This window comes from Enhydra lutris, unplaced genomic scaffold (assembly GCF_002288905.1).
Source record: "Enhydra lutris kenyoni isolate GAN:26980312 unplaced genomic scaffold, ASM228890v2 scaffoldscaffold18, whole genome shotgun sequence".
NCBI lineage: Eukaryota > Metazoa > Chordata > Mammalia > Carnivora > Mustelidae > Enhydra > Enhydra lutris.
This window is the reverse complement of record NW_019154102.1, coordinates 12,995,002-13,067,090: the sequence shown is the minus strand read 5'-3', so window position 1 is coordinate 13,067,090 and position 72,089 is coordinate 12,995,002. Positions and strand designations below refer to the sequence as shown.

Sequence of the window (72,089 nt, the reverse complement as noted above, 5' to 3'; positions counted from 1 at the left end):
CAGGGAAGCTTCAAAGGACTTAACAAGAAAAATAAGTTAAGTGTGTGGTTCTGGCAGAGGAGCAAAAGCAAATGTGGAAAGTGAGGAATATCATAGTAAAGCCAGTTTCTATCTTAATTAGTGTGATTTTTTAGAGTAACTCTTTCACTGCCTTAAGCATCTAAAATCAATTTGAGTAACAGTTCAGAAAGCTGTATTCTTGGAACTGTAATGTCATTACAGAATTTCTATTCTAACAATAGCTGTCTATATACTTGGCTAAAGTTAATAGAATTAAAATGATGTAACAACAGATTTCATTTGTCTTAACAAAATAAAAAACTAAAGCACAGTGTAAGACTCTGGAATTACTTTTATTCTGTTCTTCATTTTATAAAGAATTTGAACGTATTGCTGATATAGGTACTACGTCGATAACGTTCAGAATGTCTGTTTAGAAGGTTATGACTTTAGGGGAAAAACCTTTTTTTTTTCTTCCTGTGACTTTCTAGAAAAGGGGAAAAGGCATTGTTTTATAATATAATTAGAGCCGCAGGTATCAAATGTGATACTTCAAGCCGTGTAAATCTGAATGAGTAAAAATTCTGAAGACAAAGATCAAGATTTTAAATGTCTTATTAAAACACATTTCTTCACCAGAGGGAGAGACTGTAAACACCATCTGAACATCAATCTCAAACACTGGAATTTCCTTTCAGAGTGACTTGATGAGGTTGATAAGCACTCTCTGTGACAAAATTATTCTTTGACTATGAGGAGTAGCTACTTGGTAATTATATAGAGGTTGAATTCTTTTTTTTTTTTTTTTTTTTGCTTTTAAACCAAGGGAAACTGTATTTTGATGAAGTGTCAAGTTTTACTACTATCTGTATAAAAGCCCATTTGTCATGGTTATAATTTATCAACCAGTAAAAGATGAGTAATGAGAGCAGTGTGTCTTTGGAATGCCTGAGAGTGCCTGGTACTATGGACTGTATCCAGACTTTCTGAATTGTCTATTCCCACCTGGTGACTGGTAAATAATAATAATAACAATAAAATGTATTGATTGCTCAATAAATGGTAGGCACTTTTTAATTAATTAATTTATTTTTTAGTAATCTCTACACCAAATGTGGGGCTTGAACCCACAACCCCAAGATCAAGAGTTGCATGTTCTTCCAAATGAACCAGCCAGGTACCCCACAAGTTGTAGGCTCTTTGATATAAATCTTAGAAGCTTTGGAGTGCTCGGTGACTCAGTCAATTAAGTGCCTGTCTTGAGCTCAGGTCATGATTCCAGATCCCTGGGAGCAAGTCCTTGTACAGCAGGGAGCCTGCTTTTCCCTCTGCCTACTGCTGCCCAGCTTATGCTCTCTCTCTGACAAATGAATAAATAAAATCTTAAAAAAAAAAAAAAAACTATTACATGTATTTACCAATTCTCACAATGACCTTATGAAGTAGGTCCTCTTGTTATCCTCATTTTGCAGATGGGGAGGCTGGGTCAACTTGTACAAAATCACAGAGCTAGAAGGTAGCAGAGCTGGGACACAAAATCAGACATCTGTCCCTAGAGTCTTTAATTACTATGCTGTTTCTTAAATGTGGGATGACTAAAACTGAGGTTTTCAAGCAGCAGGCCATAGCCCATCACTTTAGTGTGTCTTTTAAAAATTAAATCGAGTAGAATAGAACTGAAAATATGAGGGCATATTGCAAGAAATATAAGCAGTGTTTCATAGAACTACTGTCCTGTTTCAGTCATTTATGTGGAGACATGTGGATTGGGTCACAATGTAAAATGTATTTTTTTTTATTGTGGGTTGAAGTAAAAAATCTTTGCAAGTCCACTAACCTCAAGTATGGTTGATGTTATTTTTTTAATTATCAAATCAACAATATTGATTTGACTAGTCTCTTAAATTTTCTTTACAAAATAATTAAATAGCAAAAAATTTGAGAAAGAGCATTTAAATTTTATCTAACATTTAAAAACTTACCCAACTATGGGGCGCCTGGGTGGCTCAGTGGGTTAAGCCACTGCCTTTGGCTCAGGTCATGATCTCAGGGTCCCGGGATCGAGTCCCGAGTCGGGCTCTCTGCTCGGCAGGGAGCCTGCTTCCCTCTCTCTCTCTCTCTGCCTGCCTCTCCGTCTACTTGTGATCTCTCTCTGTCAAATAAATAAATAAAATCTTAAAAAAAATAATAAAATAAAATAAAATAAAATAAAAACTTACCCAACTAAAAGTAAAAAAGCAAAAAACCAGCAAAAAAAATCATAGAAGTAGAGGTAGACAAAAACTTAATACCACAAAATTAATAATTGAGAGCTCATATGGTGAAGCATTTATCTTTTAGTTAAAACACAAATTTGAATATCATAGTTCAAACTGTTCCTGTCTTTGGTCCTTTCTGTGCTTTGTAATATTTTCAAGCAAGTAAAGTTGGAGTAATGCATTTTTAGGTTTAATTTTTCAACTAAAATAAGATAATTGCCCTTTTTGGAAAACTGGTTGTTAGGTTCAGATCTGTGACAACTGGGTTTTATAATGTACTTTTTTGTTTGATACTGTGTGGTAGATTGTTTCCATGTTTTAAAAAATTATCTATGCTCCTTTCTCAATTTATCATCAAGAGTTATGCAAATGAATGAATATGCATGTGATACAAATTATTTTATGAATGAATCATGAAATATGAATTAGCATTTGTGACTTTGTTTCTTTTTTGTGTGTATGATTAATTATGACCTTGTTTGAAAATGTTTTTGACAGGATTTTGAACTTCAAAATTTTTAACTTTTGTTATCACTTCTTTGATTGTGGAAATGATTAAGTAAAGGTTGAAGAATGAATCAAAGCTTTCATTACGTAGGCTAACTGTGTTTATTTGTTAATTGTTAAGATTATTGCTGATTTCCAATAGTGGGTTATTAATTAACTATAATGACCTCCTCTACCACCTCTGATACATGTCTTTTTGGTTTGGTTTGCCCAGTAACTTAAGGAATCATAATTTAATATTTTATGAGTTAAAAGAAGATTTCCAGAGGCAATCTGAAAAGTATACAGGATTTTTCTCAGTGGAAAGCACAGGACATCATTTCTGACATTTCTGACATATCTAAGTGACAAGCTATCTCCAAACAGATGCAGCATATAATAGCATACAATATACTTTTATATTGCTTTGGACCAGGTATCTCTATCTAATAGGATTCTATGTGGCTGGTTGCACAGACTTTTCTCATGGTACAAATTGTGTAAAATGAGATCCTTTTAAGCATTTACTTTAAAATAAGAGTCTCCAGGGTCACCTGGCTGACTCAGATGGTACAACATGCAACTCTTGATCTCAGGGTCGTGAGTTTGAGGCCCACACTGGGGGTAGAGATTACTTAAAAAAAAAATAAAATAAAAATGGGGCGCCTGGGTGGCTCAGTGGGTTAAGCCTCTGCCTTCGGCTTGGGTCATGATCTCAGGGTCCTGAGATGGAGCCCCGCATGGGGCTCTCTGCTCAGCAGGGAGCCTGTTTCCCCCTCTCTCTCTGGCTGCCTCTCTGCTTACTTGTGATGTCTGTCAAATAAATAAATAAAATATTTAAAAATAAATAAATAAATAAAACTTTAAAAAAATTTTAAGTAAATTAAGAGTCTTCTTCCTCCCAAGGAGTAATATGGAATTTTATACATAGATTGTATTTGCCTTTTTAGACAAGAACATCCCACAAGCTAGCCCACCTTCATGCCTGAGGTGACTACCTTGATAAACAGTTTTGAGTCTTTTCTAAATCTAAGTTGAGTTATTTCTTTCTTTGTTTGTTTGCTTTTTAAGAGAAAGGATTTAGGGGCACCTGGGTGGCTCAGTGGGTTAAGTCTCTGCCTTCAGCTTGGGTCATGGTCTCAGGGTCCTGGGATCGAGCCCCACGTTGGGCTCTCTGCTCAGCGGGGAGCCTGCTTCCCCCTCTCTCTCTGCCTGCCTCTCCGCCTACTTGTGATCTCTCTCTCTCTGTCAAATAAATAAATAAAATCTTTAAAAAAGAGGGAGAGAAAGGATTTATCAGCTCAACTTGGATAGCTATAAAGTGTCATTCATTCATTCACCTATTAATTCAACAAATATTTATTAGACACTTCATAATAGGGGTAGGCACCATAGGTAACTTAGTGGAATATGGAGACATACACTGGAGTATTTCTGCTCTTAAAAAGTTTATCAATCCGTTGGGGAGGGAAGATGTATAGCCAACGCCAAGTTCTGACCATTTTATCTCCTTAACATTTCTTGAATCTTCCCATTTCCTGCCTTCCCTAGAGGGCGCTACATCAGTTCAGGCCATCTCCAGCTCTTGGTTTTCTGCAACAATCACTCTACATACCTCCTTGTCCCTCGCCTTGCTTACTTCCAATTTATTCTTTACTATGTTTTTCCTAAAATGCTAACTAATCTAATTATTCCCTTTGCTAAAACCCACTAATGATTCACTGTTGTCTTCAGGATAAAGTCCAAATTGTCAAACTCACTGGATCTGTTCTCACTTCTCTTATCCCATTACTAACTATTCGCCTTCTTCAGATAGGTTTCCAGACATTCTTAATTCCTTTCAGGGGCCCTAATTCACAATGCTTCTCTTCCCTCGTGTTGTTCCCCGTGTTTGGAATGTCATCTGTTGATATCCGTGCTCATTAACTCATTTATTCACTCAGAACATCTTTTATTAAGGGTGTCTACATGTTCAGGCCTGTGCACCGTCCTGGAATTTCCGATTGTAGTCAGGAGATGGATGTGTAAGCAGACTGTTATACTGCAATAGGCAAGACCCAGGGTGGACATAGGCACAGGAACTGTGGGAGTCATGCATGAACCCAAGTCCAGGCAATCAATGAAGGCTCTGAAGGGAGAAAAGGAGTGAAGAACAGTCTGGATTGAGGAAGTAGCGCACATGAAGGCCCAGAGCTAAGAGACTGTTATTCTGGGAAATGGCAATCAGCGTGTACTGAGTGTACAGTGTGCAGACATCAGAGAATGAACAGGACTGGAGGAAGCAGGGCCCAGTTGCCAAAGGCCTTGCCTGTTGTGTTAGGAAGCTGGGGTTTCTTTTCTTGTGGGGTAATGGGTAGCCACAGAAGGATTTTCTAAAATTGGAAGGGCACAGTCACATTCATTTTTTTTAAATCAACAGTCCAGAAGCATTACTAGGGAAAGTGGCAGTTTGTCACAAATTGCTTAAATAACCAAACGCAGTCTTGAATTGAAAAATGTTACTTAAAAATTTTCAGGGAGGGAAGCCTGGGTGGCTCAGTTGGTTAAGCCACTGCCTTCGGCTCAGGTCGTGATCCTGGAGTTCTGGGATCGAGTCCCACATCAGGCTCCCAGCTCCTTGGGGAGTCTGCTTCTCCCTTCTCATGCTCTCTCTCCCTCTCTCAAATAAATAAATAAAATCTTAAAAAAAAATTTTCAGGGATACCTTATGAAGCTGGAACAATTGACTAGCATACTCAAGAAGTTTAAATTGCATTTATACATGCTAGTTTAAATTTCTCATATTTTGGGGCACCTGGGTGGCTCAGTTATGAAGTGTCTGCCTTTAGCTCAGGTCATGATCTCAAGGTCCTGGGATCTAGCCCAGCGTCTGCCTGCTCAGCAGGAAGCCTGCTTCTCCCTTTCCCTCTGCCCCTGCTCATGTTCCCTCTCTTGCTGTGTCTCTCTCTGTCAAACAAATAAATAAAATCTTAATAAATAAATAAATAAATAAATAAACATAACTGCACCTGTCTTTATCTGTTGTAATCTTTAAGAAGAAAGGATCAAATAGAAGTTAAGGGGTGTCATTGAGCCTGGAGGGACCTTAGGGATCTTTTAGCAGTTTGATCACTTCACTAATGGTCAAGAGTTCTGTCTGCCTGGGGCACCTGTGTGGCTCAGTGCGTTAAGCTTCTGCCTTCGGCTCAGGTCATGATCTCAGAGTCCTGGGATTGAGCCCCACATGGGGCTCTCTGCTCAGCAGGGAGCCTGCTTTCCCCTCCTTCTTTTTGCCTGCCTCTCTCCCTACTTGTGATCCCTTGTCTGTCAAATAAATATATAAAATCTTAAAAAAAAAAAAAGTTCTGTTTCCCTGCTAGGAGCAAAACTGAGAAGGCTCTAGATCTCTGGATTCTAGACATTTTTCGCTGTCCCATTTGGCAACTCTAATCTATTTAAAGTAGAAATATTTATAAAAATATTGTTTGAGCCTATGAAACTCACTTTTTTTTTTTTTTTTTTGGTACAGCTCAGACCTGTCTCTCTCCACTAGAGTTACTACACAGCTCTGTATCTCCTGTAGGAGCAGAATTTGGAATATAGATGTGAATTCATAAACGAAGGTGCTTTTATTCCTCAAGTAAACCTTGTATGTTTTTCTATATGCCAGTTATTTCTACAAGTATAAGTTGTTTGACTAAAGTCTTCAACAACCAATGGAGTTAATGTTTTACGCAAGACCTTGGGGATTTCATGTTCACTGGGGCCAATAAAAAGCAAATTTTCTCATGCCCTCCTACCAAGAACTTCATTGTGACATTCTGACAGTTGCCTTCTCAGATCTGCACATGATTCTACTTTCTGGATTTCAGGACAGGCAGAGTTTGTCTTTGAAGCCCCATTTACTCTGTCCTCCCTCACCGGATCTCATTTCTTCCCTTAGTCACCCTGACCTCATAAAAAAACCATGCTGGCAGGGGCGCCTGGGTGGCTCAGTTGGTTAAGGAACCGACTCTTGATTTCCGCTCAGGTTGTGATCTCTGCATGGTGAGATGGAGCCCCGCATGAGGTTCCTTACTGGAGGTGGAGTCTGCTTGGGATTCTCTCTTCCTCTCCCTCTGCCCCTCCCCCCACACATGTGTGTGCACTTTCTTTCTATCTCTCAAAACAAAAAACAAAAAACAAAACAAAAAAAAAACGCTGGCAGATCTCTCATACCGGCTAAAGCTTAAATGCCTGAAACCATTCTCCCCACCCCACACCATCGGTGAGGAAAGCTAAAAGGGAGGAATAACAGTCGCCTGGTCCCTAGTTCTGCATCTCTAGAAGCAGAGCCTGGCAGACATTCTTCTCTCTGCCTAGGGCAATAGGGCTGCCTTTGGGTCCTCGCTGGTGGAGAGGGAAGGGAAGCCCTGCTCTTTTCTTCTTCATCCCAGTCTTTGGAAGGGCAATTGTATCTCCTGCCTTGGGGGTTCAGCCAGAGGGTCCAGATGGCCTTGCCAAGTTCTTAACCAGAATAATAGGAGGCTAGAAGCCCAAACAGGCTGCAGCCTACCTTCTCAATAAGGTGTTGGGGAAGAGATGAACCTCTGATGGAAAAACGACAGGAGCTGTGTGAACTTCCAGCTGCCTCTTGTTTGTCTTTCTTCAAGTACCAGGTGTTGAGTTTTTTATCTCTCTAGCATCAGAGCTGATGCCACTATAAAACAAGACTGGACAAATTCTTCTGACACAACTGAGTGACAAACTCTACTGACTTACCTCCAGTCTTGTCTAGCTGTAGCAGTGAAAGCAGGAACTCCTCAGAAAACTGAGGCTCTTTTGGACCACCCTTCATGTTGAAAATGCTATAACAGGTGCAGGGCTTTGGGACTCTCCAAAACCTTTGACTAATCTGTATGTAGCATGGATTTCTTAGTCTCCTGGTCCTCTCTCTTTCCAGTCAGAAAACTGAAACTCTTGCACAAATTAAGGAGATGTATATCCTGGTGTAGTAGGAAGAAGCTGGAACTATTTCTGCCCACGTCATTCATAAGACCCTCTTCTTCCTTCTCCATGGTTTCCCTGGGTTGAGTCTCTTGGTTTATCATAAAGATGATGCTTCTGCCTAGGAAACTACAAATTGCCCCCTGGGCATTAATTCTGGGATCATCGTTGTTTCCCATCTCATCTCCTCTGAAGGCCAACCCAACACCGTTTTCTTATTTCCTTAGTCTGGTGAGTCTGTGGGCTTGTTTCCTCAGTCTGTGAGTCTGGTGAGCCTGTTAACTCAGTTTCTTGGATAGTATATGGTTCCTGCCAACCACACACCCAGTCTATGACTGCACACCCTCAACCACCCACCAGCCATGGCCATGTCCAGTTGTTGCAGAGTGGTCCCTCCTCTTGGCCTCAGTTTCACGCACCCTTGCCCATTTTATTTGCTCACCCTGTGCTCTCCTTCTCTTCCCAAGTTCCCTGAAAAACGCTTATTGAAGAATCTTGCTGTTACCGGATAAAGAGAGAAGAGCCGCTTGTCGTGGTTTAAACACAAGAAAAGGCTATGTAGTACATTAGTGACTAAATTATGTTGGGCAAAAAACATATAGTTGAATTATGAGGGGAAAATTTTTTTTCTTTTTTAAAGATTTATTTATGTATTTGAGAGAGAGAGAATGAGCTGGGGAAGGGGTGGAAGAAGAAGAGTAGATCCTCAAGCAGCCTCCCTGCTGAGCACAGAGTCCCGACTAGAACTCCAAGGAAGGGCTCCTGCCCAGGACCCTGAGATCATGACCATAGCCAAAATCAGATGCTTTGCTGACTAAGGCACCCAGGTGCCCCTAGGCAAACTATTTCAATGTGTCCTTCGGTATAGTTTGACTTATGTAGGAAAGACTTAAGAAATATTTTACGGGGTGCCTGGGTGGTTCAGTCGTTAAGTGGCTGCCTTCGGCTCAGGCCATGATCCTGGGATCATGGGATCGAGCCCCACATCAGGCTCCCTGCTCCACTAAGAAGGCTTCTTCTCCCTCTGCCACTCCCCTGCTTGTGTTCCCTGTCTTGCTATGTCTCTGTCAAATAAATAAGATCCTTAAAAAATTTTTTTCAAATACTTCAGCTTTCATGAATCTCAGCATAACTTAAACATTTAAAACATGAAAACAGGGGCATCTGGGTGGCTCAGTGGGTTAGGGCCTCTGCTTTTGGCTCAGGTCATGATCCTGGGGTCCTGGGATCAAGCCCCGCATAGGGCTCTCTGCTCAGCGGGGAGCCTGTTTCCTCCTCTCTCTCAGCCTGTCTCTCTGCCTACTTGTGATCTCTATCAAATAAATAAATAAAACCTTTAAAAAAAAAAACATGAAAACACATTAAAATTCTTTTTTACAAAATGTGTTCAAGTTCAATAGGCTGGACCTCTACAGGCAAAGAAAAGTATCATGAAATAATTATCTGGTTAAATCAGAAAGAAATCATTTTAGTTTGAATTTATACTGTCATACATTTTCTGTGTTCATAGCATTATGGACAACCCAAATTTCCCTGTATATAAGCTTTAAAAAAAAATTTTTTTTAAGATTTTATTTATTTATTTGAGAGAGAGTGAGAGAGCACAAGCAGGGGGAGCTGCAGAGGGAGCTGCTCCCCAGCAGGGAGCCTGATGCAGGACTCCATCCCAGGACCACAGGACTGTGACCTGAGCTGAAGGCAGATGCTCATTAACTCAGCCACCCACATGCCCTGGGTTTTTTTTAAATCTTGCTTTTTATTTTATCAAACATTCAAACATTTAGAAATTTGAGTTACCTCCGGCCACATTTCTTTTTTCTTTCTTTCTTTCTTTCTTTCTTTTTTTTTTTTTAAGATTTTATTTATTTATTTGACAGAGAGAGAGAGCTCACAAGTAGGCAGAGAGACAGGCAGAGAGAGGGGGAAGCAGGCTCCCCGCTGAGCAGAGAGCCCATTGCGGGGCTTGATCCCAGGACCCTGGGATCATGATCTGAGCTGAAGGCAAAGGCCCAACCCCCCTGAGCCACCCAGGCGCCCCTGGCCACATTTCTTATTTATGACTGTTTACGTATATAAAGCATCTGGCAAATGTAGATACTGATAAATGGTAAATTTACCAGGCAATTTTCTTTTTTTTTTTTTAAGATTTTACTTATTTATTTGACAGACAGAAATCACAAGTAGGCAGAGAGGCAGGCAGAGAGAGAGAGGAGGAAGCAGGCTCCCCGCTGAGCAGAGAGCCCGATGTGGGGCTCGATCCCAGGACCCTGGGATCATGACCCAAGCCGAAGGCAGAGGCTTCAACCACTGAGCCACCCAGGCGCCCCTACCAGGCAATTTTCTTATAAATAATTATTATTATTTGATTTCCAGCAGATGAGTTTATCCAACTAGAAAAACAGTAAGTGCCCAAGATTCAGAGCCTTGTAAAGAAACCAGCTTGATACCTCCAAATGTTATCATGGAGATATTTTGTTGTTGTTGGAAAACGTTGAGAGAGAAGAGAATTTTCATCAGATTTCTTCAATTCCATGAGCACCCCCCACCTTTTTCTTTCCAGTTTCCTGTAAGTGTGAGGAAAGGTGGAGAGGAGGAATGAATGTATGCATGTACAAAGATTTTTTTATAGTTCTGTGCAACTGAACAACTGTGATAAAAGGAATTTGTAGAGGAGGATATTATGATCTCATGCTTACACATATATATCATTTTCTGCATTTCTTAGGTAAATGGCATCCAGTCTTATCTACAGAGGATTATAATTACTGAAATTTCAACTATAATAGCCCATATAGTTATGTAACTTTTTTTTCACTTCTCTTTTCATATTATTCATTTGAAAAATCTTCATTACATTATACATAAAAAATTGTACAGGCAAGTCATGCCAGACCATTCCTTTTTTTTTTTTTTTAAAGCTTTTTTTGGGCACCTGGGTGACTCAGTCGGTTAAGTGGCTGCCTTCAGCTCAGATCATGATCCTGATCCTGCAGTCCTGGGATCAAACCCTGATTTGGGCTTCTTGCTCCGTGGGGAGTCTGCTTCTCCCTCTCCTTCTTCCTGCAGCTCCCCTCTTTGTGCTCTCTTTCTCTGTGTCGAATAAATAAATAAAATCTTTAAAAAAAAAATAAAGCTTATTTATTTTTTTTTTAGTAATCTCTACACCCAAAGTGGGGTTCAAAATACTTCTGACTGTAAAATCAAGAGTCACACGTTGTTCTGACTGAGGCAGCTAGGTGATCCTCTTTTTTTTTTTTTTAAGAAGTTTACTTATTTATTTTAGTAACATGCCAGATTCTTAAGAAAATATTCCATTAATTGTGGCAATTTTCAAAATGCCTAAGAAAGGTAACTGTTATTGAAATAAATCTTTTGTTTTTATAACATTTCTTAAGGGAAAGATAATTGAATGTTTAAATTAATATTAAATAAACAAACAACTAACTTCTACGGTTTATACTCTTCTTCTTCTGGATTTTATTTTATTATGTTTTTTAAAGATTTTATCTGTTTATTTGACAGAGAGACACAGCAAGAGAGGGAACATAAGCAGGGGGAGTGGGAGAAGGAGAAGCAGGCTCTCTGCTGAGCGGGAAGCAAACAGTTAACTACTGAGCCACCCAGGCGCCCCCTGGATTTTTAACCTCGGTTCTGAAATACATTTTATGAAACCTTGAAAGTTTCTAATTTAGCTAAATTAGAATAAAGCTCTATTTTAAAAAAGACTTCATTACACTCTATGTTCCAGTCCCTCCAGATGATATTCTTTTTCTTTCTTTTCTTTCTTTCAATGTTTTGGAATTTACATTCAAATGGAATAAGAACAGAATGAGCTTATTCCTTCTAGCAAACTTCTTCATGCTTTATTCATCATTTATCTTGTATCGAGGTATCCTGGCATACTTTTCACTTTACTTTCAAATACCTTAACTTTCTGTGTTTATTTCCCCATCTTAAAATGGTGATAGTAATTGTTCCTACCTCATTGGGTTATCAATAAAATTAAGTGAATACATATCAAAGTGCTTAGAAAAGTCCCTGGCCCATAGTAAGTGCTCACTAAATGTTAACCATTATCATACTCGCTGTTTTAAAACTACCTTCACCTGATCTCTCTGGTTTATTGTCTAGCTGCTGTTTAATTCTGACATTCTCAATAAGTACATTGAGTCAGCTTGAAATTGTTCAAGCCTAGTACCAACTAAAAGACAAGGTGAGGTGCTGAGATTCTTCCACTGATGTATTTATGATGCTTAGTTGATATGTTTTAAAACTTCTCCGAAAAGGAAAGAATTGCACAATACAGAATACTCAAAAATAATGTTGTTGTTTTTTTTCAAAGTTTTAAAGCAATCTCTATACCCAACATGGGCATCAAGCTTACAACCCCGAGATCAAGAGTTTCATGTTCCACCGACTGAGCCAGCCAAGCACCCCCCAAATAATGTATTTTTAATGAATCCAGTACAAACTGCACATACCATGCTCCAAACATTATTTGGGGGGACCTTCTCAGACAAATTCTTAAGGAATCTCTGTCCCCATGCCAGCCCAACAGACAACACAGTGGCATAATCTAGTGCCTTGTTACTCAAAGTGTGGTCCATGGACTATCAGCATTAGCATTAGCATTTCCTGGGAGTTCGTTGGAAATGCAGAATTTCAGGCCTTTCCCCAAATCTATTGAAACATAATCTTCATTTCAATAGGCTCCCCACGCAATTCATATATACAGTAAAGTTTGAGAAACACTGATGTAGTTGAGATTCCACTTTTTTCCCTCCTCCAGCAAGCCAAGATAACATCATATATTTTATTTTTTTTTAAAGATTTTATTTACTTATTTGACAGAGAGAGATCACAAGTAGACGGAGAGGCAGGCAGAGAGAGAGAGAGAGAGGGAAGCAGGCTCCCCGCTGAGCAGAGAGCCCGACGTGGGACTCGATCCCAGGACCCCGAGATCATGACCCGAGCTGAAGGCAGCGGCCCAACCCACTGAGCCACCCAGGCGCCCCGACATCATATATTTTAAAAACAGACCAGGATTCCTCAACCTCTGCACTATTGATTTTTTTTTTTTTTTTTTTGGAAGTATAGTTGACACACAATGTTACATTAGTTTCCGGGTGTTTCACACATAGTGATTCCACAACTTTCTGTTATGCTGTCCCCACCTCAAGTGTAGCTGTCATCTGTCCATACCACACTGCACCATTGATATTTTGGGCTGCATAATTCTTTGTTGTGGGGGGCCTGTTCTCTACATACAGAATATTTAGCAGCATCATATCCCTGACCACTTGTACGTATCGACAATGTCTTTGTATTAGTCATTATTATACTGGTGTTTATTATTACCTTCACCTTCTGATCTATCTAGTCTGATAACATGCTGTTTGATTCTGACATTGGCTAACAATGTTGTTTTGTGAGGCAACGGTTGATCGCTAAATGTCTCCTCAGGAGCAAAATTGCCCCCTGTAGAGAATTACTGAAATCGATCCACCAATTTTGCTAGGTTTTTTCATTTCTTCTAAAGTCAGAGCACGTGATAGAACATTTTCTATTGTTGTTAGAATCTATTTTCAATTTATTATATGAGAAGAAGGCTTCAAAACATAATTTTGATAATACCTTCTCAAAATTACTTATGTGTCCAAGTACACATGAGGTCTTAGTATTCTTGTCTGCTTTTCAAGTTTTCTGCTAATGGCGATAATATCCTGAACTTCATGAGACAAATGAGTCAGATCTACTAAGTATGAGAATTAAAGGAAGTAAAATGGGCAGCTTCTGTCTTTTTCTTTAGAGTTACAGAGTTAGAGACTTTCACATCTGGTAACATCTTTTTTTTTTTTTTAAGATTTTATTTATTTATTTGACAGAGAGAGACACAGCGAGAGAGGAAACACAAACAGGGGGAGTGGAGGAGGGAGAAGCAGGTTTCCCACTGAGCAGGGAGCCCAACGGGGCTGGATCCCAGGACCCTGAGATCATGACCTGAGCCAAACAGATGCTTAAGGACTGAGCCACCCAGGTACCCCCCTGGTAACATCTTCTTATCAACATTAATTTTCAGGGCTATGTTTGATTACAAAAGCCAAAAAAAGATTAATTTGTGAATTCGACAAATATTTATTAAGTACAACTAAGAAGTTGGCACAAAGCCCCTGCCTTTAAGGAATTTATGGGTGATGGAAAATTGAGATCCTAATTCTACCACACTCCCCCGAAACTGTTCCTCCTGCAGCCAGTCTCAGAAAAACAATAATTCCACCCTTCTAGTCACTCGGGCCAGAATCCATGGAGTCAGCCCTGAATCCTCTATTTCTCACACATCCCAAACCAATCTTATAGGAAGTCCTTTGACTCTAATTTTGAGTACTTCCATGTTTACCGTTCTGGTCCAAACCAAAATCAATCTGTGGATGAATGCAGGGTCTCCTAAGTGTTCTCCCAAGTTCTATCCTTGCTCCCAGGCTATTCTCATCACAGCATCTAGAGCGATTCTGGTAAGATTTGAAGTCAGGTCAAGTCATCATGTCTCTGTTCAATCACTTGTATGGTTCCCAGTGTAGCTGAGAAAACAAGCAAATGCATTTACAATGGCCTACAGTAAGGCCCTACAATTTACCTGCCCCCTTACCTGGTCCTTTTAATGCTATGACTTCATCTCCTTCTTGCTCAGTCAGCACTAATCACAACTCTGGCCTCCTTGATGGTAAAGATTTAACAACAAGCTCTGAGGAGGAAAAAGTCCTGAATTTTAGCTGACTTCCAAACTATAAGTACTCCTGCCATGGCCAATGTCAGGCTACGAATATGATGTCACAAAAGTTGGAGAGAGGCACAGTGGCACATTGTTATATGGTGTTTCCATCATGCAAACACCATTGATGTAAGTAATCTAAAGAGCATAGAGAATGATAAAGTACAATAACATAGTTAGGAAGTGATGACTCTTGAGTATTTATTACCTTGGCTTTTAATATAATTTATTTATTTAATAATACATTTATACATAATTTGTTTGTAATGGCTAGGTTTGACAACCAGCTCGCAAAATTCCTGAAAACTTAACAATTGGTTCCCAGGGCTGACACTAGTTCACCACTATAAATAACACACCAATATGCTGTTGCCTCAGGGCCTTTATTTCTCCATCTGCCTGGAAAGCTCTTCTCCTAAATACTTGCAAGGCCTTATTCTTTCATCTCCTTCAGGTCTTTTTTTGAATGTTACCTTTTAAGTGACACCTTCCCTAATCACCCTGTCAAAAACTGCTCCACCCCCAACTTCTTATTTCAATACCTTGATTCATTTCTAACATTAGCACTTGTCACCATACAACACACCATTTCTCTGACTCCTTTGTTATTTACGTCCAGTGTCCTCCATTAGACTTAAAACCCAATGAATGTAGGGATTTTTGTAGGATTTGTTTCCTCTCAAATCCTCAGCATTTAGAACAGTGACCAGTAAATACTCAATTTAATATTTGTTAGGGTTAGGGTCACCTCTTCATTTCTTTTTTAAAATTTACTTTTCTGATTCTCGTTGCCTAATAGATAACAATACATTTATGTGTGAAGGAAATAGCGTATCTTTCCATCCAGGCTACAAGTACTAATTCCACCTTCTCTAATGATCTGTTTTACTTACATATTTTTATTTTTTACTTAGAAATACAACTCTGTGGTTTCTCCTGTCCTGCTTGAGAACGATCCTAGTTAAATGATAATTTTATTTCTCATTTCTCCATGAGTAAGAGTCTGGGGCCTATTGTTGAATGTCATCTCACAGAACTGTATAAATTTCTGACTGTCAAACTATAACTCTGAGGCTTGGCAGCCTAGTCAGATGCTTTTTTGCTATGTTCTCAAAAAGGCAGCAACTTACTTGCAGACAGTTGCTAATTCTGCTTCTGATCAATTTGAGGTTTCATAGACTACATATAGATTATTTGCTGAAGCCTTAGACAATAAGGGAATTTAGCTCCACAAAGAGAATATTCCTAATTTTCCATAAACATTTTTGACATTGTAAATTGAGGTTGATAGGAATAGGACTATGACTTTCCAGGTTAATTTTTTCATGAAAAGGGTATCTCTTCTCTCTCACCTCCATGTCTGAACATCATACACAATCACACTGTTGTCCACATTTTATTGGTAATGTTTTTTTTAAGTCTATGGTTGTGATGTGAAGTACTGTTTTATGAAGTATTTTTAAGAGCAAATAGAAAAACAATTGCTTTATAAGATGTTCACAAATAAATATTTCTCCCAGTGTTTCTTTTCAGGCCTTACAAAGTTACAATCATCCCATAGAGATTCACTGGAAGAAAGAGCCCATGGAATTGTGAATTTGTGTTCAATACATGAATACACCCAGTGAGTCAAACTCATGTTCAGTCCAATGCCCATTTTGTATGACTGATAGGAAGAAGTACATGTTGGAAGGTCACTGCTGTATCTCTGAGAGCAAAGTAGTATCGAGTTTCTCAAAAAAAGTGAAATGACGAATTCCACCATTAAGATAAGAGATTTACTGCATGTTCTTATTTTAACTTTTTTTTTTGTTATATTATATGGACATTTAATCTTATTATTTATGCATTCCTTGAAGAGCTCACCGTCAGAAGATTGTCTTCAGTGCCAAAAGATTAAATTAAAATGCTTATTTGACCCTGGTGTGATTGTAGTAGCAAATATTTATGGCTTTGATAGGGAATAAACATGTAGTATTCACATATTGTGATGGGTATGTAAACCGATACAACTTTTTTAGGGGTTACCTTGGTAGTACCTATCACAATAATAAATATAATGTCTTCCACACCATTGTTTCCCTTTTAGGATGTTAACCTAGAAATAGATATATTCACATTTGTGCCCAAAGATTAATGTACAGGGATATTCACTGCAGCATTATTTCTAAGAGGGAAAACCGGAAATAGCCTGCTGCCCTCAGTAGGGGAATGGTTGAATCATTTATGGTACTAAGAAGATGTGGAAGGCTATAGGACTGTTAATAAGGATAAGGTGGATTTATATATACTAATCTTTTAAGTAAAAAGCAAATCACTGAACTATGTAGGGTATGATGTCATATATATTGAACAAAACACAAAGCAAATACATTTGTAAATGCATAGAAAAGACCTCAAAGCATGCATACCGCACCCTTAACAATGATAATTTCTGGGCAGGAAAAATAACTGTGGGGATATGCAGAGGGGAAATTTACTTTTTACTGTAGGTACTTCGTTCTATATTGTTTGAATTGCTAGCCATGATCATGTATTACTTTCTAAATTAAAAATAATTTTAAAAAATAGTGGTGCCTGGCTGACTCATTCGGTGGAGCATGGGAGTCTTGATCTTGGGGTTGTGAGTTTGAGCCCCATGTTGGGTGCAGACATTATTAAAAATAAAATCTTAAAAACTTTTTTTTTTAAATAGAAATAAGTAGTATGTGCTAAAAAGGAATTTATGAGTTTCTATTTCTCTTATTTCCAATGAACGTTATTGTTTTGTAAGACAATGTAAGTAGAAAGAACACATAGGTTCTAATGTCGACTCAACTACTGTGAGGTGATGTGTATCTACCTATATGTTTATGTATGTGTGTTTGAAGAGGGGGAATCAAGAATGAGATTGCAAAATAATAACTATCTGACAGGTTACTATGAGAGTTCAGTGAAATATTGTACAAAAAATTCTCACCCTGCTAGACAGCTGGCAGGCCCTCAATACAGTTTACTTATATTTCCTAATCCATATCCCACTCCAAGGTTTGAAATCTGTTTGATTCCAGTAATGAAAAAAATATCAGACGCATCAGACCTGTGTTCTGAATTTTATCTTGAAAATACAGTGATCAAACATCTGCTCCCATCATTTCTTTTTATACTTGTTAACAACAAGCTGATTTTGAACACTCCATTTTGGCAAATTCTGGGCAAAAATGATGGGCTAAATATTTACATGTAATTCAAGATACTCAGACAGAGATAACCTCCTAGTATATGATCTAAAGATCGGATGAAAAGAGGCAAAGGGACAACAAACTGAGACTATTTGAACTTTACAATCCACACAGTGCTTTATGGGTCACACTGCTCCTTCATACCCATTTGATCCTTCATGGAAGAAACAGGCATTAATGATGTCAGCCTCATTAAACGGGTGAGATGGATGAGAAGGAAACTGAGGTCCAAAGAGGTGAAGTGACTTGCCCAAGGGCACACTCTTGAGCAAAGACAAAGTCTTATTCCTAGTCAGTTTTTGCTCCTATTAGTCTGCCATCAAAAAAAAAAAAAGAAAAGAAAAGAAAAGAAAAAAAAAAGAAGAATGGTGGCCAAGAGCTGAGAATGTAGAGGGAAAAAGTATTTTTTCAAAATCAGGACAGCTCCATGGGGTGCCTGGGTGGCTCAGTGGGTTAAAGCCTCTGCTTTGGGCTCAGGTCATGATTCCAGGGTTCTGGGAGTGAGCCTCATTGGGCTCTCTGCTCAGCCAGGAGCCTGCTTCCCCCTTCTCTCTCTTGCTTGTGATCTGTCAAATAAATAAATAAAATCTTAAAAAAAAAAAATAAAAAAATAAAAACAGGACAGCTCCAGTTTTTCTGGTAATAGAATGTAAGTATTCCAAATGACCAGTGTATACGATGTATGTTATATATTAAATATGGCTTGATATTATTCAGTTAGTTAATGAATAAAAATCTTACACCTGAAAGTCATCTAAAAATACTATTTTGGTAAATCCAGGAGTTGAGTTATAGAGTTTTTCTTTATTGGAAGGTGAGGGAATTATTATTGTTATTATTTTTTAAGATTTATTTCTTTGTTAGATAGCGAGAGAGAACAAACAGGGGGAGGGTATGCAGGGAGAGGGATCTCACAACCCTACTATCATGACGGAGCTGAAAGCTTAACCAACTGAGCCACCCAAGTGCCCTGTGAGGGAGTTATTCTTACGTAGTTTTGGTGTTAGCCATTGTTCATTCCCAGAGAAAAGATCTGCTGTTGAAATTGCAATTTAATAAATCATTAATTAACCTCTTGGTGGCACAATGGACCTAAAAAATTTTGGTGGGCTACTTGCTGTTTAAGCATAGAAAAATCAGTAAAGCTGATTTGGAGGGCACTTGGGGACAAACAAACGGGGCAACCACGTGAAACGCCACGTGCATGTGACTTTCATAGAAAATACTATTTGGGATGATGAAGAATGTGAAGGGCAGCTATGCTGAAAAGAAGTCAAAGGTAGGGGCAGATCAAGGGCACCTGATGGCTGTTGGCATGCACCCTAATAGAGCAAAAAAAAAAAACCCAAGTGACACCAATTACATGGATTACGGTGTCTTCCTTCCTAGTAAGGGTTGGTTGGTTGTTGGCAGCCAGATCCCAGCCCCGAAGACACCAAGTTAAAAAGCCTTTCTCAAGATCCATTCAGGCACCTTTTCCATGACTCTGAGATCACGAGGCGCCAAGAGTGCATGCCCCCACATCTCACCCTAACCTCTTTCACGGTTTTTCTCACCCTCAACTTCCAGTTCCCAAAGCCAGGCCTTCAAAAATGGATCAGAGAGGTCCGAGGCCTACAACTGGCCTCCCGTGCGTTCTTCTCACTCCTTTTTTCCACCCCTCCCCGATTAATAAAAACAACTGGGTGTGCCCTCCCTTCTCAAAGCGGGGCTCCCTTCTGAGGGGGCGGGTTCTGAACACGGCGGGCTCACACCCCGCAGGTTGGCGGGAGCAGGCGGGGGCGGGCCGGCGCGGACCCGGAGAAAGCCGAGCGAACGCTGCCGCGCGCCCCGCTCAAACTCGCGCCGCCACTAGCTCACAAGCTGCGCCCCACCCTCTCCGTCACCAAAGGCGCCCAGCCAATGAGCGGGCCGGAAAGGCCGGGCCTGCGGGCTAAGCATTGGGAGGGGGAGCAGCAGGAGGGGGACGGGAAGTCGAGGGCGGGCTTTACTTGATTGACAGGTCATTCGCACCAATCTTCCGCGCGGCTTGTCTTCGCTCTCTTCTCAGCTGGGCTCAGCTCTTCGCCCCACCTCCTCCTCCTCCACCCCCCTCCATGCTCCTTTTCGACCCGCCCCACTTCCCCTCCCCCACTCTGCAGGCAAATCGCTGCTGGAAAGAGGCGGGGGCCGAAGCGGCGGGCTCGTGTGGAGACTTGAGGTGGGATTGACGGGCGATCTGGCCAATAAGACATAGGTTGATGGCGCGGCTGTGGCTGGGACCGGCCAATGGGCAGGCGGGCTGGGGGCGGAGGCCCAGGTTCCAAACGCTCCGCGGCGCCATGGGCTGAAAACTCAACCGAGATGGAATCTCCCAGTCTGAACCGGTTTCAACCGGTTCCGAGTTTGAGGCACTAGGAGGAGGGGGAGAAGCGGCTGCAGCGGCCGCGGCAGGAGCAGCGGGAGCTACAGCATCAGCAAGAGCAACAGTAGCTACAGCCCCGGCGGCGGTGCCTGTTCCAGTCTTTGCTGCTGCAGTCCGTGCAACCACCCAGAGGGGGAGGGGGGAACCACCAGTCGCTGAGGAGCAGGAGAAGGGGGAAAGTTTAGGCGAGCCTGGGTGGGGGGGCCCAGCGCCGGAGCCGCGTGAGAGAGGGAGCTGTATTTTGGTAGGGGGGAGTCGGACTGCAACTGGCAGCAGAGCGTCCCCCGACCTTGTGGACTCTATACCCCCTACTCCTGCCGCTTCTGCTGCCGCCTGTGGCTGGAGGGTCCCCCTGGGGCTGAATCTTTGGGACTTGACCCCTTTCCCCTCCCCCTTCCCTCACTCCCCAGCCAGGCGGGAGCATTTATTCCACGGATTAATTCCCCTTCCTTTTTTGGGGAGGCGGGTGGGTGTGTGTCGTGGGGGGTATCCCTGAAATAGTAAATATTGTTGAGCTTTTTTTGCCCTTATCTTCGTTTTTTTAATTTCCTTTTTTTTTAAGGTGGGAAAACTGTGAAACCCACCTTGATTTCCTCCCCTTTCCCCCCTCCCCACCTTCCCTCGCCCTAATCCCCCGACAAGGAAAGAAGAAGCAGTTGGTTCAATCTCTGGGTAAGTCGACTGTGTCTTCGGGGCCGAGGGTCGGGCGGCGGCCGGGCGGGAGGAGGCCGGCGTGGGGCGCGGCGGCAGCAGCGGGAGGCGAGCCCGGGAGGCGGCGGCGGGCCCACAGCAGAGCCTGCGATTGAATGGAGCCGCTTCTGCCGCTGGGGGATGGAGGCGGGGAGGCGGCCGCGAGAGGGTAGCGCTTGCTGGGTTATTCGCGTGTGCGGGTGGCGGTGGAGGAAGGCGAGGAGCGTGATAGTGAAGCGGGGCCGGTGTGGGGGTGGAAGGGCTTCCCCAGCCCAGGGGGCTGGCGAGAAGTTGGGGTGATTTCAGGAACATCTCTGTAAATTATTAGGAGTGGAAGTTTCCAGAAATATTTAGTGCAGCAGCATTGAAACGTCCGCCTGCATCACGTGGCCCCTCGGTGGAGAGCTTGGGATCGGGGGAGGGAGGGGCTGCCGATTCCCTCCTCCTCTTGCAGGGAAACTCGAAATCTGTGTTTTTGCAGGCTAGGTTTAGAAATAGGAAAGGTTAGTTGCTGGTTCAGGGTTCTGTAAGTGGGATTTCGTGCTGTAGTTTGTTGGTGGGGGGGGGAAGGTTTGAGTGTGTTAAGTGACCAGATCGGTTACTGCTCGCATTGTACGGTGGATGATGCCCTGATTCTCCTTCATTCCGATGTCTCCGAGTTTGGGATGGGTGGGAAGAAGTGGTGTAGTAGAGGAAGGTTTAAAGATTTGCCTAGCCGGGACCTCCTCTGATCACGCAGAGGCCATGCTGCATTGAGAATGGGGCGGTGAACTTCAGGCGCCTGGTCTAAATGCCTCCTCCGAGTATGGGCGGGGTGAGTGCGTGCTCGGGTATGCTATAGTTAGAACTGCTGCAAATCGGTTCGGGTGGGAAGCGAGGGGAGGGCGGGCCTTAGTGAGGTGTGTTTCTACTGAATGAAGCAGGCAGTTGCCCACACATCTAAGTAGCAGTCTCTCCTTGTAGCGACTTGTTTTTTGACCTACTACTTAGTAATCATAAAGCAACGGTTATGGTTTGCATGGGAGCTGGCAGTGTGTAGCTGCCTGCTTATTCAGTTTGAAGTGGCAGTGAAGGTATTTTGGTAGTCACTTGTAGAGTCACATTGCTGGATAATCCCTTGTATATGCTATCCAATGAGTGGATTTTAGGATTGAGTGTCCCAAGGAGAAAAGAAAGCGATTGTGGTTTCACGCTCTCCCGCCGATGGCTGTTTGCTATCTGCCTGATTGTGTATCTTAAGCGTGTGGGACACTGCTGTTAGTGGAAAGAATGTTTTGGAAGCTGTTTGATTTGGGGGACTAAATGTGCTTGGCATTGACCAGAAAGCCGCCATTTCTGTACAGTTCAAGATTAGGTAGGTCATTTCGAAGATAGCAGCTAGTTCTGAGGATGGCAAACTACTGTATTTAGCACGAGATTTTATTTTAAACCTGATATTTCACAAGAATTTAGCTCGAAGAACTCTTGTAAAGACAGTGTACTTGAAAATGAAACTTTTTATAGTCAAATTGTTCTTTCTTGTTTGGGTTATTAAATTATGATAGGAGTGCATAGGAGAAAAGTTCGTTCAGTTTTTAACAAAAAATTTAAAACTTTTGATATGTAGATCTTGGTGCTTTGTGGGCATTGTTTTTCAACCTCAGTTTTTAAGACTGTTCTGATCCTTAAAATTTTATGGTATAAGATGCAAGAAATTATACAGGTTGGTGGAATATATATATTTCCATTTTTATATTCATATGTAGGTCAGATTTTTGTTGATGCATGTCAGGTATTTCTGTATTAAAAACATTAGTAATTGCTATAAAATGTTTGAGATCTAATTAGTATTGCTGTCAGTAGTGGGCTGAAAGATTTCAGAGGAATCAAAATTCTTGGAACTCTTAATTTCTCGATTTCTACATTATCTCTAACTTTCTGACTCACCATTTATATTTAATTTTTTTGCAGTTGGCATTATCATTAAGTAAAGCATTTGCATTAAAATTGAAATTGCTGCCAGTGTTGTTAACATTTTAAAACTGCTCTCAAATAGCCAAGAAATAGTTTTTCCTATCAAACATAATGTAATCAAATCCCACCCATTTCCTGATCCTGGAAGGTTTTTAAGAGGGGGAGAGGTGGAGATGACCTGACAACTTTGTTGGGTCTAACTGCAGTCAACCAGTGGTTCTTTTTTTTTTTTTTTTTTTTTTTTTTCCTAAAGATTTTATTTATTTATTTGACAGACAGATCACAAGTAGGCAGAGAGGCAGGCAGAGAGAGAGGAAGGGAAGCAGGCTCCCTGCCGAGCAGAGAGCCCGATGCGGGACTCGATCCCAGGACCCTGAGATCATGACCTGAGCCGAAGGCAGCGGCTTAACCCACTGAGCCACCCAGGCGCCCTCAACCAGTGGTTCTTAACCTGAGGTTTCATGCATGGCTTTCAGGGTGTCCTGGATTTTCTGTAATTTTATACAAAATTGTGAATTTTTAAAATTTAGTAGGAGCTGTCGTGTTCTTCTGATTGTAAGGCATCTTGACCCAAAAAGGTTAAGGAGTACTGATTTAGCCAGCCAGACTCAATTGGCACTGGCTTTGAAGAAAAAGCAAAAGAAAGATTTTTATAATGCTGGGCAAAAGAAATGTGAATGTGTGCCAGCATCTTGGATTAGAATCCTCTTAAAAGGATAGCATTGCATATGAGCTGGTAGGTTTTAGCCAGTGCATTATATGAAGTGAAGAAGTTCGTTTTTCTGTTATCATAGAATTTGTTTTTATTTGGAGAATAGTTGGCAAGCTTTTACAGTTTTTTTACCTTGCCAGTGAATACCTGGAAATTTAAAAAAAAAGTTTGAGTTATTACTGTAAAGTGTTCTTCTAGACGTTTGTTCAAGGAATTTTAACCTCCAAATTCATTGAGTGTTGAAAGAAACAAATAGATGGTTTGAATATAGAAACTTTAAGTTCTGCTAGTAATTGGTATATACAGTAAGAAAACTTGGGTACCACATTTAGCTCTTAGCATCTTCCTGTTTTTTCAGTATATCCTAAAAATTAGGGTAATATACAGGGAAGGGAGCTCCTACTGAAATAGAAGACCCTATTTAGGAAGAGGGAAATCCACTTAAACTTTATCTGTACCTAAAAATCTTAGATTAAGACTTTGAACTGTTTCAGTTTTTAGGGCCATAAATTTCTAATAATGGTTCCATTAAAACAGGTTAGGAGTAATTTTATTTAAATATTAGTAGAACAGTAAGATTTTTCTGGTAATTTAAAATAGACACTAGGAAAAAAATAAAGCAGACACTAGAAAAGTTGAATGGACCTTAACAAAAACAGTTATGGAGTGGCTAAGTAAGTATCTTCAGCATTTAATTGCTTTTACTGTTACTTAGGTAGTCTCTAAAAATATTCATTATAATACTTGTAAGAACATGGTTGAAGTAAAATAACTTGAGTAGAAAGTTTCTGACTGGTAATACCAAAATTTCATAGGCGCCTTAAATTTTTTTCTTTATTTACAGTAATCTATGCCAGCAATTATGACAATGTTAGCAGACCATGCAGCTCGTCAGCTGCTTGATTTCAGCCAAAAACTGGACATCAACCTTCTAGACAATGTGGTGAATTGCTTATACCATGGAGAAGGAGCCCAGGTAAAGTAGTTAAGCAAAACTTTTTAACATTATTGCGGTATTATTTGGTTTGTAATACAATTTTAAATTATCGCCTTTTTAAAAAGTTGCATAGTTTATGTTAAATTGGAACTATATGGTAACCAGTAAGAAGCAGTCTGGAGAAACTGTATTATATGCATTATATTCTGACATGGTTAGAATGAGATGTTTTGGATATATTCTTACTGTTCTGTCTTTAAGAAACCTTTAGCCAGTTTAATGAAAGATAGAGCCTAATGCGAGCCTAATGTATTAAATGTTTTATAGATACTAAAGACTGTATATCTTCTGTGTATGTAATATATTTGGAGTTAAAAGATTCTTGTATTTTTGAAACATTTAAATTACAGAAATACTTCACTGATAAAACTCCTTTTAAGAGTCCAACAATACTGAGCATCTTAAGTTATTTGAATTTAAGACTTGTAAACGTAGTCAATTACTGTAGGCATTTACCTTACACATAATCCATGTTTTGATCAGATTAAAGTTTTTAAACAGCCAATTGAATGTTAGACAAGACAGGAATATTCATAAAATTTTTAGTTGTTGATGTTACAAGAAACTGGGCAATCTTTTCTTCACTCTGTGGAGTTAATCACATGAAGGGTTTTAAATGAGTGAAATTTTCTGTTGGATTTAAACATCTTGAGGTGATGTGACAAAAACCAGTAAAATTTTGTTACCAAAATACTATATTCCTAGTAGATGATGTCTGGTTAGTACGTGGGAAGTTAATTATATCTTCAAGATACTAGTTTATATTTGCATACTTAAACCCTGAGTGCTATCGTACTGTTTAGAAACCTGAAAGGTAGAAATTATATCTTTCATAGATGGTCCAAAAGCATGATGTATAAATACTAGCATGTGCATAAATACTTCAATTTCTTCTGAAATCCAACATTATTTTCGTGTGTGTTTGTATAGAAGAGAAAGTGTGTATATAAAGTGAAAGGGGGGCCATGAAAGTTGTATGAATGGTAAAAATTTTTCTTCAGATTTTGTAAGCCTGGTCCGGTTTTAGAACTCCTCGGGGCTTTTGGTCCACATTATTGTCTCCAAAAGCCTTCCTGAAAAGGTATTCCATCCATATGTATTACACATACAATGTAGTAGTTTCTTTGTGCTCCAAATTCAGCTTGGAGCTTTAAGCTTCATTTTATTCTAAAACGCATGTGTAGAAAGCAGCTGCTTTTGGAGGAAAGTATACAAGTAAGGTTGAGCTCAACTGTGAACATATCAGAAGCTCAAGTCTTGTAGCCATTAGAAAGATGGGCATTTAATTTTGTCACATCACTTAGCTGCTACTGCTGTTTAAATCTTTGTTCTTTTTAACATAACTCACAACATCTAAAAGTATGAGGATAAACAGAGACCAGTGTTCTTCTAGGCTTATAACTAAGAAGTAACAGTAATTTTTATCATGAGGAATGTATTGGTGGTAGGGTACCTACCTGGCTGGTTCAATTGGAAGAGTATGTGAGTCTTGATCTCACAGACATGAGCTCAAGCCCCATGTTGGGTATAGATTCCTTTAAAAAAAAAAAAAAAAAAAAAGACTTTAAAAGTATATATATATATTGGTGGTGGTGCTGCTACTGCTTTTAGTAATGTTTCACATTATTGAGATTTAATGATTTGTTTTAAATTTGATTAAATAAAATGTAGACTTAGGAAAGAGTTTTCTATTTATCAAGGCAAAATAAGCTTTACCAAAAGTAAGAGTTATGTCTACTTATAGGACAGATCAGTTACATAAAGATAATTGCAAACTGACATTTTTCATTGTTACAGATAAGGAAGTGGAGGCTTAGAACTTAAAGTCAGCAAAAAACCTTTTTTCTAAAGGTGTATCTTTGCACTTCTAGTTCTAGTGGATTTTTCATATGCCACCTCTTTGGGGGTTTATTATGAGTAAAAAGAAAAAAGCGGTCATGGAAAACATGTTTTTAGTGATGGATATCTTGGTTGTCCAGTTAAGTTTTCTAGTTACTGCTCTAGAGTGTCAGCTACAAACTTACTTACTTTACAAGAGACTAGAAGATAGTAGGTTTTGTAAAAGCACCTGTTATGGTACCTCATATGGTAAACTCATACTGTTTAAAGGGTATCTTAGAAAGTATAACGAAGAAGATTAAGCATATGGTGCAAACTCATTGTTTTAAAATACAGTATGGTTTCTTAATTTTTTTTCAATTTCATAGAGTATGTGCTAAAAATGGCAGCTATAGAAATTATGCTAATTAAACATTAAAACTCAGAGGAAGCTAATTTTTTTAAGGATTATATTAATTTTGGAGGGGAAGAGATTGTTAGAGTGGTGCCTTTTAATCTATATCTGGAGCTTATGTCCATATGGGCAGTATAGAAGGATATTTAACACTGTAACATTAGAACTGTCTTCTTCTAAGTATTTTTCTATTTTTACCCAAGTTAGGCAGCCAGCGGGGGAAAAATACATTGAAGAGTTGGGTGTTTTCTCCAGTGCTGTGTTAAGTGACTTGAACTCTTAATCTATTGCTTAGCAACTAAAATACTTTCACCATTCAGTAAGTAACACAGGGAGATACCAAATTTTCTCCTTCTTTAGTTTCCTTTTGTGTATTTTTTTAACCCCTCCTGGAGTTCTAAGTTAATAAAAGAATATTGTGTAAGGATTGTGGGGCTAGGACAAAATAGAGACTAAGATCCAAATTCTAGAAGTGACTTCATAGAGTAAAAGGACACCTAAAAGGAAATGACATGATTTATGCAGTGTTAATGATAATAGTGAGGTGAGTATTCACTTCTGTGTACAATTGGCATCATTTCAAAACCTCTAATAGAGTATTGTGACCAAGTAACTTTTACTAGGCATGGATCTTTGATATACCTCATGTTCTTGGTATTTGTCACCATTTTATGTGCAAGTATAGCAAGTGAGAAACGAATAGATCTAGTTAGATATTCTTTGGGAGAGAATCAAAACATTGATCAGTGGGACTCCTGGGTGGCTCAGTGGGTTAGAGCCTCTGCCTTAGGCTCATGTCCTGATCTCAGGGTCCTGGGATGGAGCCCCACATTGGGCTCTCTGCTCAGCGGGGAGTCTGCTTCCTCCTCTCTCTGCCTGCCTCTCTACCTGCTTGTGGTCTCTCTCTGTCAAATAAATAAAATCTTTTAAAAAAATAAAAGTTAAAAAAAAAAACCACAACATTGATCAAGTGTGCTTTGGCCCTGGATAACTCAGATCATTATTATTTCTGCTTTTTGTCATTATATAGCATAATTACAACTCCTTAAAACTGTTAGTTCCTTAACAAAATCTAATCAAAATATATGTATTTTAAGAGCTTACACTCTAGCTCTAACCCTGTACTTGTAGGTTGGAATCCAGTCAGCTGTTTTTTTTCTTCCAAGTTCTATGGTGATTCTGGTGGTGGTGTCAAGGTGCAAAAGCACTACTTGGCGACGTTAGTCAGTGAAGTGCCTGCCTTCAGCTCAGGTCATGGGATCTAGCCCGCCGTTGGGCTCCCTACTCAGTGAAGAACCTGCTTCTCCCTCTCCCTTCTGCTCTGCCTACTTGTGCTATCTCTCTGTCAGATAAATAAATAAAATGTTTAAAAACAAAACAAAAAACCCATTACTTGGTGGGTGTGTATTTTCGGTTTTCTTCTGAACAATAAGCAGTGTATATTGCTAGTTGGTTGATGGGGAAACCACTATATCTGCTACCTAAGGAAAATAATTCTTAACATCAAAGCCAAAATAAGGAACTTTTTTCTTTGTAAGTTGTATTAAAACCTGAGCTAAAGATTTTGAGGTGTCTGTCAGAGATGGTTCAAATTAGAATGAATGTATCTTTTCCCCCTTTGATGCTTGCTTTATAACCTGTAGAATTAAAGCCTTGATCAAGTTGAATCAGTCTAACAAAGGTAATTGATATACTTGAAAATTGTCAAACTTTCTACTTACATGTGATAGAACTAGGTGGAAAGTAATTAGGGAGGATCCAGTTGAGCTACAAAACTGCCTTTAAAGGTGAAAAGATTAAGCTGTTCTTCAAAAAAATCAATAGAATTAACAGCCTTTGGTAAAATGTGTTCATATCATTAAGCTATAATGGTTAAAATGAAGAGGCTAGATACATAGCGTCAGTATGGCTAGATCTCTAAAATTCAGTTGTCTATTACACCTTACAATAAAGCTAAGGGAAAGTGTCAAATGAAAAGAGCAGATCGTAGTGTTTTTATAGTATACTATTTATATAAAATTTAGTGACCACAGAACTGTATCATCCATGAAATTTATGCATGTGCTGAGAAAATATGGACAGGAAAAGACCCCAAATTCATGAAAGTCATTCTCTCTAAAGAAGGAACAAAGGAAGGAAATGGCACTGGAGAAAAGGTATAAAGATGATTTCCATAAGTTTTAGATCTTTTAATGTTTGAAAGAAAAGTACAAGTAAAGCAAAGTGCTAACATTTGTTCATTGTAGATGTTGGCTATATAGGTTTTTATTATTCCTCGTTTTGCATTTTAAAGATGAAAACAGGGGTGCCTGGGTGGCCCAGTAGGTTAAATGTTTGACTCTTGGTTTCAGCTCAGGTCATGATCTCAGGGGCCTGGGATCAAACCCACTCCCGTCAGCTCCGTGCTCAGTGCAGAGTCTGCTTGAGATTTTCTCCCTCTGCCCATCTCCCTCTCGCTCTCCCTCTCTGCACACTCATGCTTGCTCACTCTCAAATACATGAGCTCTTAAATATTAAGAAAATAGAAGTTTTCTTTCTTTCTTTCTTTTTTTTTTTTTTTAAGATTTTTATTTATTTTGACAAAGATCACAGATAGGCAGGTAAGGGGTAGGGAAGCAGTCCCCCTGCTGAGCAGAGAGCCTGATGCAGGGCTGGATCCCAGGGCGCTAAGAACATGACCTGATCAGAAGGCAGAGGCTTAACCCACTGAGCCAACCAGGTGCCCCAGAAAACAGAAATTTTCAAAATAAGATAGGATTTGATATGAAATTCAGAAGACTTGCAGAGAATGGATAAAAGGTATATTTAAGAGACTTTAAAGGGTTTCAGGGTCTTCATGTTTTATATATATATCTACATGTATTTGGGGTTTGTGGCCTTACTTAGACTCAGTTTTTACCAGTTTTCCCAAGAAAAAAAGTGTACGTATGTGTTATTTTTTTTCTTCATGAAATACATATTTATAGGTGAGGTTTGTTGGAGACATCTTGGTAACTTGTAAAGCAGGGAGTACCATTACATAATTTATTTAAGTATAAATGAATTTTTTTATGTTGCTTTCACTTCATTGTTAAGTGCTAAGAACTTCACAATAGAGAAATTTTTGTTAGTATTGGTTGGGTTTTAAGTTCCATTTTGAGAATGCTAAATAAAGTAGATTGCAAAAAAACTACTCTGTTTCAGAGAGATATATTCCCGATTTAAATTGAAGTTTAAGAGTGGTAATGGATACATTTTTATTTCTGTATGGACTAATTATTTCTTTGAGTGTTTCAGAAAGTTAGTAGAATCACTGTCATATTAGGATTTGTGCCTTGCTCAATATCATTTTAATGAGTGATTAAAAAGAACAAGTGAGCTTAAAACTATTTTCATATAATATTTTAGCAAAGAATGGCTCAAGAAGTACTGACACATTTAAAGGAGCATCCTGATGCGTGGACAAGAGTCGACACAATTTTGGAATTTTCACAGAATATGAACACGAAAGTAAGCAAGTGGTGGTTTTAAAATCCATTATTTCTTCTTTTCTTCCAGTCATAAACTTTGAGGAAGGTATCTCATTTTTAGTATTGCATTTGTTATCTCAAATTATTTAATATTGTTAACTTATTTCAAAATTTAGTCTTAAACATAGAATTAATTCTTGCAAATAGTCCTAAGAATTATGAATGAAGTTTTGTAATTGGGACTAGTATGCAAGGTGGCTTTTTTGCTTGCTTTTTTGTTTTTGTTTTTTTGTTTTTAGAGTATGTATACAGATCTAAGTAGCATAAATTCTGAATGTTACTCAGAGATGAAATATAACATCAGAGGAATTACTTTGGGCAAGTAATCAATATAATAATACAGGCTAGACACCAACACCAAGTTGTGTGGGCAGCATAAAACCCTGCTCCATGGTACCAATGCTTTTAATGGGACAGCACTCAGTTTTTATTTGCAATTGAAAAATGTTATAATTTGGGTCCTTTTTTCCTAGTTTGAACAGAAGGGTTGATCAAAATGTGTTTTGACTGTTTTAGGCTTGATGATTCACACTTCTCTTTAAACTGACTTAAAGTAATAAAATACCATGCATGGCATTCTGTTTAATACACACAAGATTTCCACTTGTTATACATTGTGTTAAAACAGAAAATAGCCATTTTCACATCTGTTTCTGAAATCAGACTGTATTAATTAACAGTTTTAAAATACTAATTAGTTTTGACATCTTGTAAATTTTAGGGCAAAAATACAGTCCAGAACTTCCTCAAAGTGCTAACCTTAAGTAACATAATAGTGTTTGCCTGTTTGCTTGCCTGGTAAATTTTGCTTTTTATACTGACAGACATTACTAATGTTTAAGTTGATTTATCAACAGTATTTTTAAAAACTCAAATTTGTCTTGTGAAAAATGAGATGATTAGAGGAACAGAAAGAAAGCAACAGGTAAAGAATTCTTCAATTTACATAAATTACAAATTATTTGGTGCTAAATTTATGCACTATGACATTTGGCTTTTATGCAATCATTTTTTTTTTCTTTAAAGATGTTAACACTACCTGATATTAATCATAATGTTCCATTATGTTGATTGCTTGTAATAGGAAGAAAAGGGGTGTCTTCCTGTGCAACTGACACAGCTAGGCTTTGACGGCAGGCCTCCACAAGGTCTACCCTTTTGATTCCCTTTAACTGAATTCTGTTCATCAATTGTTTTTGTTTCATGGGCGGTGGGGGGGAAAGGGGAATTCAATGCATAAAATAAGTATTTCTAAGGGCTCAGTAGAAATTTCTACCATAGGGATCATTTCATGCATTTATTTTTTTCATTTAGTCTTTGCTGTTATCTGTCCCTCATCTTCATAACTCAGCAGTGGATTTCTCAAGTCCTGAGATGTAAAGCAGAAATGTGATTAATTCTTTAGAGTGATACTTGGATTATGTATGGATATTTCCAAAATAGTCATTTATCATTGGCCCTTAGATTTGGCTAGCAGTTAAGATTATTTTAGCCAAAAATACTCAATTTCAAAAAATGTGAGTTCTCTTCATATGTGGAATGTTAATGTTTAGGTGAGATTGGGATTTAGAATATTATGATGGCGATCTTTGTATTCCTTTGAGTTAAATTGTGAAAAGCTTTTATTGGGTTTACTACCTCAGTGGGTTGGCAGAAAGAAAAATACGAATTGTATCTTCAGTAAGCTAATGCTACCATTTTACAGTTGGGAGAAGGGAGTAGAGGTTAGCAAGTAAATTTAGGTAACAAAGTATCAAACATAAAGGAAGCAGGGTAATAGCATAAGCTGTAAAACATGGGTTAAATAGGGTGAAATTATCATTGGGATTACTGCTGCTTACTGGTGTATTTATGGTGGATTTTTAGTTTTTTAAAGATTTTTTTAATTGGTTAAGAATTAACAAGAGGATATATTGTAAGAAGTGCATTGTTTTGACTTAGTAACTTTGACAGTGTTATTTCATCTCTATAAAATTAAAAGTTTTTAGGGTAGTATGTTTTCAAAAGTTAATTTAAAATTTCAGTGAATCAGAAACCTTTTTTGCCTGTTTATATTTTTCTGAGACCTAGACCTATAAAGGGATTGTAAATGAGCAGGTTAGAAAGTTTCAGTATTTACTGCTGATTATGAAACCCTTTGATGGTATCAAATTTGTAATTTCAGAATTTTGCTTTGGCCTTGTTTTTATTTTGGAAGTCTTTTTAAGGAATGTTGTGCAAATGTAGGATTTTAGTTGAAATGGCAAATTTTTCTTTAAAAGTATGAAATGTTAAAATGAAAGAAAACAGCAAAAACATTTACTATTTGAGCACAATGTAGTTTGGGACAGTCTATATTGTGCTTTGGATAAAATGAGCATTCACATGATCCCTTTGGTTGAAATACTAATGCTCCTATTTTATTGTGTGATGACTAACCATTTTAAAGATGAACTCTTATTCTCAGCCAAAACTTGCAATCTGAGGTTCTGTGTCTATATATGAATGAATTTACCTTTCAGGTATTATAGCTCATTCTTCCCTACTTCAGATAATTGAAACATACCACAACAGTTTTGTCCCTTTTCTTCCTCCTGTCTATCCACACTAATTGGTCATGGTAATAATTTTGGGTAGTAACTCCTATAGCATTATAAATTGTTGTGAATGTTGTTGACTATTTAGAGTGAGTAATCAGCAGGAGGGACAAAATGGCTTGAAAGTGGTATCTGTATTTATTTTCTTACGTTTTTAGTTAAGACTTTTATATTTAGGAAGGAATACCTGAAAGGTAAAAACAGATTGCAACATGCGTTTGTGTATTTTTGACTGTGCACAAAAGTTTATCTTTAAATTAGTAGAAATAGCAACTGTAAGGGTGGGATTAAAATTTAAAATTAAACCCGTGGGTTGTCTTGCTGCTCCTTAAGTAACACACCAGAGATGTTTATAAACACTTTCTATAGAAAGTATCTGTGACAATACTTTAATACTTGGCCAAGAGCTTACAACTCCTAGAAGATGGTAGGAAGCTTGAGAGCATCCAAGCTGCTAAATTCTTAGGAGCCTGGTCGTGTTAAAGTACGTGAGCCTGTGAGCAGTCATTTATGCTGTGAATTCATATCTGGCTGCTACTTTTCCTTCTACAGATAAGCCCATTTGGCTGCTTAAAGGGCTTTTTATTTGGTTCTTCCTCCTGGTGTGAGCATGTATAAACAGCAGGACATTAAATAGAGTAGTAAACAATAAAATGAGGAAAATGCATGAAAATTCAGTATATGGGTGAATAGATCCTTGTTTAATATATGTAATTAAACTTGGTAGCATAATGTTTTTGAAACTTTAGATGTAAATGTGTGAATGTCTGTCCATTTGTGAATCCTGAAAGTTGCCAGTATTATAACAATATATTCACATGTTTCTATTCTCCAATTTTCAGTATTATGGACTACAAATTTTGGAAAATGTGATAAAAACAAGGTGGAAGATTCTTCCAAGGAACCAGTGTGAAGGTAGGAAAATGTTTCAAAGAATTGTAAATTCAGAATGGAAGTTTTTGGGCATTTTTATTATAGTTGAATATTGGGCAGGGTGGCTGTGGTGTTAAATCTTCAGTAGTTTAATAGTTCTGATGGAGATTACTGCTTTCATCAATTGGCAAGGCAGGTTCTATTTATATTTGGGGGCTGGGGAAGAAAAGGGTTACCCTTTGGGAGAGAGAGGAGACCAGAGGGGTTAAACTGTTCATAGTAAATGCTGTGGTGAAAAAAATACATATCAGCCTGTGGTTAATCAGTACCATTAATGAAGTGAATGAATTTTGAGTATGTGTTCTTATACATGGTTTTAAGTTTGCCAAACAGTAACTGATGAGTAGTAAGTATTGTAGCACATTAAATAGTACATAAACTTAACAGAGCAAAGGAAAAACAAAGTTTTAAAAATCAAAGATTGGGGTGTCTGGGTAGCTCAGTTAAGTGTCCAACTCTTAATCTCCACTCAGGTCTTCATCTTAGGATTGTGAATTCAAGTCTTGTGTTGGCATAGGGCATGGAGCCTACTTAAAATTTTTTAAAAATCACAAAGCTGGGTTTTTAACCCACTGAGCCTGGGTGGCTCAGTGGGTTAAAGCCTCTACCTTCGGCTCAGATCATGATCCCAGGGTCCTGGGATCGAGCCCCGCATCGGTCTCTCTGCTCAGCGGGGAGCCTGCTTCCTCCTCTCTCTCTGTCTGCCTCTCTGCCTACTTGTGATCTCTGTCTGTCAAATAAATAAATAAAATCTTTAAAAAAAAAAATCACAAAGCTTTACCTTTGGGAATTCTGGGCCTGCTTTAGAAGAAATTAGCTTCTAAATTAGGGAAAGAAGAGAAAAGAAAATGAAGATGTGATGATGCCTGTTAATTGATATTTAACTTTTGCCCTTACACTGTCTCAGTAAAGGTAGTCCTAGTTTAAGAAACTTGGAGCAAGCTTAGTCTCTTGGAGTATATTGATACAATTACTTCCAGTTTTCCTATAACTGCCTCTGTGACCTGCATTATATCACTAACTTGTTTAATCTCTGAAAAATACATAAATATAAGCCTGGACGTTATAATGGGGAGTATGCTACTACTGGTGGCATTTTTTTTTTTCTATTATGTCTTCATTCTTTGTTGATCGTGAATAAGCTATTTCACTTGAAATACTCATGTCATTTTTATGGTGGGAGAGTGACCTGGATTTACACATCTAGTCTTTTCTCTAGAAAGCTGGTGTCTTTTTAGCATGTTCAGAGGTGAATAAGACCGTTTTTAATGGCAGTATCCTTACTGTACCATAAACCACAGGGTAAGAATGACAGTAAGGGGATGGGGGTCGGGGGGTGGGGTGGGGAATAGTGCCTCCATAAAAGGTTCCTATTGAAATGTGTTACTTGGGGTTGAAACCATTTTAGGTGGATGATGATGTGTGACCTCGGAAGGTAATGAGTACAGTTTGGTTGTGTGGCCCCAATAGATCTCCATACTTCATCACTGCTCTCTAAGAGGGAACCTAGGTGTGGTTCTTGTTCTTCGGCTGCTATTGATTAAGCTCCTCTTCTGTTTCTGTACACTATACCCTTGCCTGTTACCCCATAAGGATTGTACTAGATGATCCTTCAACATTTTTTTCCAGCTTTAAAATTAAACAATTAGAAATGATACTGGTTTATCAAAATCACAGTTCTGTTTGTTACTGAAAAAATTAAGTCTCCCTGAGGATTTGGCATTTTTAGTTTTCTATGTGAACGGGAGTAGTATGTTTGGGTTTTTATCCTGAAGTCACAGTAGCTCCCGTATCAAATGTACACATACTCCAGGGTCCATAAGACTGTTTACTTGAAAAAATCTATCATGTTTGAAAAAAACTGGAGAGAAGAGTGCTGATTATTCTGCCTGACTTAAAAGAGAGGTCTGTTTTATTCATGTGTTCCATTCTGTGTTGGTGAGACACTTCTTTGTTTCTCTGCAAACAGTACAGTTGGCCCCTGAACAGCGTAGGGGTTAGGGTAATACCACCACCACCACCACCACCACCACCCCCTCATGCAGTTGAAAATCCATGTATAACTTTTGACTCCCCAAAACATAACTACTAGTAGCCTACTGTTGACTGCATGCCTCACCAGTAACAAAGTTGAGGAACACCTATTTTGTATATATTATATATTACATACTGTATTCTTAATGTAACATTTCTAGGTAAAAGAATGTTACTAAGAAGATCGAAGAGAATATATATTTGCAGTACTGTACCGTGTATATATATTTTTTAACGCACATATGAGTGGACCCGTCCTTTTCAAGCTCATGTTACTCAAAGATCAACTGTATCTGTAAAGAAGATGTATCAGAATCACCTTTCCCTGGGTTTTTCTCTTCAAGACTAGTAATAAGTACCTGAAGTTAACTCTACTGCTCACATAATGGTTGCCATTATTTGGAGGAAAAAGTATGATAAAACCTTTAGAATCTTTCACATGCTTATTAGGGGAACGTGTAAGGGGCACCTGGGTGGCTCAGTCGGTTAAGTGTCTGACTCTTGATTTTAGCTTAGGTCTTGATATTGGGGTCATGGGACAGAGTGCAGCATTGGACTCCACACTCAGTGTGAAGTCTGCTTGTCCCTCTCCCACTGCCCCCCACCCTGCATGCACGCTCTTTTGCTTTACCCCCCCAAATAAACAAAATCTTTTTTAAAAAGAACATGTAAATCTCCCAGAGAATGTTTGTGAACTCTAGATAGACAACAGCAGCAATGCACGATGCATTTAGTGATTTGTTTTTAAGGTAAAACATCAGAAAATAAATTCAGTGCTTTATTAATTTATTATTCTATAATTATTTTCAACGTTATCAATCCTGAGAGGCTTTTCCTGTCTTAAGATTTTGTGTCTCACAAAATAAACTTAGATTTTTGAATGTTACTTTTCCATCATCTTTAAGTAAGTTAAGTATTAGGAATAAATTTGTATAACCCACATGTATGTATGTGTATGTTTTTGTCTGTAACTTTTATAAATCTTCTGAAACTGTTGTCTCCACTTGTTAGGTATTCCTTGTCCAGCTTAGCATATATATTTATTTATCTGGTACATACATTATGTACCTGCTTTGTACAAAGCACTAGAAGGTATTAAGACTATGTAAAGACATTCCTATATCAAAGTGTTGCAGGTGGGAAGATACACATGAATGTAGAGAAAAAGTTAAATTATGTAAATACAATGAGTGCCACTCTTGCTAAAAGAGGGGAATGATCATCATCAGGTAGCGCCCTTTATTTTTTTATTTATTTATTTTCTTATTAACATACAATGTATTATTAGCCCCAGGGGTACAGGTCTGTAAATTGCCAGGTTTACACACTTCGCAGCACTCACCATAGCAAGGGTTACACCCTTTAAACAAGTTTCTTCATGCCAATGGCAGTGCTTAGATGTGTTTTAAAGGAAGAATAGGTTTGACTGCACAGAAAACAAGGCAAAATAACTTGAATTTTTTAATCTGCTTTCAGGTTTTTGTCCATAAATATATGTTAATTTTCTTTCTTTTTAAGGATAATGGAATTTTCAGTTTAACCCTTTTGTCTAAAGCACTTTGCCAGGAAAATCCCTGACAATTCTAGATGATGTTAGATGTCTCTTGCTATATTTCCTTGGTGTATATCCTGTTTCAGTGGGTCACAAATGAATAAAATTTCAAAAAGAAAATACACAGCAGATAATAATTAGCCAAGTAAAAGTTTCAAAAACATGAAATTAGAAGATTTTAATTTTTAAAACAGGAGATACAGTTTCATAATAGAGCATTTTGACAGTTTAGACTTAATACAAAATGTAGTGAATTTCTCTGGTTTTTATTATTTTGCTTTAGTCCAGAAAAGTATTTCTGGTGTGCCCTCCTCCCCTTTCCCCTATTCCCTAAATATAAGTTTAATGATGTTAGGGATCCAAGAATGATAATTGCTTTTTTTTTTTTTTTTAAATTAAGATTTTATTCAATTTTTTCATTTGTTTAGTTGAGAAAGAGCAAGCATGTATAGGATGGGGGAAGGTGGGAAGGGCAGAGGGAGAGGGAAAAGCAGGTTCAAGCTGAGCAGGGAGCCCAAAGCAGTGTTCCATCCCAGGAGCTGATCCAGGAGTGACCTAAGCCTAAGGCAGTTACTTAACTGACTGAGTTACCCAGGCAACCCTGTTGATCGCATTCTTATGCTTGGTATATAATTATGCAATGAACAAATTATTTTTGTTAGTGTTTCCCCCAGTCTACTTCATCCCTCTACCTCAAGGGCCTACTGAGTTCCCAACATTTTTGCTCATACATATATGTAAATTATTTGTGTATATATAATATCTTCAAAGTTTTGAAGTGAACATTTGCATAGTGAGTTATTAGGTCAGAGACTCAATTTTTCACTGAAGAAAAATAGAGAAGTTTTATTTTAACTAAAAAAAATTTTAAGTATAGTTGAAAAAGTATAGTTGACACACTGTTTTATTAGTTTCAGGTGTACAACATAACGCCATGCTCAGCTACCATTTGTTACCATACAGTGCTATTATAATATCATTGGCTGTGTTTTCTGTGCTGTACTTTTTGTCTCTGTGATTTACTCATTCTGTACTGGAATCCTGTACATTCTAGTCCCCTTCATCCCTTTTGACCATCCCCGTAAACCTCTCCCCTCTAGTAGTAACAACTAGTTTTCTCTGTATTTAGGGATCTGTTTCGCCTTTGTTTTTGTTTTTTAGATTCCACATAGAAGTGGTATTTTGTCTTTTTCTGCCTAACTTTATTCACTTAGCATTTTTTCTGCCTAACTTTATTCACTTCAAGAGCTCTTTCTTTTTGTGGCTGGGTACTATGCCAGTGTGTGTATGGGCGCATGCATTCCCCCACATCTTCTTTACCGGTTCATCCGTTGATGGTGATGCTTAGGTTGCTTCCATATCTTGGCTATTATAAACAATACTGCAATAAACATAGGGGTGACGTACCTGGGTGGCTCAGTCATTAGCCATCTGCCTTTGGCTTAGATCATGATTCCAGGGTCCTGGGATCCAGCCCTGCATTGGGCTCCCTGCTCAGCAGGAAGCCTGCCTCTTCTCCCACTCTGACTGCTTCTGTTTCCTCTCTCACTGTCTCTCTCTCTCTCTCTCTCTCTCTCTGTCAAGTAAATAAATAGTCTTTTTTTTAAAAAGTAAGTAAATAAACATAGGGGTGCATGAATTCGTGTTTTCATTTTATTTGGGTAAATACCCAGTGGTGAAATAATTGAATCATATTGTAGTTGTATTTGTAATTTTTTGAGGAACTTCCATACTGTTTTCTACAGTGGCTGCACCAGTTTGCGTTCCTACCAACAATGCACTAGGGTTCCTTTTTTTCCCATATCCTCACCAACACTTGTTATTTCTTGTTTTTTTGATTCTAGCCATTCTGACAGATGTAAGATGATCTCTCATTGTGGTTTTGGTCTGCATTTCCCTGATGATTCGTGATGTTGAGTATGTTTTTGTTTTTTTTTTTAATAGATTTTTTTTTTTAAGATTTTATTTATTTATTTGACAGAGAGACAGTAAGTAAGCACAACAAGGGGGAATGGCAGGCGTGGGAGAAGCAGCTCCTGCAGAGCAAGGAGCCTGGTGTGGGTGTGGGGTGGATGTGGAGCTCGATTCCAGGACCCTGGGATCATGACTTGAGCTGAAGGCAGACACTTGAACCAGCTGAGCCACCCAGGTGCCCCATGTTGAGTATCTTTTCATGTGTCTATTAGCCATCTGTATGTCTTCTTTGGAAAATATCTAAAGTCCCCTGCCCATTTTTTATCAGATTTGGGGGGGTGATGTTGAGCTGTGTAAGTTTTTCATGCATTTTTTATATTAAACCCTTACTGGATGTATTGTTTGCAAATGTCTTTTCCCATTCAGTAGGTTGCCTTGGTTTTTTTTATGTTTTTCTTTGCTATGCAGAAGCCTTTTGTTTTGGAGTAGTCCCAGTAGTTTATTTTTGCTTTTGTTTCTTTTGCCTGAGAAGACATATCTAGAAAATGTTGCTAATGCCAAGGTCTGAGAGATTACCTATGTTTTCTTCTAGAAGTTTTACAGATTCAAGTCTCACACTTAGGTTTTCAGTTTATTTTGAGTTTGTCTGATGTAAGAAAGTGGTCCAACTTCATTCTGCATGTAGCTGTCCAGTGTTCCCAGCACCATTTATTGAGGAGATTGTGTATTTTCCCATTGTATATTCTTTTTAAGGTTTTATTTATTTATTTGACAGACAGAGATCACAAGCAGGCAGAGAGGCAGGCAGAGAGAGTGGGGATGGTGGTGGGGTGGGGGGGAAGCAGGCTCCCTACTGAGCAGAGAGCAGATCCCAGGACCCTGGGATCATGACCTGAGCTGAAGGCAGAGGCTTTAACCCACTGAACCATCCAGGCGCCCCTCCTACTATATATTCTTTTCCTCTTTTGTCATACATAAATTGACCAAATAAGCATAGGTTTATTTCTGGGCTCTCTCTTCTGTTCCATTGATCTGTGCTGAAGGGGAAATTTTAATTACGTGATACAGAATAATTTCCAAATAGGGACTAACGGTTGCTGGTTACTAAATGATTAATGGTATACCAGGACTGTCTGTGATGTTGATTCTCTGTCTTGGCTGCACATCAGCCTTCATTATCCAGGTAATCCTCCTCCCTTTTTAAAAATTTTTGATTAGCAAATTCAAATGATAAAGGAGGGGGAAGCCCCCTTTAACCCTCCCTGAAAAATTTATTTGTATAAAGGTAGCATTTTATTTTGTTTTTTAAACCAAAAATGATTTAATCTGTTAGGGTATATGGCTTACAGGTCATTTCATTTCATGAGCTAGATGAGAACTTGCTGATACTGAAAAGGGGAGCGGTGAATTTATGAGTAGTCCGAGGTGATAAAATCATAATTGGGCATTTTGGAAGTTTGGGTGCTTAAAGATACTTGGGCAGTTAAAGTTTGAATTACGCATGTCTCAGTTTTAATTTGGAAAGTTGATAAAACAGTCGATTACCCATAAGGTTTTACTCAGTGCCTTGTTAGTATGACCTTGCATAAGATAGTTTCTCTGAATCTTGACTGCCTTCCAACCTTACTGGGATATGGTAGAAGAGGTAATGTTTACAAAGCTTCGCACACTTCTAAGTGCTAAGTATGAATAAACACAGCATGCATGTTTCCAGTCTTTTTCCACAAAAATACCTTCATTTTGACAAATAATGATGTCTTAGTCTCAGATCGCCTTGAAGTTTCTGCAGTGGCTTCCTAACTGGGGTCCTTAATACTTACTTTTGTCTGTACCTTATAATCACCACAAATGATTTAGCGTGGTATTTTTTGTTCTTTTTTAGACAAGGGGATTTAATGCAAGGAATTGACAGGTTTGGTAAGGCCAAGAGAGGGCCGTTCAGGTAACCTAGATGTTAGTAAACACAGGAAGCAGCTACTAAGCTTGGGGTTGGGGGAACAGAAGGAAAGATAAGATTGCCAGAACCTGGAAGCTGTTTAACTATACAGTTTGATAACTTTTGACTTAAGCATATACGCATGAAGCCAATATAATCAATATCTTCACTTTTGTGTTTGCCTTCTCTTTTACCCTTCCTCCCCCAACCCCCCTCCCCCCAGTCTTTCTGTCACTCATTTGATTAGCTAGAGTAGAATGGCTGGATCATCTGGTAAGCGTGTGTTCAGCTGCCAAACTATTTTCTAAAATGGTTGTGTTGTTTCACATTCTTAGTAGCAATATAGTTGACCTATGAACTGTATGAGGGGTTAGGGGAACTGACCCTTGTAATCACAAATCCACGTATTGACTCCCCCCAAATTTAATCATTAATTACTGATGACTGGAAGCCTCGCCAGTAATAGTCGATGAACACACATTATTGTATGTTATATGGCTTTTACACTATATCCTTAAAGTAAGCTAGACAAGAGAAAATGTTCAGAAAATCAAGGAAATAACATTTACAGTACTGTACTGTGTTTATTAAAAGAAATCCACAAATAAGTGTGCCTGTGCTGTTGAGACCTGTGTTGTTCAAGGGTCAGCTGTAATCATTGAATCTTTAGTAAAGTGAAGGTGGTTTTGTGATGAAGCATACATAGCGATATTTATCATTTTAAGTTCAGTGTCAAGTAAGTACGTTCACAGTATAGTACAACCATTATCACTATCTCCAAAATATTTTCATCATCCCAAATTGAAATTGTACCTACTAAATATTAACTCTTGCATTTTACTGACTCCCAGGCTCTGTTAACCACTATTACACACTTTCTGTCTCTATGAGTTTGCCAATTCTAAGTAACAGATGTGAGTGTGATTTGTTTTTGTTTTTGTTTTTTTTTAAAGATTTTGTTTATTTGAGTGAGAGAGAGCAACAGAGAACATGAGCAGGGAGGAGAGGGAGAAGCAGATCCCCACTGAGCAGGAAGCATGATGCAGGGCACCATCCTAGGACCTTGGGATCATGACCTTAGCCAAAGGCAGATGCTTAACTGACTGAGCCACCCAGGTGACCCATGCAGGTTCTTTCTTAGAATAGCAGTATTTGGGTTTTGTCTGGTTAATCTCACTTAGCATATGTTTCCAGGGTTTATCTATGTTACAGTCTTCAACAGTATCTGGATTTCATTATGGTAAATGCCTGGGTATTCCATTGTCACCACATTTTGTTGACTGATTTATCTGTTTGTAGATAATGATGCTATAAATCCTATATGCTTTTTTTATACTTGTTTGGTATCTGAGGCCATAACCCTTTCAGGAGTGATGTGTGGGGGCAGCTAGGTGGCTCAGTTAGTTAAGCATCTGCCAGGGTCCTGGGATCAAGCCCTGTGTTGGGCTCGCTACAAGGAAGGGAGCCTGCTTTTCCCTCTACCCTGCTGCTTGTGCATGCATGCTTTCCCTCTCCCTCCCTCTCTCAAATAAAAATCTTTAAAAAAAAAAAAAAAAGAGTAATCAATAATGTTCTTACAGCTCATTCCTAAAATTATTAAACATGTAGATAATAAATTACAGTGTGGTCCTAGCCTATTTGTATGAGTCCTAGTTTAAGCCTGCTTTTGAATTGATTTTAGCTATTTGTCTCTCATTTTGCTGTTTGTTCTCTCAAGTATTTCATTGAATAAGGAGTAGGAACCATGCTCTGGATTCATCTGGACCAGTGTCTGTCTTTTTGTTGATCACTATTGACAACAGTATTTTTGGTGGTTTAAATGGACAGATACTGTAGTAAACATTTGGCAGGGGAAAGAACCTTACCTTCAGTTAAAATGGCTTTGATGGAGGAATGTACCAAATTTGCGTTTTGAGAGGTTAGGGGGTAAACAAATATTTAAAGTTGAATGGGAGGGCCCCTTGGCTGGCTCAGTCAATAGAGCATTTGACACTTGATCTCAGGATTGTGAGTTTGAAGCCCACAGTGTAGAGATGACTAAAAAATAAAACTATAAGGGGCACTTGGGTGTTTCAGTTGTGTGCCTGCCTTCGGCCCAGGTCATGATGTCAGGGTCCTGGTATCAAGCCCTGCATCGGGCTCCTTGCTCCTGGGGAGCCTGCTTCTCCCTCTCCCAATCCCCCTACTTGCGTTCCCTATCTCGCTGTCAAAGAAGTAAAATATCTAAAAAACACATCTTTTAAAAAAAAAAGTAGAATTGGATACTTCTGAGTATTGCGCAGTAGTTGGAACTGGAGTGAACTCAGCTTGGTAGCTTTACTTTCATAATAGTGTGCTAAGACTTTTCATTTTCTTTAATGTATGAAAATCAGCTACTGTGAAAGAGGAATCGGAATGTATAACTTTTTTGTTCGACATATTTTATAATTCGTCTAGGAATGCAATTTTAGTAGGTGGAATCATGTATTTGTTTGAAGTTGTTTTATGGCACTCTATCACTGACCATATAAGATGGTAAGGTACAACTTATTTAAATTTTGAGAAGTAGGGCTTTTGGGACACCTGGGTGGCTCAGTTGGTTAAGTGTCTGACTTTTTTTTTTTTTATTTAAGATTTTATTTATTTATTTGACAGAGATCACAAGTAGGCAGAGAGGCAGGCAGAGAGAGAGAGGAAGAGAAGCAGGCCTCCTGCTGAGCAGAGAGCCCTATTCGGAATTCGATCCCAGGACCCCTGGGATCATGACCTGAGCCGAAAGCAGTGGCTTTCACCCACTTAGCCACCCAGGTGCCCCAAGTGTCTGACTCTTGATTTCAGCTCCACTCATGATCTCTGCGTCGTGGGATCGACCCCATGTGGGGCATTGGGCTCCACACAGCATGGAGTCTGTCTGTCCCTCTCCCTCTGCTCTTCCTCCTTTTATATCTCTAAAATAAATAAAACTTCATTTAATAAAATCTTTTTATTTATTTATTTATTTTATGTAGGACTTTTGCTTCCATGGGAATATGGCCTTGTCAGTAAGTTGTAGTCAGTAAGTGGTCATTTTTTAAAGGATTTTAGTGAGGGGTGCCCGGTGGCTCAGGTGGTTGAATCCGGCTCTTGATCTCAGAGTGGTGAGTTCAAACGCCACACTGGGCTCCATGCTAGGGGTGGAGCCTATTTAAAGTGGGGGGAAGCCATTTATAAAGAGTTTTAGTGAATCCTTTATAAAAATCAGGTTTGGTAATGCATTTCTTTTACCGTTATCATTAAGGACCACTTTTTAAAAGATGTTCCTAGGGGGATAAGGTTACTAAAGGTTGTGTAAATAACTTGGAAGATGATGTGTAACTTCTAAGACAGGATAGGATTTGTTTTATTTATTCATTTATTTGGGACTTAGTTATTTGACACAGAGAGAGCTCACAAGTAGGCAGGGGAGGGGGAAGCAGGCTCTCTGCTGAGCCGGGGTCAGTGAGGAGGGGAGTCCTGGTCAGGGCGCCGTCCCATGGCCATGAGCTCATGGCCTGAGCCGAAATCAAGAGTCAGATGCTCAGCCAACTGAGCCACCCAGGTGACCCATGCTGGTCTCTTTTTTACATAGCACTTTGCAGTAATTTGAAGGTTAATTTAAACTTTTGAGGTGAATTTTTGTTCAGATTGAGAAGAATAGGATGAAGGGCTATAGATAAAAGATACTGCGGTGCCTGGGTGGCTCAGTTGGAGCGGACTTAGGAAAGAAGTTACAGTACCTAATGAAATAACCTTTGTTTTTTGTGGGGTTTTTTTTTTTTTTTTTTAAGATTTTATTCATTTATTTGACAGACAGAGATCTCAAGTAGGCAGAGAGGCAGGCAGAGAGAGAGGAGGAAGCAGGCTCTCCGCGGAGCAGAAAGCCCGATGTGGGGCTCAATCCCAGGACCCTGGGATCATGACTGGGCCAAAGGCAGAGGCTTTAACCCACTGAGCCACCCAGGAGCCCCAATGAAATAACCTTTGTACCTAGAAGTAGGAGATTCTAGACAGACACTTTATATGCAGCCGTACTTGATCAGAAAAGTGTTGTTCCTTGGAGCACTTGGGTGGCTCAGTCAGTTAAGCATCTGTCTTGGGCTCAGGTCAGAGTCCTGGAATCAGCCTGGTATCAAACTTCTGTTGAGCAGGGAGCCTGCTTCTCCTTTTCCATGCCACTCCCCCTGCTTTTATACATTTCTCTCTGTCAAGTAAATATATAAAATCTTTTAAATAAAGAAGGAAAAGGTGTTCCAGTGTTCTGAAGGGATTGAAATATGATCATTGTAGAGTGACATGAAATTAAGATTCTGTTGTCTGTGGGAAACTTCCAGTTTTTTGGTTTTGTTTTTTTTTTTTTCCACTTTTTCCATTTTTATCTTTTACCCCTTACTCCACCTGCAGGTGAACTTCAGAAGCCTCTGAAAAGAGGGAGAAGATACTTAATTGGTTTAATTGGTAACAGGAGAGTTGAGGGATCTGTTTGATCCTATTTTCCTGTTCTCTGAGGCTGAAAAAAGCCTCCAAATATATATGTTCCAACTAGAGGCAGCAATAGTAGTTTTAGACATTTTCCTCATTTCCTTATTACAGATTAGAAGAAAATTATTAGATCTCTCATTGTATGGTATTGTCACTCATTTAATCTGAGAAGGCAATATTTTTTTTCCTGTTTTAGGCTCTGTGTTTTCTGTGTTAAGAGGTTTTGGAGGGATGCCTATTACTCTCTAGTTTTTTAGAGCTGTCATTTCCTCAATTTTTTAACAGAGGCCTTAGTGATAGTAATTTCTGTGTAAAGAACAGAAGGGCTAGCAATAGTAGAATTATGTTTTGGTTAAATATTCTGGATATTGAGAACATGAGGGATTGTTTTGTGGGTTACCCTAAATAATTGGTATATAATTTAGCTTGTTTTTTAAAATTGATGCATGGTTGTCAGAAGCACTCTTTTTAAAATAAATTTGATCTCCTGAGTGTTTCCCCTTTTTTTACTGCCTTATTCAAACCAGACCTGATTGTGTGTCCACAAAGGCTCTTTTGTTATTTTGAAATAACTTTAGACTGTAAAATACTGCCCAAAAAATACAGAATGCAACTAACACCTTTTACCTTATTTTAATATTAACAACTTCTATAACCGTAATTAAATTATCAAAGCCATAAAATAAACATTGGCCAGTACTGTTAACTGTGGGCATTCAGATTTCAGAAGTTTCCTCTCTAATATCCTTTTTCTGTTCTAAGTTTAGTTAGTTGGGTCTTTTTAGTTTCCTAATCTGTGATAGTTCTTAATCTCTGCTTGATAGGTCTTTGACACTTTTGATGAGTTCTGGTCATTTTGTAAAGTGTTTCAATTTAGGATTGTCTGGTTTCTCATGATTAGGCTGAGGATCCTTGTTTTTTGGCAAGATACCACAATAATGTGGTATCCTCAGTCCACCAAAACATAGGGCACAAGATCAGTACATTTAATTACTCATTTGTTATTAATGTTTATTAGTGGGTTATGGTGGTTCCTGCTTCTTTACTAATAATAAAACTATGGGTTTGGTTTTTTTTCCCTCAAATGATCTTGGGGAGGTAATTTGAGACTACACTCTTGTTTTTCTTCAGAAAGGATTGCCCATTGTTTTTAACGTTCATTGGTGGGTCTTGTTTGCAACATTTAGTATTGTGGACTAACTTTTAAAAATGTAAATGACATAGTTTACTTTAGATGGTATGTAACAGTTACATTTTGGCACCTGGCCTTTTTTAGTGTCTCTTAAACTATGAATATTGATACCACTTGACCCTACATTTTCAGTTGATAAATAACCCTTATTGTGTGACGTTATCGTGCTAATAAAGTTTTTCCACACTAAGGAAATTATTTTCATAATTAGTGTTTTTAAAAAGTGTTCAGTTAATTGGAATATGAAAGCAAATGGGCAGTTTTGCCATAATTAATACATACTACTTGAAATGCAAATGAATAGGAATAAATAGAATACTTCAGCCCATGAAGATTATTAAGGTAGCTTTACACTCAAATCAGTATTTTATTGCCTTCATGTTGGCTATATTTCCTGTTTATTATTACGGGTACATTTCTTTTTAAGATTTTATTTATTTATTTATTTATTTATTTATTTATTTATTTGACAGGCAGAGAGGCAGGCAGAGAGAGAGAGCGGGAAGCAGGTTCCCTGCTGAGCAGAGAGCCCGATGCGGGGCTCAATCCCAGGACCCTGGGATCATGACCTGAGCCGAAGGCAGAGACTTTAACCCACTGAGCCACCCATGCGCCCCACGGGTACAGTTCTTAGCAAATCCCTTCTCCATGAAAGCTTGAGCCCAGAGTTCCAGATTTGTTAGATAAGGCTTGGAAAACATAGTTCCAGAAAGTCTTAACTGTATTTCCAGAGGTTGGATAGCTCTGAAAGAAGATCTTCATAGATGATTTGGTAGCAAAGCCTAAATTAAACAAATGTGAGAGTAGTCTTTGTGGTAGGAAGTAATAATTTGTTTATTTAGGGATCCTATTTCTCAAATCCTTTAGGCATGTCAATGTAGGTGTACCATATAACTTCAAAAACTTAAGGGGACCAGAGTGCCCGGGTGGCTCAGTTGGTTAAGCATCGGGCTCTTACTATAAAAGATTTACTCATTTATGAGAGAAAGCGCCCCTACACGCACACATGAGTGGAAGGGGCAGAGGGAAAGGGAGAGAGAATCTTAGGCAGACTTCTGCTCTGAACCTGGAGCTTCACTCGGACATGGAGCTTGCTTAAGATCTCTCTCCGGGTCACCTGGGTGGCTCAGTCATTAAGCGTCTGCCTTTGACTCAGGTCATGATCCCGGGGTCCTGGGATTTAGTTCCTGCGTGGGGCTCCTTGCTCCATGAGGAGCCTGCTGCTTCCTCTGCTTGCTTGTTCTCTGTGTCTGTCTCTCTCTCTTTCTCTGACAAATAAACTCTTCCTGGTGCACACCTGAGGCCTCTGACTCCCCATCCCTGTGTTAAATAAGTTAAGAGTAGGTTGTACTATTAAGATATCTTTTAAGTAAATAACATTAGAAATCAAACTTTCTCCTTAACTGTTACTCTATGTTGTAGTGGGGTGCAAGTTAAAGTCCTGTTTCCAGGAATACTTTAATGTTAAAATTAAATTGGAAAAGGATAATAGTATCTGATCTTGATTTAGAGATATTTTACGTAAACTTATTTCTTATAATGTTTATTACAAAATTACTTCTTCAGGGGTTTGTAGTTATGACCCATAAAAATAAGTTTGTGTGTATTGAGCTAAATGAACAACATAGTAATCCCTTCCGGTATGTTTTTATTTAAAAAATAACACGTTGGTGCACTTAACTAGTATAGCATTGAAGAACATCTTAGAAGATAATTTGTAATTGTTAAACCTATATTTTGTAAAATTGACAAAAATTAAAATTTAGGGGCACCTGGGTAGCTCAGTCGTAAAGCGTTCGCTTTTGGCTCAGGCCATGGGAACAAGTCTTGCATCAGGCTCCTTGTTCCGAGGGAGGCCTGCTTCTCCCTTTCCCACTCCCCCTGCTTGTGTTGTCTCTTGCTTGCTCTCTCGTGCAAGCACGCGCGCGCCTCCTCTCTCTCTCTCTCTCTCTCTCTCTGTCAAATAAATAAATCTTTTTCTTAAAAAAATTAAAGTTTGAAGAAGTAGTACACGAACATGATTGACATCATTTAAAAATTGCCAGTATTGCTGATGGGACTGGGATTTATTATTTGACTTTACTTTCAGCATTCCCCTCCCCCATTTTTTTTCCTTACTGAAGATTTATTGGCATGCTATAAAAGTGTTGAATAATTTTTTTTTTAATAGGAATTAAAAAATATGTTGTTGGCCTCATTATCAAGACGTCATCTGACCCAACTTGTGTAGAGGTAAGACCACTTTTGGAAATAAGTGAGAGATTGTAAAATAATTTAAATATTGAATCTTCAACTTAAATCTACTTCTGCCACAGACATACAAACATATGTGTAATCATTTAGAGTAGATCTGTAATTTTCTCAAATGGAGTTCTTTGCTTATATTCTTATTAAACCTAATTTAGACTTTGCTTTAATCTAAACTTTTTTCTTTTCTTAGAAGGAAAAGGTGTATATTGGGAAATTAAATATGATTCTTGTTCAGGTAAGCGTTTACTTGATTGATTGTTCTCCTTAAAAGAATTAAATGCTTCAGTTAGGTTGATTACTGGAACAAAATAGTCAAACCTTTATCAAATAACTAGACTAACATCTTGCAGTAATAATAGTTTTTACAGTAACTGTAATAGTTAAGCTACTATTTAACACTTGAAATTTTAAATTTTATGGTAGGAAACCTGAGATGTTTTAAACCGATCACTTTCGTGGCTCCAGTATGAATCAGACATGTTAACAGTTTTCTTATTTGCCCATTGACTGTGCATACTTCCTTTGCATGTCATCTACATTTTAATTCATAAATCATTCCTTTGAATTCAGCATTCCTTACATTGATTTCTATACTTAAGTCTTTCAGACTTTCTAAATAGTCTCGACTTCAAAATTTTATGTTTACATTTTTTTTTTGTTTACATACTTTTTATAGTATGACAAAAAATTGTCCTGTGAACATTAATTAATTGGTATGTGAGGAAAAAATAGATTCTTCTATTTAATAAGTTATGAAAACATTGGGTTTTCACTAAGTTACACTGGCTTTTATACTGAGGACATTTGTTGTTTGCCCTTTTTTTGGGAAGAGGGAAGAGTACAAAGAAATTAGTTACCTCTTATTAACGTGTACAGTTTAGGAATAATCTGGTTAGGAAAATCCCTGGTATACAAAATACACAGTACAGACTTGAAAGTCTGATACAGTCTATTAGATAGATTTTGGTCAAAGATGATTCCATCTCCCACTGTAATGCTATGTCTCTGTCGAATTTATACAAACAAATGTTGCTATATTTCAGGGCTCTGATACCACCCAAAGAAAATGCCTCTCCTTGTGCATCACCTTTTGTTGCTTAGAGTTTTATCTTGAGTCTGCTGAGGATAATTTAAGCATCTATATCTGGCTAATACTGATATGCATGCATATTAGTATGGCCTAGACCAAGGTGCATGGCTGTCTATAGTCGGATTTTGCAACTGTTGATCTCTAGTGTGAGTTCAAGACCCACATTAGGTCTAGAGATTACTTAAAATATTTAATAAAAAAAGAAAAAAGAACCAGACTAGTTCGATCAGCTGGGATAATTGACAGGAGTCCTGGGCATTTGAGGCCAAAATCTTTGTGTTACACTTTACCTAGTTTATTCCGTAGAGGATGGCACATTTCCTCTCTTAAGGGGGTAAGGGGGAGAAAATGAAAAATGGGTGTTACTTGCTCCTGCTTTTAGTATCACACAATTTCCTTGAAGTTTGTTTTGCCCTTGAGAAGTGAAATTAACTTTTCTTTTTTTATTTTAGATACTAAAACAAGAATGGCCAAAACACTGGCCAACTTTTATCAGTGACATTGTTGGAGCAAGTAGAACCAGTGAAAGTCTCTGTCAGAATAATATGGTGATTCTCAAACTCTTGAGTGAGGAAGTATTTGATTTCTCTAGTGGACAGATAACTCAAGTGAAAGCTAAGCATTTAAAAGACAGGCAAGTAATTATTTTCCTTTAGAATTTTCAGCTTATTTAAAGAAATTAAACTTGGAGGTTGATTATGATTTTTGAGAAACTGTTAATATGTTAAATTACTTTTGTTTTTTGGTACAGATGTAAATCTGGAGGCTTGAAAAGTGTGTGTGGTTAATAAGACAGGATGTCATACTTCATTATCACAGCAAAATAACTTTATACATCTTATGCAAAAGGAATATAGGTCAGGAGTTCCCAGAAACAATGCATTGAGATCTGTTTTTATATGGTGACTACTTACATAAAAATGAAGGAATTGACTTGGGTCCAAATGTCAACTGAATTGTTACCAGTCCTGTGTCTTGGAAATGTGCCACTCTATTTTCTTTCACTTAGTAATAAAAACTTTTTCTGATCTTCAGGGCGCAGAAGTATTTCACCTTTATATATTCTGACTTCAGAATTTACAATTTTGCTTCTGTTTTGATACATAAGCACATTGTAGGATTTGGGATATATATATAAAATACTGCCTCTCTTACTCTTAGTTTGGAGAGTTTTGTTCCAACTATCTTGATTTAAAAGACCAAATTGATTGAAGTCACTTGACTGGCTCAGTTAGTGGAGCATGTGACTCTTGATCTTGCGGTCATGAATTCAAGCCCCACTTAGTGTGTGGAGATTACTTTTAAAAAATTAATTTTTTAAAAATAATTGATTAAATTTCAAGTTAGAGTAAGGATGACAGAAACTTCAAAATGGAATTAATATGCTCTTTATAGCATTTTATAGGGGTAAACTTTGAAAGAATGATGCTACACATAGCTTTAGCAGCTTTGTAGCTTTTGATGAAGTTACTGATATTTGTGTTTAAAAAGAAGTGAGTCAAGTTTTTAATGACTAAATTCATGAAATTTTTTGTGATTTTGTTAGTATGTAAATCACAGTATTTCTGTGTGTCTTCTAAACTGGTCACTTTTTTTTTTTAGCATGTGCAATGAATTCTCACAGATTTTTCAGCTGTGTCAGTTTGTGATGGTAAGTACTTTTGATTTCTTTTTTTTTTTTTTTAAGTGATAATTATAGGAAGAGGATTATTTACAGGTGTGTTTTTGTTACAGGAAAATTCCCAAAATGCTCCACTTGTACATGCAACTTTGGAAACATTGCTCAGATTTCTTAATTGGATTCCACTGGGATATATTTTTGAGACCAAGTTAATCAGCACATTAATTTATAAGGTATAGTGAATACATCTCCGTTCTTATTACTGGATAGTTGTATATATTACTCATTTATAATGCCGTTTGTTATAGAAAACCATAACACATTTGTAGGCGTAACCAGTGTTGTTTCTAAGAAACTGTTCAGAAGAGCTTTTCTTTGGTTTCAGCTAATAATTCCTTGGAATGGTGTCAAAAATCTCAGGAATTCATGTGAACAACTGTTAAGGGATTTGATTTTAAGAATGTTTCTATACCCTCTGCCTTCGGCCGAGGTCATGATCCCAGGGTGCTCGGATCAAGCCCCACATCAAGCCCCACTTGATCCTCGGATCAAGCCCCACTCTCTGCTCAGCAGGGAGCCTGCTTCCTTTCCTCTCTCTGCCTGCTTCTTTGCCTACTTATGATCTCTGTCAAATAAAAAAAAATAAAATAAAGATGTTTCTATAAAGTGGAAGGCCTCAGGGTTTTTCCTGCTCCCCCCCCTTTTTTTAGCAGTAGGGTATAATACTTACATAGAATGGAACCTTAATTGCTCATCCAGAGATGACCAGTTACCAATTGGTTATATTATCTTTCCAGATGCTTTCTTGGCAGATAGAAGGAATAAATTTGTGTGCTTAATTGAGACCTTATTATAACTTAACATTTGAGATTTTGTAGTTCAGGGCTTGATGAGGTAATACTCTGTTCTAATATGTGAATATGATATTAGAGCTATTTTATTGGTAGTTCATAAAACTATTCACTATTGTCAGTGGTACTGCAAGGGAAACATTAAATAATACAACTTTTACACATGTAAGTATCAGGCCAGTGGGCGTATCCATTTTCTTAAGGTTTTTGATGCTTATCCAAATTGCCATATACTAATGGTATGCCATTTTTATATCTTCTCAGCATCAGAAAATGAAAGAACCAGTTTTACCATGTTTGTTAACATTTTGCCCATCTACTAAAAGGCTAAGCAGTTATAAATCTTGGATCTTTTTTAGACTACGATAAAACGTGATGTTCTTAAAAGTAATGTAATGGGGGCGCCTCGGTGACTCAGTGGGTTAGGCCGCTGCCTTAGGCTCAGGTCATGATCTCGGGGTCCTGGGATCGAGTCCCGCATCGGGTTCTCTGCTCGGCGGAGATCCTGCTTCCCCCTCTCTCTCTGCCTGCCTCTCCATCTACTTGTGGTCTCTCTCTGTCGAATAAATAAATAAAATCTTTAAAAAAAAAAAAAAGGTCATATAATGGTTCCTGGGAAAGTTACTAAGTGACTTTGCATTTAGTTGTTTGAAGACACATCAGAGGAAGCAGCATAGTTTGCTCCCACAGCATTTACTGTCTGTTGGGTGGATAATGAAATTTTCTCAAAATCTTAACATGCAAAACAAAATACCCATCCATTTATCTGGTATTTTCCCTTACACTCCCTGTTGTTAAAACCTTTATTTTTCTTAATTTGTCAAAGTATAACATGTCATTTAATTTTATGCTTGCTTTTTTTAATTTTAAAATAGTTCCTGAATGTTCCAATGTTTCGAAATGTCTCTCTGAAGTGCCTCACTGAGATTGCTGGTGTAAGTGTAAGCCAGTATGAGGAACAATTTGTAACGCTATTTACACTGACAATGATGCAGCTAAAACAGGTAATATAACACTCTTTAACAACTGACTAAACAATTTTAGTGCCTTAGAAAAAGTTGGGTTGGAGTTGAACCGTTTGGTACAACTAATTATAATAGATCAGCTACAGTGTGATTGTATATTTATTACATAAAATAAGAACAGGTAGAAATTTTAGTGAACATTTTGAAAATGCCTTGAAATAAAGATTCTGGGAGTGTCGTAATTTATTTACATAGAATTTAGAAGCTTGGAAATCTGGTTTTAATATTTGCTCTGCTTCTGACTTTGCCTCTGAAATGAGATTGTTCATTCATAATATTGATTAGGTATAGATGAAATTATTTAGAATGTTAATGATAATACTGCATTACTGTATGTGTTTATATTCCAGTGAATTAATTGAATATTTTTGTTTAATGATACAAAGGAAAAGTCTGATACAGGGAAAAATTGAGAAGATAAATTGTGGAACTCTTACTATTTGTAACATTTTAAAAAATCAAAAGCTAGAATACAAAAATACTATAAACAGACTAAGGATTTCTATCGAAGAATAATCTAAGTCTGTGGTTTATAATATTAGTAATGAGGTGATGAAATCTTAGTATTTGAAGGTAGTATCTTTTATTGGTTTTAGAATGCAGACTAATGGTCCATATTTAAACTTGTAGATGCTTCCTTTAAATACCAATATTCGACTTGCATACTCAAATGGAAAAGATGATGAACAGAACTTTATTCAAAATCTCAGTTTGTTTCTCTGCACCTTTCTTAAGGAACATGGCCAACTTATAGAGAAAAGGTTAAATCTCAGGGAAACACTCATGGAGGTAGGCTTTGTGGATCCTTTGGCTTCTGAAATTCTTTTGTATAATGAAAGCTCTTTCAAAAATGCCTTTATTCTAAAATGTCTACTCTTTTTTAAATGTATGTATCTTTGGGGCACCTGGGTGGTTCAGTCCAGCTTAGTCCTTTAAATGGCTGCCTTAGGCTCCAGTTGTGGTCCCAGGATTGGTCAGGCTCAACAGGGAATCTACTTCTCCCTCTGCCCCGCCCCCAACTCGTTTGCATTCATGCACTCTGAAATAAATAAAATCTTTTTAAAAAATTTTTAAGTGTACCTTTGACATACCTTCTACTTATTGTCAGTGCATAAAAATATGTGAATTCTGAATTACAAGCTGAATTTGTTGATTATGTGTTCTGCATAATGTCAGATCAATAGTTAATAATCAAAATTAAATTCCTAAAGGGTATTCAGACATTTCTAAGATGAAAAGTGTAAAGATGCTATTTGAAAATTGAGGTATAATGCATGAGACATAAAACTCTACCTGGAAGTGTACAATCTCACGTGACATTCACAGTATTGTCAGCTGTCCTCTATTCTAAAATATTTTCATTCATCTATACAAAATAATGTACCCATTAAAATAGTCCCTTATTCTGCTTTCTCCCAACCTCTAGCCAACCACTAGTTTACGGTCTATGGATTTTATCTGTTTTGAACCTTTCATATAAGTTGACTCCTAGTGTATGGTCTTTTATAATTAGCGTCTTTCACTTAGCGTGTTTTCAGAGTTCATTCATGTTGCAGCCTGTACCATTATTTCATCTCTTTATATAGCTAAATAATGGTCCATTGTATGGTTACATAATACTTTGTGTAACCAATCCTGAGTTGATGGAAAATTGGATTGTTTACACCTTTTGAATATTAGTACCAAATGTCCTTTAGTGTCCATACCTTTTTAGGGAACTTATTTAACATACATACTGGCCAGCAACTACATAAAGTGTTAAAGTTCTAAAGTTCTAGTACTAGGACTCTGAAGAAAGCACAGTTTGCTCTTTGAGAATTTCTAGTCTTAGATAAATAATGAAACCTCAGAGTTGTGTAAAATGAAAAGTGAATTTTTATTCCAGTAACAAGTGGAAAGCAATTTGTGGTAGGATGAAAATGTCTAAGGATTGTTTAAAACTGTTGGTTGTCTTTCTAGGCTCTTCATTACATGTTGTTGGTATCAGAAGTGGAGGAAACTGAAATCTTTAAGATTTGTCTTGAGTACTGGAATCATTTGGCAGCTGAACTCTATAGAGAGAGCCCATTCTCTACATCTGCTTCTCCATTGCTATCTGGAAGTCAGCATTTTGATGTTCCTCCCAGGAGACAGCTGTATTTGCCCGTGTTATCCAAGGTAATAAAGTAGGTGGTTGAGTGCTCTGCCTGTTCCTTGCTGTGATTTTGAAGACTAAATGAGAGTAGTGGGTTTTATTTTTATTTTATTTAGGCTTTTACAATATGTCCAAATAAAAGAGCTACAAAAAGAATCCAATAACTTCTCCATTTATGTTCAAAGCTAGAAGATTGAAAAGGATTAGTTTAAGAACTGTAGTTTTCAGGACAGCTGGGTGGCTCAGTCGGTTAAGGATCTGCCTTCAGCTCAGGTCATGATCCTGAGGTCCTGGAATCGAGTACTGCATCAGTCTTGCATTGGGCTCCTTGCTTGGCAGGGGAGTCGGCTTCACCTGCCTGCTACTCCTCCTGCTTGTGCATGCTCACTCTCTCTCTCTCACAAATAAAATCTTCTAAAAAAAGAACGACAGTTCTCCAAAGTGTGTCCATAGAAGTAGACTGCATCAGCACTACCAGTAAGTTTGTTAGAAATACAAATCACCTACCAATCTACTGAATCAGTCGCTCTCTGGATGAGAGACAGAAAACTTAATAGTATATGTTCATTCAAGATAATTAACATTTGGGGCACCTGGGTGGCTCTGTGGGTTAGGCCTCTGCCTTCGGCTCGGGTCATGATCTCGGGGTCCTGAGATCGAGCCCCACATCAGGCTCTCTCCTCAGCAGGGAGCCTGCTTCCCCTGTCTCTCTGCCTACTTGTGATCTCTCCCTCTCTGTTGAGTAAATAAATAAAATCTTTAAAAATATATAATTAACATTTGAAAACCATTGTTGTAGAATTACTTAAAATTTTTTTTTATTTATTTGAGAGAGAAAGTGAGCACAAGCATTGGGGAGGGGTAGAGGAAGAGAGGGAGAGACTCCCTGCTGAGCAGGGAGCTTGATGTAGGCTCATCAATCCGAGGACCATAGAACTAGGACATGAGTTGAAGGCAGATGCTTATTAACAGACTGAGCCACCCAGAGGCACCCCTAGAATTACATTTTTAAAATGTTCATATTCTTTTATATTGTGGGAACAGTTTTGGGAGTATGTTGGTCTAAAGTGTGAAGTGCTTAAACTTTTTTTTCCTACATTCGATGTGGCTGATTGCAAAAATGTAATAGATTTTTCTTGTTTATTGTTGAGTAGGTCCGTTTATTGATGGTTAGTCGTATGGCTAAACCAGAGGAAGTATTGGTTGTAGAAAATGATCAGGGAGAAGTTGTAAGAGAATTCATGAAGGATACAGATTCCATTAATTTGTATAAGAATATGAGAGAAACATTAGGTGAGTGAATAAATACTGTCAATTCAATCTTTATCTTTCTCTTTATAATTCTCTTCTGGGGTGGAAATACTTTTTTTTTTTTTTTTTTTTGAAATATTTAAAGAAATGTGTTATACTTTTCTGAATCTGTTAATAACCGCTTTTATTGATGTGCTGTTATTACTAAATTTTTTCGATTGTAGAGTTTTGCATTTGAACCTTTGGAACCTTTTCCCTTCCTTTGTAGTTTATCTTACTCATCTGGATTATGTAGATACAGAAAGAATAATGACTGAGAAACTTCACAATCAAGTGAATGGTACAGAGTGGTCATGGAAAAATTTGAATACATTGTGTTGGGCAATAGGCTCCATTAGTGGAGCAATGCATGAAGAAGATGAAAAACGCTTTCTTGTTACTGTTATAAAGGTATGCAAGTGATACATATGAACTGGAACTGTTAGGTAACTATATTGTATTAATATAAATGACTGAAATTGGTCTTATTTTACAGGATCTATTAGGATTATGTGAACAGAAAAGAGGCAAAGATAATAAAGCTATTATTGCATCAAATATCATGTACATAGTAGGTCAATATCCAAGGTTTTTAAGAGCTCACTGGAAGTTTTTGAAGACTGTAGTTAACAAGTTGTTTGAATTCATGCATGGTAAATCTTTTTAAATATATATTATTTAGCTATTAATTGAATAAAACAAAAATTTTTCTTGAAAATTTTTTTGAAAAATGTTTTTGTTTCATTAGAGACCCATGACGGAGTCCAAGACATGGCTTGTGATACTTTCATTAAAATAGCTCAGAAATGCCGCAGGCATTTTGTTCAGGTTCAGGTTGGAGAAGTGATGCCATTTATTGATGAAATTTTGAACAATATCAACACTATAATTTGTGATCTTCAGCCTCAACAGGTATGTAGAACACTAAGCCTTTTCTTAGAAGAGTAGTAGGGGTGCCTGGGTGGCTCAGTCGTTAGGCGTCTGCCTTTGGCTCAGGTCATGATCCCAGTCCTGTTGGCTTCCTGCTCAACAGAGAGTCTGCTTCTCCCTCTTCCATTCCCCCTGCTTATGTTCCATCTCTTGCAGTCTCTATCAAATAAATAAGTAAAATCTTAAAAAAAAAAAAAGAGAGAGAGAGAAAGAAAGTGAGCAGTATTGGGGTTCCTGAGTGGCAGCTCTTGATTTTGGCCCCAGTCCTGCTCTCTGGGTGATGAGATAGAGCTCACACTGGGCACGGAGCCTGTTTAAGATTCTCTCTCCCTCTAACCCCCAAAAATGTGGTTACCTCTTTTTTTCTTTTTTTCTTTTTTTTTTTTTAAGGTTTATTTGACAGAGCATACATGGGGTTGGGAGGGCTTGAGCTCAGGACTGTGAGACCATGACCCAGCTGAAAATAAGAATCATATGCTTAACTGAGCCACGCAGGTATCCCGTGACTACTATTTTACTCAGAATTTATGAATGGCGGTAGAGAGAGTGCCACCATTGGACTCAGTTCATGTGTCTGTGGTTAATTTTTTTTTTTTTAATTCCACTATAGTTAACATACAGTGTTAGTTTTCGTGTATAATATAGTGAGTCAGCAGTTCCATACATCACCTATTTTACCCCCACCCCCACCCACCTATTTTAATCCTCATCACCTATTTTATCCTTAATCCTCATCACCTATTTTACCCCCACCCCCACCCACCTCTGCTGAAGTGGTTAAATTTTCATAGTGGAGCAAAAATTGAGGCAAAAGTTTGTCAGGCTATTTTCCTGCCCAATGTAAGACTCAGACTCAAAAAATAGGTTCTAATACATACGTGAATTGCTTGTGTGTAGTTTTCCTTATGCATAAAAGTGAAGTGTCTGCCTTTTTACATAGGTCCATACATTTTATGAAGCTGTCGGGTACATGATTGGTGCACAAACAGACCAAACAGTACAAGAACATTTGATAGAAAAATATATGCTACTCCCTAATCAGGTTTGGGATAGCATAATCCAGCAGGCAACCAAAGTAAGTTCTACTCTTCTTTTCTCAAGTCCTAATGGAATTCAAGAAGACAATGTTGTTTACAGAAGTAGTGAAAATCATACTGTAACTGTATTTTGTTTTGTTGGTATATTGGGACTGTTACTCTATACTTAGTTATACTTGTAGGTATAAAGACTTTCTAGTTTTTACTATTTTTAATTATAAATGTGATGGTGGTTTGGAGTAGGGTGTGGGTAGTGTTTTTTGCTTTAGTAATTACAAAGATAATTTTCATGTGATAAATTTGGTATTTGTCCTTCACAGAATGTGGATATACTTAAAGATCCTGAAACAGTTAAACAGCTCGGTAGCATATTGAAAACAAATGTTAGAGCCTGCAAAGCTGTCGGACATCCCTTTGTAATTCAGCTTGGGAGAATTTATTTAGATATGCTTAATGTATACAAGTGCCTCAGTGAAAATATTTCAGCAGCTATCCAAGCTAATGGTAAGTTATTCTGAATTTTTGTGGAATGGTGAAATAAATAACAAATCAGTTCTACATTCACAGTCTTAGTGTAAGCATTCATTTGTTACAGATTTAAGTTAACTCTCCCAATGTCCAAATGACCATAGACCGTTATTTTTAATGAGTTGCTTATATCTTTCCCTTGTAAAATTACTCTTAGTTTATTTTCCCTTGTCTTTATGTTTTTGAGTGGTAAGTCAGAACTATTATATCTGAAGTACATGTAACTACCAGTGTAGAATTTTAGTTGTCAAGTTGGATTTCACTGGATTTTGTTTTTTAGGTGAGATGGTTACAAAGCAACCACTGATTAGAAGTATGCGAACAGTAAAAAGGGAAACTTTAAAGTTAATATCTGGTTGGGTGAGCCGATCCAATGATCCACAGATGGTATGTGAAATGTTACACTTTTTAAGTGAATGCTGTATTCTCTGATATGTGCATATAGCTCATTTAAAGGTAATTTAAATGGTAGGTTTGGCATTATCTTGCAGTGTCCTCTATTTTTCAGACTCCTTGAATACTTGAAAATACTATTATGTATACCATCTTCCTAAGAAATTGCTGTTAGTAGGGGACAGTAATGATGAGTAACAAAGTGCCTTGAGTCCCTTTTTCCCCTGTGGATAGTAAACATTCTGATGAAATGTTTTCTTCATGAAGTGTTTCTTCATGAATCTTCAGAGCAACTTACAAAGCTGTCATTAGTTTGCATCTGTAGTGAAAGTAAGGAAGGGCGGGCCTTCCCAGTGGAAGTTTTTTTTGTTGTTGTTTTTTGTTTGTTTGTTTGTTTCTAAGATTTTATTTATTTATTTGAGAGAGAGACAGTGAGAGAGAGCATGAGTGAGGAGAAGGTCACAGGGAGAAGCAGACTCCCCATGGAGCTGGGAGCCCGATGTGGGACTCGATCCCAGGACCCCGGGATCATGACCTGAGCCGAAGGCAGTCGTCCAACCAACTGAGCCACCCAGGCGTCCCCCCAATGGAAGTTTTAAGTCTGTTTTACTCTTCTTTCTTTTAGTTTTAAATCATTTCCAGAAAGTGATTTTTCAGAAACTAAACGAGGCTCCATATATGCCTCAACTTGGGAAAATGTGTTAGTACTTTGTTTAAGTGTGTATTTTTAATTTATTCTACCATTTCATTCTCTTCATCCTTGGAATATTACAAGGAATCCTGTCATGTTAATCTTCACTGTATGCAAATAAATAGTGGTTGATAAGTATACTGTTTATTTTCATAACTTTAAAATTTCAGTATTGTTCCTACAGATAAGGAGATACTTTTCAGGGAACTTGTTCAGAAAACAGTTACGGAATTCTCAGCATATCAAATATTGGAAGGTTTCGAACACATGTATTATGAGATCAGAACTTCACATTTGAAATTAGATGAATGAAAGGAATTGTGAAATTCATAATTACAATAGCTTGGGCAAATTTAGGAGTGTTCGCAATCATAAGAAGACAGTATCGTTTTATAGCAAAGATTTGTATTGAGGGTTGGGGCAGTGAATTAAATAACTCAAACTTTATGATCTTTAAATGGGGGAAGAATTACTGCATTTTAAGAGTAAAATGAGAATCCGTTCTGGTCTAACAGAACAAGTGGGTTATCTGAAAAATACTGTGCTTATCCTTAAAATTTTACTAGGCCTATTTTGTATAGTAGGACACTACTAACACTGGTAACCTTTAGTTAGAAGAATTATTATTTGTAATTATTGTCCTTGTCTTAATAAAGAACCTATTAAAGGCATGTAAGTTACACCTTAATATGACCCTGTTTATTGAGACTCATGGAAACTCAAGGTCTTTCTGGTACAATTCTAACTCCTTTTATAATAGTAAGTGGTTTTTACTTTTATTTATTAAAGTACTTACCAGGTAGCATTCACTAAGTGTAAAAAAACGATAATTGTGAATGAGTGTCTACTCTGTATTAGATATGAGCTGCTTGCTTTTTATAGATATTATTCATTGACAGAATTGATACAGTATTGGTTAGGACTCTGTTTCCTTCCTTTAGGCAAGTTATCCCACGTGCAGTACCCCTAGAATCCAAGTCCTGCCACAGTAATTTGGAGCCAGTCACTTGATTTTGGGCCCAAGTTACCTTTGTAATTACAGATTTGAACTCTGAATATGTCTGTGGATCTTCCCAGCCTATTATGATTTCTTGGTTTCTTTTGGTAGAAAGTTTTAATATCCAAAACCAAATTAAAACGTGGGATTTTCTAGTTTAAAGCAGATACTCAATCTAAATGTCAATACAACACTGATCTGTTTTCGAATGGTTAGCAGGTACATAGAATAAAACCTAAAAGTTTTTATTTTTTTAAATAGGTAGCTGAAAATTTTGTTCCTCCTCTATTGGATGCAGTTCTCATTGATTATCAGAGAAATGTCCCAGCTGCTAGAGAACCAGAAGTGCTTAGTACTATGGCTATTATTGTCAACAAGTTAGGAGGACATATAACAGCTGAAATACCTCAAATATTTGATGCTGTTTTTGAATGCACATTGAATATGATAAATAAGGTATGTGATTTACATTTCAATTATGGGAAATTCTGTAGTATATATCCTTTAAGTTAAAAGCATAAATGATAGCTCTGAGATTAGCATAAGGTTTTTTTTGTTTTGTTTTGTTTTTTTTAAAGATTCTATTTATTTATTTGACAGATCACAAGTAGGCAGAGAGGGAGGCAGAGAGAGAGGAGGAAGCAGGCTCCCTGCTCCCTGCTGAGCAGAGAGCCCAATGCGGGGCTCCATCCCAGGACCCTGGGATCATGACCTGAGCTGAAGGCAGAGGCTTTAACCCACTGAGCCACCCAGGCGCCCCTAGCATAAGTTTTAAGCTCTGGAGTTCAAATATTTGAACTTCTAGACCAGAGAAATACTTGCCTTTTGTTTGTTTGTTTGTTTGTTTAAGATTTTATTTATTTGAGAGAGAGTACAAGCATGAGTCAGGGGAGGGGTGGAGGTCACGGGAGAAGCAGACTCCCCACTGAGCAGGAAGCCCAGTACTGGATCTCAATCCCAGGACCCTAAACTGACTGAGCCAGACACTAAACCAGCTGAGCCACCCAGGCACTCCAGAAATACTTTTTTAAAAATTTATAATTTAAAAGATCTTGGAGTACCTGTGTGGCTCAGTCAGTTGAGCTTCTTGACTCTTGGTGGTCTCAATCTCCAGGTTTTAAAATAAAGCCCCATCTCCAGGCTCTGCACTTAGTGGGGAGTCTGCTTAAAGATTCTCTCCCTCTGCCCCCTCCCAAGTACACTGTCCCCCTCCTCAAGCAAATAAATCTTTAATTTTAAAAAGATCTTAACAAAATAGTAAATAGAGTGTAACATTAAAATAGCAGCTAGCATTTAGTGATAAGTTGCTGCATTTTAAGCATTAAAAATTTAGTGACACTGTCCTGGGATCAAGCCCCGCCATTGGGGCGCTCTGCTTCGTGGGGAGCCACCTTCTCCCCCTCTTTTATTTTTATATATATATATTTTTTTTTTTTTTTTCTAAATTTTCATTTATTTATTTGACAGACACCGTGAGAGAGCGGACACAAGCAGGGGGAGTGGAGAGGGAGAAGTAGACTCCATGCTGAGCATGGAGCCCAATGTGGAGCTCAATCCCAGGACCCTGGGATCATGAGGCAAGGCAGATGCTTAATGACTGAACCACCCAGGCATCCTGAAATGGGAAAATACATTAACCAAGAAGGGAAAGTGTAGATAAAAGTATACAAATTTACACAGCAGCTAAAAAATTTTCAGATCTGTATTAGTGATCTTGAAGTCACTCATAACATGGTAGTAATAGTCTCAGTGTAACTAGAAAATGTGATGTTCTTTGTGTGGGTTTTGAGGAATTCTCTTTATAATGTGACCTTCATTTTAGTAATTCATTTGTGTAATAATTGGTAATTTCATCTTCCATGGGACTCAAATTATATTGTCTTCAGGTTTCCTTCCAGTCACGAGGCCACATGGCTTATGAGGCCCACTAACAACTCCAAACCTTTATACTAAATTAGGATTTACTTTTTCTTTCTTACTTAACATAATAAGGCATTGAAATATTTTGTTCTCACCATTTGTTTTTAGGACTTTGAAGAATATCCTGAACACAGAACGAACTTTTTCTTACTACTTCAGGCTGTCAATTCTCATTGTTTCCCAGCATTCCTGGCTATACCACCTGCACAATTTAAACTTGTTTTGGATTCCATTATTTGGGCTTTTAAACATACTATGAGGAACGTTGCAGATACAGGTAAATACACATGTCCTTTTACTCATTTGCCCTACCAATTCACACACTCTTAGAAATAGATGTGTAGGTATAGTCATATAGATAACACTTGTTGTCAGGGTTTTATTGGAGTGCATCACTTACATGTGTAGATCTAAGTAAATCCTAAAAGCAGTTGAATCCTCTCTTCCATAGTTGAGTCCACAGGCAATCAAGTTTTACAAGGAGATGGGTGTAAAATTCAAAGTAGAGCGATATCATGTCTCCACATCCTTACAAGTATGTCCTTTTTCCCATCTGCTTTTCCTTGGTGCCAGTAAGGGTCAAAACAAGGATAAAACACAACATTTTAGCAAGAGAGGTTTTTATTTAGTTTTTAAATAGAAATTGGTTTGTGTAACAGATATGTACTTGGTAATGCTGTTTTCAGAGTTGATTTGGAGAGAATTGACTAAACTTTCAGAAACAGTGGAATGTTGGTAATAGTTACTACTTGGTAGTCTCTATCTAAGCAGGTATAGTTGCTAGTTGAACTCCCATTACTCAAGAAAATTTAGGCAAAGAATTGTTAGTCATTAGTGGAGGGGGGTGGTAAGAATGGTTTTTGAATCCAAATAGTGGAATAGGAATTCTGTATGAATGTTTCTAGTCCGTAATAACTTTGTTGGTGTTCTCTACATTTTAGGCTTACAGATCCTTTTTACACTCTTACAAAATGTTGCACAAGAAGAAGCTGCAGCTCAGAGTTTCTATCAGACTTATTTTTGTGATATTCTTCAGCATATCTTTTCTGTTGTGACAGACACCTCACATACTGCTGGTAAGAATATATAGCCATGGAGGCACCTGGGTGGCTTATTGGGTTAAGCCTCTGCCTTCAGCTCAGGTCATGATCTCAGGGTCCTGGGATCGAGCCCCGCATTGAGCTCTCTGCTCAGCGGAGAGCCTGCTTCCCCTTCTCTCTCTGCCTGCCCCTCTGCCTACTTGCGATCTCTCTCTCTGTCAAATAAGTAAAAATAAAATCTTAAAAAAAAAAATCTATAGCCGTGAAAATGTTAAGTGTTCTATTTGTTATTACTGCCTGTTGCAGTTAATAATGTTCTTTTTATCAACAGGTTTGACAATGCATGCATCAATACTTGCATATATGTTTAATTTGGTTGAAGAAGGAAAAATAAGTACACCGTTAAATCCTGGAAATCCAGTTAACAACCAGATGTTCATTCAGGAATATGTGGCAAATCTCCTTAAATCTGCATTCCCTCATCTACAAGAGTAAATATGCTTTTTAATATCCGCATACATTTTTCAGTTAAAAAAAATAGTGATTATTTAATTGTTGTGTTTTGATTTGCAGTGCTCAAGTGAAGCTCTTTGTGACAGGGCTTTTCAGCTTAAATCAGGATATTCCTGCTTTCAAGGAACATCTTAGGGATTTCCTAGTACAAATAAAGGTATGTGTTTTGTTTGCACTGGAGAAATATTATTAAGGCTAAATATGATTTAGTTGTTGCATTGTAGAATTAACCACTTTTTTGGTAAAGCAAAATGAATGATACTCAGGCTTACTAGTCCTAGACTGATTCAGAGTGAAAAACTACGAATTTGTAGTTGAGAACAAGCTGGGTTTCAAATGTTTTTGGAAAGTTGTTATTAATATAATTCATTTTAGATGATATAAATGTCTTGGAATATTGGGATTACATCCTGCAACTCATTCTTAAATTGCGAAATATGGGGAAAGAAAGACTCTTTGGGAATTTCATACCCATTTTGTTATGAATCCTTTAGGGAGTTAAGAGAAATAAGCAGATAATCAACTTGTTACTGCTGTTGTTACACAATGCTTCATTTAAATTTATGGGAAGAGGGATTAATCTTATATTATTTTCTTTTAAAGAAATTTAGAAGTAGGGAGGGCTGGGTGGTTCAGCTGGTTAAGTGTCTGCATTTGGCTCAGGTCATGATTCCAGGGTTCTGGGATCAAGTGTCGGGTAAACCTCCCTGCTCAGTGAGGAGTCTACTGCTCCCTCTGGTGGCCATTCTGCTTGTGCTCACTCGGGCTCTCTTTCTGACAAATATTTTTTAAAAAATTAAAAGAAGAAATTTAAAAGTAACATAGTATCTACAAGTGCTTAATGGATTATGTTAACCTGACAAATAAGAATTGGTCACATACATGACTCAGACTGTGAATATATTAGCTAAGTTGTAAGGTAGAGATTGCAAAGGAGAATGAGAATTACCTGAAACAGTTATAAAGTCTTATCACAGTGTAGCTAAACTTTATCATTAATTGTAGGAGAAACAGCTTTTTAAATCTCCTGGCTTATGAAGCGTATTTTTATATGACATCAGACTGTACCTCTTTTAATAACCTTTTTTATCCTCAACTAACATCTTTGGTTTTAATTCAGCTACACAGAATTGTATCAGTATACTATAATTTAGGGACACCTGGGTGACTCAGTTAAGTGTCATGATATCTCCAGGTTCTGGGATTGATCCCCATGTGGTGTCGGGCTCCATGCCTAACACAGAGCCCGTTTGTGCCTCTCCCTCTGCTCCCCCTGTGCATGTGAGCGCTTGTTTTCTCTACTACCTATAATCTTTAAAAATGTATGTATATACACTATAATTTAAACCCAGCCAGTTGAAGGATAGATTTTTATCATCGTTGTAAACAAAACAGGGAGGTATTTATTTGTCTTGTTTTGTGTGGGGTTTTTTGGGTTTTGTTTGGGTTTTTTTTCCCCCCCTCAAAAACAGCTCATTTTCCAAAATTGAAATTTATTATGTTAATACCTCAACTATTTTGTTTTCACAGGAGTTTGCAGGTGAAGATACATCTGATCTGTTTTTGGAAGAAAGAGAAACAGCCCTTCGGCAGGCTCAGGAAGAGAAACATAAACTTCAAATGTCTGTCCCTGGCATCCTTAATCCACATGAGATTCCAGAAGAAATGTGTGATTAAAATCAGAAGTCATGCTGGTTTTTTTGTTGTTGTTGTTGGGTTCCCCCCCCCCGCAACTCTTGTTAGCAGAAGAAAACAGCATCTGGATATTTGTCGACCAAAATGATGCCAATTTGTAAATTAAAATGTCACCTAGTGGCCCTTTTTCTTATGTGTTTTTTGTATAAGAAATTTTCTGTGAAATATCCTTCCATTGTTGAAGCTTTTGTTTTGGTCATCTTTAGTTTGCATGAAGTTAAAAATTAAGGCATTTTTAAAAATTTTACTTCATGCCCATTTTGTGGCTGGGATGGGGGGAGGAGGCAAATTCAATTTGAACATATACTTGTAAATTCTAATGCAAAATTACACAATTTCCTGTAAACAATACCAATTTTTAATTAGGGAGCATTTTCTTTCTAGCCTGTATTTCAGTCTAGAAGAAAAGATAATGAGTAAAACAAATTGCATTGTTAAGAGGATTCTAGTGCTGCATTGTCTGAAGTTAGCACCTCTTGGACTGAATCGTTTGTCTAGACTACATGTGTTACGAGTCTGTATGGCAAGTTTGCAGCAAGATCATGTGCATATCATCCCATTGTAAAGCGACTTCAAAAAAATATGGGAACACAGTTAGTTATTTTTACACAGTTCTTTTTGTTTTTGTGTGTGTGTGCTGTCGCTTGTCGACAACAGCTTTTTGTTTTCCTCAATGAGGAGTGTTGCTCATTTGTGAGCCTTCATTAACTCGAAGTGAAATGGTTAAAAATATTTATCCTGTTAGAATAGGCTGCATCTTTTTAACAACTCATTAAAAAACAAACAAAACAAAACTCTGGCTTTTGAGATGACTTATACTAATTTACATTGTTTACCAAGCTGTAGTGCTTTAAGAACACTACTTAAAAAGCAAAATAAACTTGGTTTACATTTATTTTTCTTTATTGGCTCAAAATTATTCCTACATTAATGAAAGTGATTATATGTGTTTAAAGTATTAGGTAACATTAAGTGAAGTTGGACACTGTTGATAATGCAGATATAACCTCTGGGGTTATTGGGAGTAAAGGCACAGTTGGGTTACTTGAACATGGCTCTGGTTCCCAAGAAACAAATTCCTTCTTTGGCAGTTTACCATCCTTTGATCTTTATTTGCAATCAAAAAGCATCTTCCCTTGGTGTTCCTGGTTAGGAATTACCTGTAACAGATTAAAGAGAATGAGAACCCAGGTGTAAGAAGCTAGTGCAGATATTCTTAATTGTATTTTTGTCTAATATAACCCTTGGAAAGTTGCCTTAACCCTTTAGGAAAGGTAAGAGGAAGGGGGGAAATGTATAGATTTCCTATAAAACATGAAAGGGGGTAGAACTAAGGGAATAGAAAAAGGAAACTAGTTTGGGTGAACCTGTTTTCAGAGGATTGAATCTAACCTATAAACCTAGACTAAAACCCAAGCATTTGAAGTGCCTTGTGTTCATGCAGAGTCAGCAATTTTGTATAATTACTGTACTCCTCTAATTTTTATAGGCTTTGGCAAAACCATTATTTCGGTAGAATATAATCCTGTGTGAAACTTCTTTCTAGAACAGTAAATGGTAAGACTTGAAATATATTCAAAGAAGAACATTGGAAAACTTTGTTTCAAACTTTAGCTTTGTTCATATCTTTGATTTGGTCCTGTTAATTACTGGTTTGGGCCTCAAAACCCCTTAAAACAGGTTTTGTTGGATCAGCCAAAAGTTTAGGTTCAGATTGATTGGTCTGTTTTGAATTAGCTATGAAATGCATATGGTTGCTTTTGAATAGCTGTCACCATTTCTGTCAATGATCATACACAATTTTCTTATCTTCTAGCACATCCATCCTCTACCCCCTTGCTTTATTGGTATGTTCTAGATGTTGCAAGAAAACAAGGCTTGGCATGGAAGCCAGAATAGTCTGCTTTGAATTTAGAAATGATTGGCAACTGGGATTCAGCCACTGCCTAGAGTAAATTTACTTTCTTTTCCTTTTTACGTTGTATACAGGCCTCAGGACAATGTTAAAAAAACTGGTAATTGTCCCTCAATATATTCATTTGTGTTAATAATTGAATCCGTATGTTTTAATTGGGTTCTTAAGCTCCCTAGCTGACGACATTTCCCAACCTCCCTTAATAACCAGGTTTAAGTCTTGTGACTGAAATGAAAGCAGAAGTGATGATAAACTTCTGGAGAATATGGATATGATGGTAAGAGGTAGAGCTACTAGACCATGAAATGGAAGATGATAGAACACCTCCATTTCCCCTTCTGACTCTGTTACTGTCATGTATTTTAATAAATTATGTGATTTATAATACTGTACAATATATATAATTACAAAATTTTGAACTTCACAAGACAAATGTATACCTTGAATAAGAGTAATTATAGCTATGGCTTAAAAGAATCCTTTAATGTTTATATAAGCTAAACACATTCAAAGAAAATACATAAATTCACTGAATTAGAAACTTAAGATTCAGGTTTTCTTTACACAAAGTTCTCCTCAGAGGTACATTCTATCCCATAATTTAATCCCATATATGAAGCTTCTGGGACTTGAGCAAAGAGTTTTCACCAAAACCAGAACAGTGTTATCACATTAAATCTAGGGTGGGCATTTCTGGCTTAGTTGTACATTGGTCATATTCGGGACACCCTGAAGGTATTTGAGAGCAGAGCACACTGATAACTGGCCATTTCACATGTTTGGCATACTGCATTCTAACTCCTGGGAACTAGTCAGTCTCAGGATTGTCACAGATTGGGAGGAAGACTAGGATTGCATAGTTAAGTGGGTCTGAATCCTGGTGTAGGCAGTCAATTGGGGAGTTTTGGGTAAGTCACTTGAACTTGAAAAATGGTATCACAAAGCTAAGTCTCCTTGATGGTTGTGAGGATTTAGATATAAATATGACTGACACCATACTTTACGGTGCATTTTTCTTTATTCAGATCTTAGCTTCCCTGAAAATTGGAGTGTATCTTAACAATTGACGGCATCTCAGTTTCTGGTGGCACCACAATGCCACTAACATGACTTTGCTTGTCCACTTGTGAACTTAATCACAGCTGTTGGTGTGCATTAGTTTAATTGCTAAGTGTCTTTAAAAGGATAGTTCAACATCAAAATGTTACTTCTATGTACAGAAAGGCACACAGAAGCCGTAGGACATAAACTTTATTTAAGGAAATCTTAATTGTTAGAAAGATAACCACAATTTTGTATTTTCTTGCAAGTGGCAGCTGAGTTAGATCTTGGGACTTAAGCAGGGGAGCTGCCTACAAGCTGTAATGCAAGGAATTGTCTACCAAATTACAAACAATACAGTTTGATGAAAGTGTGGCCAGATTGATTTAATTTCAAAAAGAAACTGCTACAACCAATTCATGGCATTTCACTGGGTTATCAATTATGTTGTCCGAGTTGGCAGTGTTTTTTGTTCTTGATACATCTTGAGATTGATGTCCTCTTAGATTTGAAATAAACCAGTAAGTAAGCCAAGTAGGAGTTAAATCTTCACAGGCTTTTCCTTACCCCAGTCTAGTTAATTTGTTAGGCTTAACTATGATACAGATGTCCCATGTTTGATCCCAACAGAGATAAGCAAGGTTGGAGTTTGAAAAAAAATACTAGAATACATAGAGGAAAGAATTGGTCTGATTTTTTTTTTTTTTTTTTTTTTTAAAGTAAGAATGGGGCACCTGGGTGACTTAGTTGGTTAAGTGTTGGGACTCTTGCTTTCAGCTCAGGGTTGTGAGATGGAACCCTGATTGGGGTCCACTCTGAATGTGGAGTCAGCTTGAGCTTCTTCCCCGCCCCTGCCTTTGCTCCTTCCTCTGTTCACTTGTGCTCTAAAATAAAATCTTTTTTTGAAAAGGTAAAAACAAATGAAGTGTATCTAGTTATTAATTATATAGTGTTTTTTTTAAGTAATCTCTGTACCCAACATCGGTTTTGAACTTAAACCCTGAGGTGAAGAGTCACATGCTCCTCCACCAACTGAGTCAGCTGGGCACCCCTATAAGTAGTACTTTTGATAAGTACTGTTGTAAAGTTTCCTTTACCATCTTTTGCACTTTCCATTTCTCTGAGACATTCTGAGTAAATTCAGGAGATTAACAGTAATTCCATAATAATCTAGTCCATGTTCAGGTTTCCCCAACAGTTCCTGAAAATGTCGTTCATGGCTTGTGTTTTTTAGGTTCATGTGTTTTGAATTGTATAGTTACTGAGTTGTGGGTTTTGTTTTTTGGTTTTTTTTTTTAAGATTTTATTTATTTATTTATTTATTTGACAGCGATCACAAGTAGGCAGAGCAGCAGGCAGAGAGAGATGGGGAAGAGGGCTCCCTGCCGAGCAGAGAGCCCCACACGGGGCTCCATCCCAGGACCCTGAGATCATGACCTGAGCTGAAAGCAGAGACTTAACCCACTGAGCCACCCAGTCACCCCTATAATTACTGAGTTTTTAATTTCTGTGATAACTTCTTAAAATTTGGTTATTCAATTTGTTTTTTAAAATAGTGTCTTTTCATTTTTCCCATGAATTACAGCATAGTGTGTATTTTATAGCATCCATTACTCAGATTGACAAAAGCGCCCCTGACCTATCTCCCCACTGGTAACCTTTAAAATTTAATTCTCTCGACCCTAAGGGAAAAACATTAGCTTATCGGGGTTTCACTTTCTGTGGTTCCAGTTAACTGGAGGTCAACAGCAGTCCGGAAGCAGGTGATCCTTCTGACCAATCATCAGGTCAGTAGTAGCCTAGTGGTACGTCACAATGCCTGCGTCATTTACCTCCCTCATCTCTTCACATAAGCATTTTGAGATCATGTTATCACAGGAAGGGTGAGTATAGTACAATAAGATAATTTGAGAGACCACATTTATTTTAATATAGTATAAGTTTATAATTGTCCCATTTTATTGTTAATCACTTCCTGTGCCGAATTTAGAGATTGAACTCTAGGGGTGCCTGGGTGGCTCATTTGGTTAAAGCCTCTGCCTTCGGCTCAGGTCATGATCCCAGGGTCTTGGGATCGAGCCCCACATCAGGCTCTGCTCAGCAGGGAGCCTGCTTCCTCCTCCTCTCTCTCTCTCTCTGCCTGCCTCTCTGCCTACTTGTGATCTCTGTCTGTCAAATAAATAAATAAAATCTTAAAAAAAAAACCTGAACTCTATCATAGGTATGTATGTATAGGAGAAGACAGTATATAGATTCAGTACTGTGTGGTTTCAGGCATCCACTGAGGGGTCTTGGGACATATCCCCACAGATAAGATG

The 72,089-nt window shown here is 37.9% G+C and overlaps 1 protein-coding gene across 1 annotated transcript; it reads left to right on the top strand.

Annotated features, from left to right (window-relative positions):
* Positions 1–20,110: 20,110 nt before the first annotated feature.
* LOC111147983 (exportin 1) lies at positions 20,111–67,710 on the top strand. Its single transcript, XM_022504320.1, has 25 exons — positions 20,111–20,775; positions 24,303–24,434; positions 30,076–30,177; positions 33,616–33,688; positions 48,981–49,042; positions 49,251–49,295; positions 50,603–50,784; positions 51,753–51,801; positions 51,885–52,004; positions 53,498–53,626; positions 54,278–54,436; positions 55,607–55,804; positions 56,936–57,074; positions 57,301–57,482; positions 57,568–57,724; positions 57,820–57,983; positions 58,942–59,076; positions 59,359–59,542; positions 59,847–59,953; positions 61,909–62,103; positions 63,676–63,844; positions 64,509–64,643; positions 64,939–65,098; positions 65,181–65,277; positions 66,651–67,710. Exons 2-25 carry the CDS (start codon positions 24,309–24,311, stop codon positions 66,795–66,797), a joined length of 3,216 nt encoding a protein of 1,071 aa, XP_022360028.1. The 5' UTR covers positions 20,111–20,775; positions 24,303–24,308; the 3' UTR covers positions 66,798–67,710.
* Positions 67,711–72,089: the final 4,379 nt, after the last annotated feature.

Bases quoted from the DNA above. Each gene is read 5' to 3' on its own strand.
- LOC111147983 (XM_022504320.1), top strand. From the start codon at position 24,309: ATGCCAGCAATTATGACAATGTTAGCAGACCATGCAGCTCGTCAGCTG. The intron at 54,437-55,606 runs GTAGGCTTTGTG...TTGTCTTTCTAG, and splicing joins TCAGGGAAACACTCATGGAG to GCTCTTCATTACATGTTGTT. The intron at 57,984-58,941 runs GTATGTAGAACA...CTTTTTACATAG, and splicing joins GTGATCTTCAGCCTCAACAG to GTCCATACATTTTATGAAGC.